This window comes from Microcaecilia unicolor, unplaced genomic scaffold (genome assembly GCF_901765095.1).
Source record: "Microcaecilia unicolor unplaced genomic scaffold, aMicUni1.1, whole genome shotgun sequence".
NCBI lineage: Eukaryota > Metazoa > Chordata > Amphibia > Gymnophiona > Siphonopidae > Microcaecilia > Microcaecilia unicolor.
Genome location: NW_021963382.1, coordinates 2,069 through 74,157, shown reverse-complemented (window position 1 = coordinate 74,157; position 72,089 = coordinate 2,069). Strand labels below are relative to the sequence as shown.

At 43.3% G+C, this 72,089-nt stretch overlaps 2 long non-coding RNA genes across 2 annotated transcripts; one reads left to right on the top strand and one right to left on the bottom strand.

The window, feature by feature from the left end:
- The first annotated feature begins 38,767 nt into the window (after window positions 1-38,767).
- LOC115459266 lies at window positions 38,768-43,880 on the top strand. The gene is made up of 3 exons (XR_003940243.1): window positions 38,768-38,908; window positions 41,592-41,651; window positions 43,662-43,880. It is a non-coding gene; the product is annotated as an uncharacterized LOC115459266 (long non-coding RNA).
- An 11,277-nt stretch (window positions 43,881-55,157) lies between these two features.
- LOC115459268 lies at window positions 55,158-67,723 on the bottom strand. The gene is made up of 3 exons (XR_003940245.1): window positions 67,569-67,723; window positions 66,046-66,105; window positions 55,158-55,344 (listed from the first exon to the last, which is right to left on the bottom strand). It is a non-coding gene; the product is annotated as an uncharacterized LOC115459268 (long non-coding RNA).
- Between the last annotated feature and the right edge of the window lie 4,366 nt (window positions 67,724-72,089).

Here is a 72,089-nt window from a genome sequence, read left to right as displayed (position 1 = left end):
GAGGCATAAGATGGGACTTCTATTCTTCCTTTTTTGGGTCTCCTTAACCCTAGTCTGGCCCTATCTTTTATACTTACTCTTTCCTGTACCTTCGACTCCACCTATCCTGTCTCACTTCCTCCCTGGATGGGACTAATGGGTTTAGGGCGGCTAAGGCTATCTGAGGGACTGTCCTTAAGGATGAGGGGCAGTATAGTGTCTACCCTCCTCAGATCAACCCTACATTGCATATTTCTTCGCTCTCAGGAACAGCTTCTGAATAATGTAGGCTACCAGATGCTCTTTCCCTGTCCACTTCCTCGGGCTAGAACAGCCCTGAGACCAAACTCTGACGAATCAGTCTGCACAATGAAGGGCTGGTTGAAGTCTGGCCAGCACCAGCTCTAAACAAATGTCCCTCTTTAGGGTTTGGAAGGCCACATTTAGCTTTTTGGTCTAGTGCATCTGTTTCGGAGCCTTCTTCTGTAGGAGGTGGGTTAGCAGTTCTACTTTCTCAGCAAACTCTGAACTAAAACAGAAGTAATAACTGATGAGGCCCAGGAAAGCTCATACTTGTTTCTTCATCTGGGGTACTGGCACCTGGGTGTTTGCCTCTACCTTCTGGATCTGGGGTCTCACTTGTCCTTTTCTGACCGAGAATCTCAGATACTGTCTTGTGTGGAGATTCCGTGAGCCCTTAGGTCCAGCCGGAGGGATGAAGTGACAGTAGACACCAGCCCTCCAAGGGATAGCCGAACAACCCCAATTCTTCACCTGCAGCGACCGCCGTTCCCCAAGGGTTGAGCCTCCAGGTGCAGGTGGCCAACAGGACTTCCAGAACTGCAGGGGTTGGCGGACTGGCCACAAATGACAGAGTCCTGGAGGCCGGGCCAGGCTACAGACAGCAAGCAGAGAGTTGTCAAGAACCAGCAGAAGTCTGGGCAGGCAGCGAGCAAAGAGTTGACAGGAACCAGCAGAAGTCTGGGCAGGCAATGAGCAGAGGATTGTCAGGAACCAGCAGAAGTCTGGGAAGGCAGCAAGCAGAGAGTTGTCAGGAACCAGCAGAAGTCTGGGCAGGCAGCGAGCAGAGAATTGTCAGGAACCAGCAGAAGTCTGGGCAGGCAGCGAGCAGAGAATTGTCAGGAACCTGCAGAAGTCTGGGCAAGCAGCGAGCACAGAGTTGTCAGGAACCAGCAGAAGTCTGGGCAGGTTAGACAAGAGCGAAGTCAAGATACCACACATGGAAGCATGAGTCCTCTGTGAGTAGAAGCCGAAACAAGTAGCAGCGTTTTCCAGCTCCTTAAGTAGCCCCTCCAATTTGGGAAACGAGAATCAGCTGGCAGGAGGCAGGACGATGGGAGACCCTGCGACCCACGTCATCAAGGCCGGCCAATCAGGATTAGTAGCCGGCCGACAGAGACGGAGACCAACCGCACCTGGCCAATATGGAGGGACCAGGAGGCGCGGCTAAGCCTTCCGAGCTCCGCACCTGGATGGAGGTGACGCCCACGAACGCCGGCGAGCCCCAAAATGGCCAATTCTCCCCATGCAGCCGGAACTCCGTGCCGGTGCCGGCCCCAGCGCCGGCAAGGCAAGAGGAGAGAGGAGCGAGGTGCGGAGCGCTAGTCCACCTGTCTGACCGCCACTCTGTGCTAGGCAGGCGGAGACAGAGAGCGGCCAGACCATGGGGAGCAGGCTCCAGGTGAGGGACGTGACAGTATCCCCCCCCCGAAGCCCCCTCCTTCTTCCCGGTCCAGGTTTAGAGGGATGACGGGCATGGAAGTCTTGTACCAATTCTGGAGCATGTACATTGGTGGCTGGTTCCCATAAATTGTCCTCAGGACTGAAATGTTTCTAAGACAACAGATAGAATAACTTTCCCCTCTGCCACTTGGAATCCACGATCTCCTCGACCTTGTACTCCGGATCCAGTTCTGACTCCGGAACCTTCAATTTTCCCTGGCAGGGATGCCACTTGGACCTCAAAAAAGGTTTCAACAACGAGACGTGGAAGGCATTATGTACTCGCAGGATAATTGGTAGGTGCAGGCGGTAAGTGACCGCGCCTAGACAGGATTGGACAGGAAAAGGCCCAATGAACCGTGGTGCAAACCTCCGTGAGGGCTACCGGAGTCTCAAGTACTTAGTGTTCAACCAAACCTTCTGCCCGGTTTGTAATACCAGCGTGGTGCGTCGCTGCTGGTCAGCGAACTGCTTGTACTTGGTGACCGCCCGCTGTAATTGCTCTTGAACTTTCCTCCAGGTCCCACGCATGTCTAAAAGGGCCTGCTGCAAGTGTGGAATGGTCTGATCCATGGGCAGAGGTGACGGAAGCCGTGGGTGCCGACCATACACCACGAAGAAAGGTGACATCTTGGAGGCCAAGTGCAGGCTGTTATTGTACGCGAATTCCGCCCACAGCAGGAGTAAAGACCAGTTGTCCTGCCGATCGTTGGTGAAAGCTCGGAGGAAAGCCTTGAGGGTCTGGTTGATTCTTTCTACCATCCCATTGGTTTGGGGATGGTAGGCAGAGGAGAAATGAGTTGTGATTCCCAAGGCAGTGCACAACTCCCTCCAAAACCGAGAGGTGAACTGTGACCCTCGGTCGCTGATAATCCGGACTGGTAATCTGTGGAGCCTGAAGATGTGCTGGATGAATTGGGAAGCCAAGGTGGTGGCTGAGGATAGTGCTTTCAATGGAACAAAGTGGGCCATTCTGGAGAACTGGTCTACCACCACCCAGATTACTGTATGCCCCTGGGAGCAAGGAAGGTCAGTAATGAAGTCCATGGAGAGCTCCTCCCAGGGCTGTCGGGGCACAGGTAATGGTTGTAACTTTCCCCATGGTCTTCCAACCACAGATTTAACCCAGGCACAAGTGGGGCACGAAGAGACATAATGCAGGACATCCTGAGCCATCCAAGGCCACTGATACTCACGGGCGATCAGGTGCAAGGTCTTGTGGAAACCAAAATGTCCAGCGAAAGCGGAGGTATGGGCCCAGTGCATCACTCCTCTCCGATTCCGTGGAGGCACAAAAGCTTTCACGGTGGAGGTGGCAACCGGCACGGAGGCCACGCAGGCTGGATCCAACATTGGATGAGGTTCCTCGGGGTCCTCATGTGCTTCAAAAGCCCGAAAAAGAGCATCCGATTGTATATTCTTCTCCGCGGGATGGAACACTAGCCGGAAATGGAATCCAGCAAAAAACAGTGACCAGCGGACCTGTCAAGGATTCAGCCTCTTAGCTTCTTGTAAATACAACAAATTTTTGTGATCGGTGATCACGGTAAACATGTGTTCCGCGCTCTTCAACAAATACCTCCATTCTTGGAGGGCGAGCTTCAAGGCCAGGAGTTCTCTGTCCCCTACTGTGTAATTCCGCTCCGCAGGGGTAAATTTGCGGGAGAAGAAGAAGCAAGGGAGCCGTTTCCCAGTGGGTGTTGCCCGAGACAAGATAGCACCGGCCCCTAATGAGGACGCATCCACCTCCACAAAGAATGGTTTGCTGGGGTCGGGACTGCGGAGGATGGGAGCAGAAACAAATGCCTTTTTCAGAGGTGGAGAAGGCTTCATGCGCCTCCGGAGGCCAATTCCGGGCATCAGCACCCTTCCTGGTAAGAGCGGTCAGGGGCGCGGTGACCTAGGAGTAATGCAAGATAAACTGACGATAGTAATTTGTGAACCCCAGGAACCACTGCAGTGCCTTGAGGCCCTGGGGTTTAGGCCAGTCCCGGATGGCCTGTAACTTCTCGGGATCCATCTGGAGACCCTCTGCGGAGATGATGTATCCGAGGAATGGAATGACTTGCTGATGGAAAGCACACTTGCTCAGTTTTGCAAACAACCGGTGTTGTCTCAGCCGTTGAAGCCGGATGAAAGAGACATATTCCTGGGGTGACCTGGAGAAGATTAAAATGTCGTCCAAATCAACTATTACAGAGGAGTATAGGAGGTCCTGAAGCACGAAGTTGATGAAGTCCTGGAAGACCGCAGGGGCAATACATAGTCCGAAAGGCATAACTAGATACTCGAAATGCCCCTCATGGGTGTTGAATGCGGCTTTCCACTCATCCCCCTGGCGGATACGAATTAAGTTGTAGGCCCCCCGCAAGCCTAGCTTGGTAAAGACTCGGGCTCCCTGGAACCTATCGAAGAGCTCCGAGATCAAAGGCAGAGGATACCGATTTTTAACGGTAATAGCATTCAGGCCCCGGTAATCAATACACGGCCTGAGGGATCCATCCTTTTTGCTTACAAAAAAGAACCCAGCTCCTGCAGGAGAGGAGGATAGTCGAATAAATCCTTTCTGCAGGTTTTCCCGGAGAGTGGAGGAGTGGCCTAGTGGTTAGGGTGGTGGACTTTGGTCCTGGGGAACTGAGGAACTGAGTTCAATTCCCACTTCAGGCACAGGCACCACAAACTCCTGCCACCGCAGGATGACTGGAAGGGTAATCAAGTTGTTGGGGAGGGGAGCAGAGTGACCCAAGACCATTCCCCTCACAGGGTCTTGGTGCCGGCGTTTCCCGGCCGGGTAGTGCAGGCTTGGATGAAATGGCCGGCCTCTCCACAATACAGGCACAATTTGTTGCACCGCCGATGAGCTCTCTCGGCCTCAGTTAGGCGCTGTCGTCCGATGATCATAGGTTCTTCGGATGTCCCTCCCCGGCTACCACCTGGTACCTTAGAGGATGAGGTTCGCCTGACCCGGGCGCCAGATCTAGGGGCTGACTGATGAGAAGCCCAATCCCGGGCTCTCTCCTGAAACCGCGTGTCTACTCGGATGCATAGTGCGATCAAGGCGTCCAGCGGAACCAGAAGGTCCCGTCCCGCCAACTCATCCTTAATGCACCCCTGGAGACCCTGCCAGAAAATTGCAGAGAGGACCTCCTGGTTCCATCGCACTTCGGTGGCTAAGGTTCGGAACTGGACAGCATATGCTCCCACGTATCCATCTCCCTGTTATATCCGCAACAATTCAGCAGCGGCCGAGGACGTTCTTCCTGGAACATCAAATACCAGTCGAAACTGGTGCAGAAACTCCCAAATCGGACAGAAGAGGGTCCCATTGCTCACAGAGAGGAGACGCCCAGGCCAAGACCGGACCGGTAAGTAAGGAAATAATGTATGCCACTTTCATCCTCTCCGAGGGGAACGCCCCCGGCTGCATATCAAAATACATAATACACTGGTTCAAAAAACCCCTACAGTTTGCAGGGGTCCCATCGAACCGCGAAGGTTCGGGAAACCGGGGTCCTGAAAAAGTCTCCCCCGGCCTGGAGGCCGCCGGGGCGGGCTGACGCTGAGCCTGGATAGAAGTCAACTGGGAACAGACCTGTTGGAGAGCACCAGATAGGGTATTTAGTTTTGCTACCTGTTTCTGAGGCAATCCAGCTACAGACATCTTTCATATTGAACTGGTGCTGTATGATCAATCAGGATATCTTTCTGGTCAGAGATAAAAGTAATGACAATGGTGGCAGTTTTGCTGGCATAATTTTTCCAGCCATCTTCCTGCTATTCAGAACTTTAGTACATTTTGAAAAAAAAAAGTAGAAACCACCAAGGGTCTTTTTACAAAATTGTACTAAAAGGTTTACATAGGTTTTACCCATGTGCTAAGGTAATGTTAGTGCAGCTGGAAAATGGCTGGTATTTCATTTTCTGAATTAATGCTTATGCTAAAAAAACTCTTCTACCGAACTTCAAAACCTCTTCAAACCAATCACTGTAGAGTATAATATATGTTGCTAATTGATTCCCTCAAAATAAAAACTTAAAAAAAAAAAAAAAAAGGAGGGAAAGACCTCAACAGACCCGGGTGAACTCAACAGGCCATTATGTCATCACTGGCCAAAATCCTCCACAAATGTATTTTTATACTTTTTTAATACTCAAAAACATCACATTGTGTTCATCCAAATATGTGAACAAAACACAAAAATATGTAAATACAGTAACTTAGCTTCTTGTATGATCCGGCTGCTTAACTCCTGGTAACATAACTCCCGATGAGGACCTGTTTTGCCCTCTGGCGTTTTCAAGGGAGATGGGCAGCTGTGTTTTGTCTTCTTCTTCAAAACAAAGGATAAAAATACATTTGTGGAGGTTTTTAGCCAATGATGACATAATGGCTCATTGAATGTTGGGAGTACGTTAGCGACAAGTTCACTTGAGCACCTGGGCCTGTTGAGGTCTTTTCCTCCTTTTTGTGTTTTTTCTTTTTTATTTTAAAGGAATATATTAGCAACATATATCAGCGGCGTATCAAGGGTGGGGCGGTGGGGGCGGTCCGCTCCGGGTGCACGCTACTGGGAGAGTGCCTCCCACCCGCCGGCTCCACTGGTTCCCTGCTCCTTCTGCCCCGGAACAGGTTACTTCCTGTTCCAGGGCAGAGGAGCAGGGAGCCAGTGGAGCCGAGAGCCACGCTGTTGCTCCCCGCAGCTAAAGATGCACCCGGTGGGGGGGGGGGGGGTTTGATGCGCCATGGAGGGTGTCATTTCACCAGCGGGGGGTCATGCTGCATTCGAGGGGGGTGCGCATCGGCGATCCGCCCTGGGTGGCAGCCGATCTAGGATCGTCACTGACATATATTATACTCTACAGTGATTTGTTTAAATATATGCTAATCCTACTGTTACAAGAAATTATTTATTTTGGGGAAAATAGCTCGAGAGCAACTCGCTACTGTTTATAATTTAAGAGCAAGCGCTGTATTTATAAGTTTTAGGATATTAATTTCTCCACCAATCACCAAAAGTGATAATTGCAATAAATTAAATAAATTAAGTATATATATATTCAGAACACAAAGAGACCATATTTTCAGCTTCAAAAAGATTGATTTAATATACACTTGCACACGAGAGGTAGGTTTTAAGAGATCTTTACAGGTAATCTGTGCATCAAATAGAACAAAGTAGCAGTTGGTTAACTTACAAGTCCTTGTTACAAGCATGCTGTGGTCCAGCTGATTGATGAGCACATGTTTCAGGAGCAAGGCATCAGCAGACCCCAAAGAGAGCAGCAGGTCCCAAGAAGAGGCAGGTCCCAAGAGGAGGCAGGTCCCAAGAGGACGAGCTGGGCTGTTTCCAGGCCTTTTATAATGTTAGCAGAGAAGCATGGTGTGTGCATGTCCTGGATATTTTGCAAGGCATTGTGGTTAATGTAGTCTGTTCACATGACCACATTATAAGTCCTTCCTTTCTGCACATGTCTGAAAGCTGATGGGAGGGGCAGGTATACCTTTGACAAGCAAATGTCCTGTTTATGGTCTCCCCTCTGAAGTCTTTGTCTTCAATGGGCTCTTCACACCTTTCCCACCTGTCTGTCTCTTTGCATCCTCTGGTTAGGTCCAATCTTTGTTGTGTTGATCAGAGGAATAGAGTCAATTTAAAACTTTAAAGCAGTCTTAAGTCTTTTCTTTTGAGGAATGAGAAAAGGCAAGGTGAGGCCCCAAAGGGAGAGGGAAGAGGGCTTTTGGAATGAGACTATTTTCTCTGCTGCAGTGTCAAATATATATTTTTAAAAGATACACAAATATATTGGTGTATATATAATCCAGCAAATATGCTACATATTTCAATAATAAACTGATACCATTAAACTACCATTAGCATGTGGCCATTAACAAAAATTAGCAGTTGAGACCTTGCTATCGCTGTATTGTAGGCAATAGGGGCTAATGTGCTAAACACACACTAATTATTTACAGAATGGTAATGCAGATGCACTAACTGATTAGCACAAAAATTCTCACTCTCCACCTCCAGACTTCCCCCCACTGCAAAAAAAAAAAATAAAAAAAATTAGCACGTGATTTACACACACAGATTGCAAAAATACCACAGAACTAGTGGCGTAGCAAGGGGGGGGGGCGCTCCCTGCCAGCTCCCCCCCCCCCCCCGGGTGCAGCACGATGACACCCCCCCAACCCAGTGCCTACCCTCCTCCATCAAACCAGCTCCCTACCTTTAAAAAAAATATCGGAATCTGAAGCGAGGCGCAGCGCCTCGTGCCTGCATGTAAAAGAAATGTGGACTGTCTCATCGGGCCTTCCCTCGCTCTATCTTTCCCGCCCTCTGCTGACGCAACTTCCTATTTCTGCAAGGGCGGGACAGACAGAGCGAAAGAAGGTCCGATGAGACAGTCCACATATCTTTTCCGTGCAGGCGCGAGACGCTGCGCCTTGCCTCGGATTCCGATATTTTTTTTAAAGGTAGGGAGCTGGTTGCACGGAGGAAGGTAGGCACTGGGTCGGGAGGAGGGGTGTCGATGCGCCGAGGGGGGGGGGTCATCGTGCTGCACCCTGGGGGGTGCAACGGCGAACCGCCCTGCCCCGGGTGGCAGCCCCCCTTGCTACGCCACTGCACAGGACACCTCAGCATGCCCCATGATAAGCCCTTTTAAGCTGCTTAGTAAAGTAGCCTAATGGTGGCCTGCAAATCTGATGCTCAGAAGCAAATGCAGGCGCTAGAGGCTATTAACACCAGACCAGAACCCACATTTGCTACCACAAAATGTTCAGAGCTGGTGAGCGCATGAAAGTACGAGCTTGCTGACCCTGAATGCAATGAGCATACAAATTCAGGCTAAACAGGGTTATTAGTATTCCTTCCCAATGCTCAGATCTAGCATTAGGGTTTGTCAGGGCATTGGGGAGACCCAGTTCAGCATGCATTTGCATGCTTCCAGGCCACGACTCTCTAAAACACAAGGGCATGGAGATCTGGTGGCCCTCCAGATCCCTGTCGCCCCCTCCCCCCCAAAACACATAAGCACCCGTACACACACACACACCGACAATATAAAAAAACCCTTGGATGCACTGGGCAGGGCAGCGTGCCACCATTTTGAGGCAGCACCCATAGGAGGAGGGAACAAGGGAGTGCTAGTCCCTCCTCCTGTTTTGAGGTATGATTGGGTAGGATGGGTGGGCCCACCACTAGGCTATCATGCTAGCCCTCAGGTGGTTGGGGGTCTAGTAAGGGTCCCACTGGACGACAAGATTTTTTGGTATTGCTGAAGGGGGGGGGGCTTTTATGTTTAGGGGTAGGGGGTCTTGAGGTCCACTGGACCAAAAGGGTATAGGATTGACAGGCTTGGACCTGTCAAACCTTTTCTACAGGAGGATTGTGTCTTGAGCACATGCACTGCACTACAGAAGTCCCCCTATGATCAATGCTAATAACGCACCTAAAATTGCTTGTTTATAGCATTCATCATTGGGGAGTTCATTCCCTACACTGATCTGCCAGTATTTTTACCGCACTGTTCAGAACAATGTGGGGGTTATGATCATCGGTCCTCAGGAGACCTGTGTTAATTTCCACTGTATATCCTTGTCATTCCGGGCAAGTCACCTAACCCTTTAATGCTCCCAGTTACAAAATAAGTACCTGTGTATAATATGTAAATTGCTTTGATTGTAACCACAAAAAGGTGCTATATAAAAATCTATTCCCTTCCCTTCCTCAGCTGTCCCCCAAATATAATCAGCTAGCTTCTTTTCTTTAAGGTCTAACAGTTCATAATGATTTTTCTGTCTGTAGTCCTGTTGCTATCTCACCTTATTGATATATGGAACAGTTCCTGTTATCCTACCAGACTCTAAAATTTGTTTACAAATCTCAGAGGTATGTAAACTATAGTGGTTCAGTTTTAAAATGTATCTCAAAGAACTAACAAGGAATTACTCATTAAGGACTCCTACAATATAATTATGTATTATTCACAGGTAACCTTCATTTATTTTTTCTTCCAACTAATGCCAAACAATTCTATCTAATCCAAACTTCTAATTAGTGAGTGTATCTACTTAGCAAGATTGCAGAATGTGTGTGTGTGTGTGTGTGTGTGTGTGTGTGTGTGTGTGTGTGTGTGTGTGTGTTTGTGTGTGTGTGAGTGAGTGAGTGAAGTGGGGAGGAGAAGAAAGGAAAAAAAGGAGAAAACACCTTAGAAGTGCTGTGACATCAAAAGAGTATTGTTAGCTTTCTCTCTCTTTGAACTAGAGAAAAACAAGTCCCAAAACAAACAAGCTCCTTAAAAATCCACTTCTTCAAACACAAGAAAAATATAACCCAACACCTAATCCAGCAATATAAAATAATAATTATTATTATGATGATGATAATGATTGAATGATTGATTGCATTTGTATCCTGCGGTTACAAGATATTGAGAAGGTTAACAATTCAATAGAATAGTGCAAGTCTGTGGTTTTGTCTTGCGGAGAGTATAGAGTTAGGTTATGTTCATAGGAGGTTCAGTGGAGATTACATGACTATTGTTAGAAATTTACAAAATCGAGTCGAACTGATCACAACATAGTCTAGTAGGGTTGCAACACTGGTCAGTTCTTGTGAGAAGAGGGTACATAGTAAGTAGGATTTTGGGGTTGTGAGTCTTGGAAGGTAGTATTAAGTATTTGGTGTGAGTTGGTCGTGAAGCTTGTGCCTTTTCCATGTCAACTGTCTCATTGGTGGGTAGAATAAGAACAGTCCATTGGATGGTTAGGTTGGATCAACAGGGATATGTTTTCTGAATAGGTGAGCCTTTAGGTGTTTTCAGAAGGTAGGTAGTTGTCTTTCAGTTTTAGTTCCTTTGGGAGTGTATTCCATGTTTTGGTGCAGATATAGGAAAAGCTGGTAGTGAGAGTAGATTTGTATTTGATCTCTTTAAATGATGGGAAGTGGAGGGTAAGGTAGGATCTCACTGATTTGTTTGTGTTCTAGATTGCTAAGTCTATTAGATTGGTCATGTAGCTTGGTAAGAGGCTGAAGATTATTCTGGGGCTCATTTTCGAAAGAGAAGGGCGCCCATCTTTCAATACAAATCAGAAGATGGGTGTCCTTCTCCCAGGGTCACCCAAATTGGCATAATCAAAAGCCGATTTTGGGCACCCTCAACTGCTTTCCATCGCGGGGATGACCAAAGTTCCCAGGGGTGTGTCAAAAGCATAGCAAAGGCTGGACTGGGGCGTGCTTTACACATGGGTGTTGTAGGGTGTAAATAAATAATTAGGATAATAATTACCCACTGATTACTTATTCCAAGGTTCCTAGCTCAGCCTAGGGGGAATCTTATACAGGAACCTTGGTGCTGGCACCCTGCCAGTGTTTGTTTCCCGCCAAAGAACAGAAGCCACGTCACAGATGATATATTATTATTTATTATAGATAAGAAAAATAGAAACACTCTGCAATAGCTTATATGCAATATAATATCTCTTACTGATATGTACACTAACAAAATATATTGTCTAACTATACTCTGATTCTCCTGAGACTACGTACAGTAATGATTAGAACAGTACAAATGATATCCTAATGATCCTTATGGAAACTTATCACATCTTATGCAAAATACACATTAGCAGCTTTCCCTGACCAAGAGCTGACATAAACCAGTCGTACTTAGATAACCACTGACTAATCCCAGACTAGGAAATATATCACTGTGATCTCACCATGCTGTCCTGATGACGGCCGCAGATGAGACCGGAGCTGATTTTCCCAAAGACGCTATCTCAGCTATCTGTGTCTTAGATGTAGAACAGGTCTTTCTCAGCAAACAAGCAGGTTTCCGTCTCTCCGTTGGTTCTCAGAGCCAATATCTCTGCCATAGGTATTTGCACCAGTTATGCAGGTCACAAGGGTGGTATCATACAGTCTCTGGCTCACCCCGAGCCTTGCTGGAGTTCTCAGGTCTTCTCACCAGGTACCCCTCCTCCGAGGGTCTCCGACAACTAACTTCTCCCACTCTTCCCGCGTTCTTCCAGACCTCCCGGTCAGATGATAACCCGGACCAATTAGCCTCTCGTACAGTCCAGTATATGGGCAAGAAGAGTTCTTTGTTTTGTGACCTTGGAAATGGTAACTTCTGGTGCCATGGCTCTGCCTCCCTTCTCAGCTTCTCAGGGGAATAGAAGGGGGTGGTTGGAACACAGAATGTCCTTGGCTTCCGCAAGCCTGTCAGTGATTTTCCACAAGCTGAAGCTGGAACTTGATGAAACAGAGATGTTCAGGTCAGGGGGTTGCAGCAGCCATCTTATTGTACATAGGCTTGTATAGGCCAAGACCAGTTCAGGCTAGATCACAGGGAAATACCCCTACAGTGTCCTTGGCCGATAATGGAAAAAAGAAGGGCGTCCCTGATGAACACTTGGCCGGCTTTACTTGGTCCTTTTTTGTTTATGACCAAGCCTCAAAAATGTGCCCTAAATGACCGGATGACCACCAGAGGGAATCGGGGATCACCTCCCCCTACTCCCCCAGTGATCACTAATTCACTCCCTCCATAAAAACAAATTTTTAAATATTTTTTCCAGCCTCTATTCCAGCCTCAAATATCATACCCAGCTCCATGACAGCAGTATGCAGGTCCCTAGAACACTTTTAGTGGGTACTGCAGTGCACTTCAGGCAGGCGGACCCAGGCCCATACCCCCCTACCTGTTAAACTTGTGGTGGTAAATGTGAGCCCTCCAAACCCCACCCAAAACCCACTGTAGTAGGTGCCCCCCTTCATCCCTAAGGGCTATGGTAGTGGTGTACAGTTGTGGGGAGTGGGTTTGGGGGGGGGCTCAGCACACTTGGTAAAAATGTTTTTTCTGAATTCCATTGCATTGCCCCCTAGGGTGCCTGGTTGTTGTCCTGGCATGTCAGGGGGACCAGTGCACTACGAATGCTGGCTCCTCCCACAACCAAAGGGATTGGATTTGGTAATTTCTGAGATGGGCATCCTTGGTTTCCATTATTGCCGAAAACCGGGCACGACCATCTCTAGGGACGACCATCTCTAAAGTCAATCCCTGACCATATTATCGAAACGAAAGATGGCCACCCATCTTGTTTCAATAATACAAGTTTCCCCGCCCCTTCGCGGGGACATCCTGCGAGGACACCCTCATGAAAACTTGGACGCCCCGTTCGATTATGCCCCTTTTTGTATACTATTGAAGAGATCTTGAAGGTTATGAGGTTCTTAATTGGTCTCAACTCACTCCTGTCCTAGCCATCTATATCTGTTTATCTCTGAAACATGGTTCACAGAAGTTGATAGTCCAATGCTGTCAGACATCTATCCACCCAGTTAAGGTATTCTTCATTCTCTAAGGCAGGGTAAAAAAGGAGGAGAACTTGTTCTTATCTTTAAGAATTTTTTCCACATGTCTTTGATTTGCTCTGGGGTTTCATGCGAACTGGAATACATGCTATGAAAATTCTGTGATGATTCAAAAAAGGCAAATCAAATCGCCCTACTCCTCATTTACCATCCTTTGGCAAAACCACTTCTTGTAGATATTACTTCCTCTGCCATGTCACTGTTCTCAAGAATTATCTATTTTACACTGGCCACAATTTGGTTTCAGATCATCACATAGTATGGAAACATTACTGCTAACATGTCGAACAACACCTATGCAAAGGTGACCAAGTCATTTTTCTCCAATTCGATAAATTGGTGGTGTTCGATGCGGTTGACCACATATTGCTTCTCAAATGCCTGGATCAGATAGGAATAACAGGAACTGTGCTCAAATGGTTCAGTGAATTCCTTTCAAATCAAAACTATTCTGTCAAGCACAGCAACCAACTTTCCAACTACTGGCCTATTAACTGTGGAGTCCCGCAGAGATTTCCCCTCTCACTAATCCTATTCAACCTCTTTATGTCATTCCTTGCCTCAATATACCTGAGACTTAATGAACTACTATTATCCTATCCAGATGACATCCTGCTTCTCTTACCAGTAACAGCATCAAACAATTATATAACTCAGTCTGTAGCGAATGGTATGACTGCTGTTAGCACCTGGGCCCTTACGAATAAACTGAATCTGAATGCACAAAAAAACAAGGTCCTGTGGTTCTGAAATCAGCGAGTTGAGGTCTCATCATCAATATCTTTGTCCAATGGTCAAAGCTTTACAGTCAAATCTGAAACAAGAGTATTAGGAGTCCTGCTTGATTCTACACTCACCTTCTCTTCCTATATTAAACAGCTATGGAAGAAAGCATTATTCAAAATGAGACAGCAATGCCTAGTCAGATCATTCTTCGACCAAAAAGCCTTCGCACTACTAGTCCAAATGTTAGTCCTACCTCTTTTGGATTATTGTAACATGCTGTTTCTTGGTATTAAGTGTCAATATTAGAAAAAACTGCAAATCATACAGAATACAACTGCAAGACTAATATACAGAGTGAATAGCTATACTAGTGTTTCAACTCATCTAAACAAACTGCACTGGCTTCCCATACCAGAAAGACAGGTTCAGATTTGCTTGTTTAGGGCCCTTTAGCAAGCTACATGGAGGGGCATAATCGAACGGGGCCGGCCATCTATATGGGCGGCCATCTCTAAGGTCGGCCCTGGAAAGCGCTATACCTGACCGTATTATCGAAACAAGATGGCCGACCATCTTTCGTTTCGATAATACGGTCGGGGCCGGCCAAATGTCAACATTTGGGCTGGCCTTAGAGATGGCCGGCGTTAGAGATTGCCACCATTGGTTTCCGCCGATAATGGAAACTAATGGCGGCCATCTCAAACCCAGCCAAATTCAAGGCATTTGGTCATGGGAGAAGTCAGCATTTATAGTGCAGTGGTCCCCCTGACATGCCAGGACACCAACCAGGCACCCTAGGGGGCACTGCAGTGGACGTCACAAATTGCTCCCAGGTGCATATCTCCCTTACCTTGTGTGCTTAGCCCCCCATCTCCCCCCCCCCCTGCAAAACCTACTCTCCACAACTATACAACAGTACCATAGACCTTAAAGGGTAAAGGGGGGCACCTACATGTGGGTACAGTGGGTTTTGGGTTTTTTTGGAGAGCTCCTATTTACCACCACAAGTGTAAGAGGTAGGGGAGGATGGGCCTGGGTCCGCCTGCCTGAAGTGCACTGCAGTACCCACTAAAAACTGCTCCAGGGACCTGCATACTGCTGTGATGGAGCTGGGTATGATATTTGAGACTGGCATAGAGGCTGGCACAAAAATGTTTATAATTTTTTTTGGGGGGTGGGAGGGGGTTGGTGACCACTGGGGGAGTAAGGGGAGGTGATCCCAGATTCCCTCCGGTGGTCATCTGGTCAGTTGGGGCACTTTTTTGAAGCTTGGTCCTAAAAATAAATGGGCCAAGTGAAGCCAACCAAGTGCTCGTCAGAGCCGGCCTTCTTTTTTCCATTATCGGCCGAAGCCGTCCTGCCTTCCGTACCCTGCTGAAACGCCCCCTTGAAGTTTGGCCGGTCCTGCGACGGAAAGCAGTTGAAGCCGGACAAAATCGGCTTTCGATTATACCGATTTGGCCAAGTTTAGGAGATGGCCGGCCATCTCCCGATTTGTGTCGGAAGATGGCCGGCCTTCTCGTTCGAAAATAAGCAGGATAGGCGCCTATGCACACCTCACGCACGTCACCCAGCTACCACATGGCCCTTGCGGAAATTTCATTTTTGACATTCGTCCGTTACGCATGCCAGAAAATATTTGCCTAGATACTGCATGAGACCTTATCGCTAGGTCAATGGGTGGCAGTAAGGTCTCAGACCCAAAATGGACGTGCAGCAATTTTCATTTTGCCGCACATCCATTTTCAGCAAAAATTTAAAAACAGGCATTTTTTTACAGATGCGCTGAAAAATGACTCAGAGCATACCGAAAATACATATCTACACTACCACAGGCCATTTTTCAGTGCACCTTAGTAGAAGGACCCCAAGTTTTTCAAATCTTACAGGGCTTCACTTCTGAACTACTGATTATGACCACTTCGCTATATTTGGTCCAGTCTAACAGACTGAAACAACAACTAATGCTATCATCACCATTTCAAAAGACAATTCTTAAGTAGAGGAGTGTGGTAGCCATGTTAGTCCACTCTTAAGGTTATCAATAGAAATCAAACAAAATAAAACATGGAAAAGAAAATAAGATGATACCTTTTTTATTGGACATAATGTTAGTCGGCCCTCACGCCCGGGATGGTGTCAATAAACTGGACCCTGGTAAGCCTGATGGAAGTAATCGTGACGGCTCTTCAGGAACCAGTTCCCAGGAGTGAGGAGCAGACAACAGTCACTAACCTCGTCCCCTGCTTCTGAAGCAAGAGAGGAATGTAAACTAATTTCAAGATTTTCCCACTCCTTGAGAGCACAAATCACCAATTCACCATATAAAATTTCAAATGATTAAGAATTTATTTTAAACAGATGTAACCTTTTGCATAACATTTAATAAAATTTATAATGTAAAACAACTAGGTAATTTTATTTCTCTATTCCTTTCACAGGTTTTCTATCCACATCCCCCAGTCTCAGATAAGTATTCTTATACTTAACCTCTATTCTTAAACTTTACAATATCCAAATAAATTATTCAATTTCTTTTCCAGAATTGTGTTCATATAAGGATTTTGATTCTTTGTGTGATGTTTATGTTTTACAGGGATATCGGACCCACCTTCCCTAGAACCAGGTAAGTATTTATTTTATATTATATTTTCCCCCCCCCCCCCCTTTTTTTTGTTCTTTTCCCTTTTTAAAAGTCCCGTTTTTCTAAACGGATGCAGCAATGCAGTCTTTTCCTTACGCTCCTTTTAGCTGGTCGGTAGTCTTTCTTGCGTGGGGGCCCGTGTTCTCAGCTTCACTCCTCCAGCACGTCTTCGCTCTAACCTCACCCTTAAAAACCAAAAAGGAGGCAAGACCCTCTCTCCCTTGTAAATACCCCCACTTAATGACACTACTTTCTTACACTATCAAAACTTTGGTTCTATTTAACTTTTAAACAAATATAACTATAATTCCCTAATCTAAAAAAACCTAACCTTATTTTATTATGGACCCTAAACTAATAAAGGAGCGATCAGGTGATCAACCGGAACCCAACACAACACCCCACAATCACTCTTTTCCCCCCCCAGTAACCCTAACATTCACATTCAACTCCCTATACATACAAATCAGCCCCACCAGCATTAATTCACTCTTTAACACCCCATCCTTATTTATTCACTTTCCTCCTGACCACTCACTCCCTTCTTCCAACTCAAATCCACACCACTCACCCTCAAATCACCTATCTCCACCAGCCACTCCAAAACACACCCTCTCCTCACCAGATCCCAACTCCTTCTCCCAACCGCCAACGACTCCGTATCCAAGGATACGGAGCTTTCGGTGCCATTCCAAGCCCTTCCCAACCAATCAGCCCTCTCCCTTAACATTCCGAGCTTCACTGCTGACCGGCGGAATCTTGGCCAGCAGTGCTAAATCTCCATTTTAATTACTGATTTCCCATAGAAAATAATGGGAAATCAATAATTAAAATAAAAACCCAATTAAACATTTTCCAATCTACCCCAAAATTCCCATATTCACTAACCCTTTCATTCCCTATCTAGCTGTAATTTCAAAATTTAAATTTAACCCTTTCTAAACCATACCACACTATTTTCCCCCAAATCCCCTTTTAAAAATCCCCAAAAAATTCCAAAAAATATCCCAAAAATTCAAACTTCCCCCTCTAAACCTACCCCGTCGAATAAAAAAAATTAACCCTTTCAGAACCCCTTTTAACAGCACCCTATCAAAAACTCCCACTTAAAATATGCAAATTCAAAATCTAACCCGCCACAAAAATCCCCAAAAATTCCCCAACCCCGAAACTGAAAACCGAAATTAAAAAACTCAAAACCCCGATTTTTTAAAAATAAAAAACACTATTTCTACATTTTAAAATTCAATAAAGTAAAATTTCGGGTCAAACGACCCCTTACCTGAAATAAGAATTTCCTCTTTCGCGAAGACCCCCGCTGGTTCCGGTCCCGGTGATCCCTCTTCCAAAACGGAGGAAAAACAAAAAAACCTCCGTGGCCGGGCCCAAAATTTAGCCCCCGGCTTCGGCCTACACGGAGTTTTTTCGCCGATGCGTGTCGCCGATTCGTGCATGAGGCGCGCTGCCGCATGCACGAACTCCTTGGCTCCTCCCGCCTCTCCTCTTCATTCCGGCCCTGTAAAACAGGCCTCGCCGGCTTCTTCGGCGCTACTGCGCCCACCGCCAACCCGACGTCATTTCTTCTGGTCCGGGGACATCCGCAATTGCCCCCGGACATGGAAACGACGGTGCTTCTGCGCCCACCACCCCGCGCCCAAACCCCGACGCGAAACGGCCCCAAAACAGGGCCCGAAGACCCCACCAGGTCGCGCTGCCTGCTGCACGATTCGGGGCCCCGAATCGGCCCGAAAAACCTCCCCAGCTCCCTAACGGGCCTGAAATCGGCCCCGACATCCCGACTCTGCCCCCTGCAACACTGACCCCCCGAAAATGGCAGGACCCCTCAGACCCCAGGTAAGTTTATTAAAAAAAATTATTTTTAATTTTTTTCTTCCCCCTTTAACCCCCTGCTACATTCACCCATGCTGAAAACAAATATTGTCCCCAATATTCCTTTCATAAACTCACAACCCTAACATTCTTACCATTATCAGAACTTTCCTTCCTCCCACACATTCCACTCTTAAAAACCATCAGTCAACACCTCCATAACACCATTCATTCCTGGATTGCTCCTTTATTTTAACACAAAATACTCACTTAAGTATGAAGAACATATTCCCTTATTAGGCCTACTTGAACTTCTTACATTTCCCAGTTTTCCACAATCAGACTCAGCAGGAGTGATCATCACCTCCGTACAAATAGTGTACCAACCACATTTTTTTGATTTCAATACAGGAACCGTACACATATCTTTTCTGAGTTCTACAGCAACATTTTGTATTTGCCCATCCCCAGACATAATATCATCAAAGTCATATTTTTTCACCAAATCCCTATGAATTACTTTCTCCCCGGATAAGTCATTCTTAATTTTCAATACATTGTCAGTATTCCCAAGAATTTCCATGATCTGATACGGTTGATGTTCCCAAATATCTTGAATTTTATGCCGTCCCGGAAATCTCTGCCTCTTCAACAAAACCCAATCTCCTGTTTGAAGAGGTTTTACATCATATTTCCGGTCATGATATTTTCTCATTTTTTCATTTTGCTGTTCATCCGCTTCCCGGGCTAATTGTTGCGCCCATTCCAATCTCTCCTTGTGATTCTGCATCCACTCATCCAAATTCCTTCCAGTTACCTCTTCCTCCCACTCCTCCACGAACTTTCGTTGTGGCATCAAACTCTCCTTTCCCAAGAACAGGGATGCCGGTGTATAGCCGGTGGCATGATGTAAAGAACTATTATAGATCTGATTCACTTCCGGGAGATATTTGGACCAGCTTTTCTTTTTATCTTCAGGAAAGGTGCGCATAATCTGGTGAAAAGTTCGATTGAACCTTTCACATCTTCCATTGCCTTGGGGATGGTACGGTGTTGTCCTGGTTTTCTTAATACCGTACCAGTTGCACAATTCTTTGATGATGGAAGATTCAAAATTAGACCCCTGGTCGGAATGTAATCTCTCCGGGATTCCATAAACAGAAAACCACCTATTTACCAACTCCCTTGCGACTGTTCTAGCGGTCTGGTTCCTTGTCGGCACAGCAATTGTAAATCTAGAAAACATATCCGTCATCACAATCACATGTTCAAATCCTCTGCTGTCTTTTTCCAGAACTGTGAAATCCACAGCCAACACTTCATGAGGCTTTGTCACATTAAAGCACGACATTCTGGCTCTTTCCTTTGGAAACAACTCCTTGGAATAGCAGCATCTCCTGCAACTTTGTATCCATCTCTCCACATCGGCCTTCATATTCAACCAAAAGTAACTCCTCCTTAGATTCTTGAAGGTAGTCTCTGCCGCGAAATGTCCTCTCCGATCGTGAAACATCTCCAGAAGTTCCTTTCGCACTGCCTCCGGAGCCACCACTTGGTATACCTCTCCTCCATGTCGACAATCTTCAAATATTCTATACAAAATTCCTTTTCTCACACATAATCTGGATCTTATTTTCCACAGTGCCTTCACTTCTGAAGAAGTCAACTCCTCTGATACGGGGACATGTTTAGATTCCAGCCATAACATGACCTTAGATAGGGTTTCATCTTCTTTTTGCAATTTCTCAATCTCTGTCTCCTGAGCCTCAGTCAAAATTCCATCACATTTTCTTTTTGCAGCTTTTCTCCTCTTCGCCTTCACTGTAATTGCCGAGCATGTCATCTTCAAAAAATCTTTCCCAGACTCCTCTTCACTCAGTTCCGCCTCCTCTCTCTCCGGCAGTCGAGACAATACATCAGCCGCTAAATTATTTCTTCCAGGCTTATACTCGACTATAAAATCCAGTTCGGCCAGCTGCGCAAGCCAACGTTGTTCCACTGCCTGAATTTTAGCCGTCTCCAGGTATTTGAGAGGATTGTGATCCGTCCTTACTATGAATCTTCGGTACAGCAGATATTCTCTAAATTTTTCTGTAGCTGCCCACTTCAGCGCAAGGAGCTCCAGTTTAAATGCAGAGTAGTTGCTGGAGTTTCTCTCAGATTTTCTCAACCCCCTGCTGGCAAAAGCGATAACCTTCTCGCAACCTTCTTGAACTTGGCTCAAGATCGCCCCCAAGCCTTTACAGCTAGCATCCGTCGTTAAAATAAATGGTTCCGTGAATATTGGATATGCCAGTATAGGAGCGGTTGAAAGTTTCTCCTTAAGTGTCTCGAATGCTGACTGACACTCTTCATTCCACACAATCACTGCCCCTTCAGATGCTGATTTCCCAGTTAAGGCATGCAATGGGGCTGCCACTTGAGCGAAGTTTTGGACAAAACGCCTATAAAAACTGGCGAACCCCATGAAACTACGCACTTCTGTCTTCGTTGTGGGAACTTTCCACTCCTTCAGGGCCTTCACTTTGTCAAGATCAGCTGACACTCCTTGACTAGATACCACATACCCCAAGAAACGAACCTCCTGGCAAACAATTTTGCATTTGGAAGGCTTCAGCTTTAAGCCCACTTCTTTCAACCGCTGGAAAACCATATTCAGCCTTCTCAGATGTTCTTCAAAGCTAGAAGCGTAAACCAGAATGTCGTCCAAATACAGCAGAAGGATTTGGAACACGTAATCACTCAAGACTGTTTCCATAAGACGCTGAAAACTCGCTGGCGCGTTGCACAAGCCGAAAGGCATCCTAGTCCACTCGAACAAACCGAAGGGAGTGGTAACGGCAGTTTTCTCTATGTCATCCCGAGACATTCCCAGTTGGAAATAGCCAGAGGTCATATCCAATGAAGAGAACCAGCGAGAAGCCCCCAAGGCGTCCAATGATTCATCGATGCGCGGTAGAGGGTACGCATCTCGTACTGTTACTGCATTAAGTTTGCGGTAATCGCAACAAAAGCGAAGACTTCCATCCTTCTTTCTTATTACAACCGCGGGTGATGCCCACGGACTAAAACTTCTTTGCAGAATTCCCTGTTGCACCAAATCCTGCACGTGTGTCTTGAATTGGTCGAACAGGTGAGGAGATACTCTCCGGAAGGGTTGCTTGATCGGATGTACGTTCCCCGTATTTATTTTATGAGTAATCAGGTCAGTATACCCAATATCAGTGTCGTTTACAGAAAACACATCTCTGTGTTCCCATAAAAGCTTCTTCAACCTTTGCGCTTGCTCTGTAGTCAGCTTTTCCCACTCCACCTTGACCTTAGGGAGTAACTCTTCCCAACCTTCCATCACCTCCTCAGCCGATTCCAGCTCTGGTTCCTGTGCAACCAACTCAGCTGAATTCACCTCTGCGATTTGAGTTCTTCCCGGTATCTTGATATCTCTGCTTCCAATATTTATTATCCGGACCGGAACATTCCCTCTACACTGCTTTACCAGGGTGTTGGCCACCATAATCTTATCCGGTAAATTCACTCTCCTTGATGCTGATACCATCAGAACTCCAGAGGTCTTCCGGACGTGTTGACATTTTCCCATGATGATCTTCTCCGACATAGCTGGGATTACCTCACCCGAACTCCCCTGCAACTTCACCCAACCTTCATTCTCTCTGGAATTGGACTTTTTCTGGGAGATTTTTGATAGTATTCTTGCTATCTTTACCGGTTCCAGGGTAAAGCAGGATAGGTCCTTAAATAACCCTTCCAGGTGTTGAAGAACGTTCATTCCCACAATACCCTGAGTGGAGGTATTGTCCACTTGCCCATTCTGAAAATTGTCCTTTACAATGAAGATGCACCTCTCAGGTACCAACTGCCCCAAACACTGCACATCCGCATCGATGTACCCTAACACTGGTAGATCAGTCCCGTTTACCGCTACCAGTGTCAGCTGACTCGCATCCTGAAGATTCTCCGTATTCTTAAAAGTTTTATAAAAAAACTTGCGAGAATGGTGGAAACACTCGACCCGGTGTCTACTGTGCATACTGTTTCCACTCCATTGATTTTCACTTTCAGCACCGGGCTCGCACCAATAGCTCTCTCTCCAAACAATTTTTCCTCTTTAGCCTCCATGCTCAAGTTCCTCTGCATTCTGACAGCCGCCCGAGGATCACTCCCTTTTGGTGATTCTGAAGTTTCCCCACGGACACCGCTGGTTCTGGGTACACTCCCGCTCGTACTTGGTACTGCTGGATCTTCTCGGTTGGGCCCAGAGTAGGGTCTACTGAGCCGTTCACTCTGACAATTCCTGGCCATATGACCTGGCTCCTGACACCTAAAACAAATGATCTCCCCAGTCTGTGTTCTAGACTGCCCCCAGCTCTGGCTAGGGCCCGCACGCTCTCTTGGGGGATTTGCATACCTCCATTCGTTCCTTTCCTTTCTTTGGCGATCCCACTCCTGCTCCTGCCGCTCGCACATTTTTGTAAACATAGATGTCATTTGCTGCATCATGGCAACCGTGGCTGATTCCCCAGCACGACAAAAATCTCCGGCCTCCTCTCTGTTCCGCTGTAAAATTCTCTTCGGCGTCTGTTCCCATGACGTCAACCCTCGTTCCTCTCCTGCCCACCGGATGGCAGCCTGCATCAGATCGGAGAAAGGCATGTTCGGGTTGTCCTCACTCCGCTTCGAAATTTCCCTTTTCAACGCTTCATCTCTTAACCCAATGATAAATTGCTCTTTCAATGACTCTTCGGCGTTGCCCATCCTCCTTCTGTCACGCTTCATAATGATTTCCATCTTTTCTTGTAACTTATAGGCGAACACTCGGATAGATTCACGTTCACCCTGTCGGTAGTTGTAAAACTCCTGAATTCGAAGTCCAAGGGCCACTTTGTCTCCATATACCTGTCGAAGTACATCAAAAATGGCATCCACAGAGCAATCTCTAGGTAAGGAGTATTTGATGGTGTCGAGTGCTATCCCTCTCAGGTGATCCCGTACCACCTCCACCTGGTCCTCCACCGGAACTCTCAGAATCCTCAATCTGGATTTCATTTTATCTATCCACTCTTCAACTTGAAGGTCGTCCGGCCCTTTCGGGAACCCATGGAAATCCGGCACAGTTCGGTCTTGTGGAATCACCACCGTGTGGGTCACAATTTGTGGAACTCGGCTTCCCATTGCGGCTTCTCCTTCCATCTTCTCTCTTCTTCCAGGAGACTGGGTCTGCTTTCGAGACAGAGATCCCGGGAGACAAAAACCCCAACCACTTTTTTTTTTTTTCCAATATCTTTATTAGCACAGCTCTCCCGTATCACTGGAAACCCTGAAGAGAAGATTTGTTAATACAATATTTCCCAAATTTCTCAGAGCCCAATATACACTTCTGAGGTTACCAATGTCCCCGTTTGTTACCCTCAACAACGGGAAAATCCTGCCGACTACGCCAAATGTTAGTCGGCCCTCACGCCCGGGATGGTGTCAATAAACTGGACCCTGGTAAGCCTGATGGAAGTAATCGTGACGGCTCTTCAGGAACCAGTTCCCAGGAGTGAGGAGCAGACAACAGTCACTAACCTCGTCCCCTGCTTCTGAAGCAAGAGAGGAATGTAAACTAATTTCAAGATTTTCCCACTCCTTGAGAGCACAAATCACCAATTCACCATATAAAATTTCAAATGATTAAGAATTTATTTTAAACAGATGTAACCTTTTGCATAACATTTAATAAAATTTATAATGTAAAACAACTAGGTAATTTTATTTCTCTATTCTTCACAGGTTTTCTATCCACATCCCCCAGTCTCAGATAAGTATTCTTATACTTAACCTCTATTCTTATACTTTACAATATCCAAATAAATTATTCAATTTCTTTTCCAGAATTGTGTTCATATAAGGATTTTGATTCTTTGTGTGATGTTTATGTTTTACAGGGATATCGGACCCACCTTCCCTAGAACCAGGTAAGTATTTATTTTTATATTATATTCTATTTTTTTCCCCCCCCTTTTTTTTGTTCTTTTCCCTTTTTAAAAGTCCCGTTTTCCTAAACGGATGCAGCAATGCAGTCTTTTCCTTACGCTCCTTTTAGCTGGTCGGTAGTCTTTCTTGCGTGGGGGCCCGTGTTCTCAGCTTCACTCCTCCAGCACGTCTTCGCTCTAACCTCACCCTTAAAAACCAAAAAGGAGGCAAGACCCTCTCTCCCTTGTAAATACCCCCACTTAATGACACTACTTTCTTACACTATCAAAACTTTGGTTCTATTTAACTTTTAAACAAATATAACTATAATTCCCTAATCTAAAAAAACCTAACCTTATTTTATTATGGACCCTAAACTAATAAAGGAGCGATCAGGTGATCAACCGGAACCCAACACAACACCCCACAATCACTCTTTCCCCCCCCCCAGTAACCCTAACATTCACATTCAACTCCCTATACATACAAATCAGCCCCACCAGCATTAATTCACTCTTTAACACCCCATCCTTATTTATTCACTTTCCTCCTGACCACTCACTCCCTTCTTCCAACTCAAATCCACACCACTCACCCTCAAATCACCTATCTCCACCAGCCACTCCAAAACACACCCTCTCCTCACCAGATCACAACTCCTTCTCCCAACCGCCAACGACTCCGTATCCAAGGATACGGAGCTTTCGGTGCCATTCCAAGCCCTTCCCAACCAATCAGCCCTCTCCCTTAACATTCCGAGCTTCACTGCTGACCGGCGGAATCTTGGCCAGCAGTGCTAAATCTCCATTTTAATTACTGATTTCCCATAGAAAATAATGGGAAATCAATAATTAAAATAAAAACCCAATTAAACATTTTCCAATCTACCCCAAAATTCCCATATTCACTAACCCTTTCATTCCCTATCTAGCTGTAATTTCAAAATTTAAATTTAACCCTTTCTAAACCATACCACACTATTTTCCCCCAAATCCCCTTTTAAAAATCCCCAAAAATTCCAAAAATATCCCAAAAATTCAAACTCCCCCCTCTAAACCTACCCCGTCGAATAAAAAAAATTAACCCTTTCAGAACCCCTTTTAACAGCACCCTATCAAAAACTCCCACTTAAAATATGCAAATTCAAAATCTAACCCGCCACAAAAATCCCCAAAAATTCCCCAACCCCGAAACTGAAAACCGAAATTAAAAACTCAAAACCCCGATTTTTTAAAAATAAAAAACACTATTTCTACATTTTAAAATTCAATAAAGTAAAATTTCGGGTCAAACGACCCCTTACCTGAAATAAGAATTTCTTCTTTCGCGAAGACCCCCGCTGGTTCCGGTCCCGGTGATCCCTCTTCCAAAACGGAGGAAAAACAAAAAAACCTCCGTGGCCGGGCCCAAAATTTAGCCCCCGGCTTCGGCCTACACGGAGTTTTTTCGCCGATGCGCGTCGCCGATTCGTGCATGAGGCGCGCTGCCGCATGCACGAACTCCTTGGCTCCTCCCGCCTCTCCTCTTCATTCCGGCCCTGTAAAACAGGCCTCGCCGGCTTCTTCGGCGCTACTGCGCCCACCGCCAACCCGACGTCATTTCTTCTGGTCCGGGGACATCCGCAATTGCCCCCGGACATGGAAACGACGGTGCTTCTGCGCCCACCACCCCGCGCCCAAACCCCGATGCGAAACGGCCCCAAAACAGGGCCCGAAGACCCCACCAGGTCGCGCTGCCTGCTGCACGATTCGGGGCCCCGAATCGGCCCGAAAAACCTCCCCAGCTCCCTAACGGGCCTGAAATCGGCCCCGATATCCCGACTCTGCCCCCTGCAACACTGACCCCCCGAAAATGGCAGGACCCCTCAGACCCCAGGTAAGTTTATTAAAAAAAATTATTTTTAATTTTTTTCTTCCCCCTTTAACCCCCTGCTACAATAACTTAATACATTTCTTGATTAGCTTTCGAAGGTTGCCCTTCTTCGTCAGATCGGAAATAAGCAAATGTGCTAGCTGTCAGTGTATATAAGTGAAAACATTCAAGCATTACTATGACAGTCTGACAGGGTGGGAGGATTGGGGTGGGTAGGAGGTATGCATGGGGGACATCAAAACATATCATTCATATTCTAACAGGATGGGTGTGGATAGGTGGGGGGTGGGGTGATCAACAGAGAATACAGCTTTATGGTTTATAATGGGCTAGGAACCCCAGATCCTTGTTAAGTCCTTTCTGTTGGGTGTTAAAATATTCAATCATTCTGACTTCAAAGGTCTTACGTTCTTGTATGGTTTTAAAGTTACCTTTCAGGATTCTCACTGTGAAGTCACTGGTACAGTGTCCTGGTCCTGTAAAATGCTGATCAACAGGGGTGGGAGCCCTACTGGCACCAGTATTGTTCATGTGATGTCTATGTAAATTGAATCTTGTCATAAGCATCTGGCCTGTTTCTCCAATATAGCATCCTTTGTTACATTTTTTACACTGAATGATATATACCACATTGGAAGATGAGCAAGTGAAAAATTCCTTTATGTTGAATATCTTTCCTTTGTGGATGTCTGTGGGGTCCTGTGAAATATTTTGGCATAGTTTGCAACTGGATAAATTACAGGGAAGTGTGCCCTTCTGTTCCTTTTCAGTCTGTGATGGAAGTTTACGTCTGATTAGCTTGTGTTTTAAGTTGGGTGGCTGTCAGAAGGCCAGTACTGGTGGGGATGGGAATATCTCTTTCAGTAATTCATCCTCCTGGAGTATAGGTTGTAGATATCTTATGATTTTCCTCAGTTTTTCCAGCTCTGGATTGTATGTCACTACAAGGGGGATTCTGTCTGTGGATTTTTTCTCCTTGTACTGTAGCAGATTCTCCCTGGGTGTTTTGAGGGAGGATGCAATATTCTTGGAGATTATTTTGGGGTTGTAGCCTTTCTGTTTGAAGGATGCAGTCAGGCTTTTAAGGTGTCTGTCTCTGTCCCCTGGGTCAGGTATCTTGTGGCTTGGCTGTAAATGATGGATCTTTTTGTATGTGAAGGATGGAAGCTGGAGTTGTGGAGGTGGACAATTCGAAATCAGAAATTTTCCGCCGTCTATTCCCCATACTTAGAGTTAAAATATGGAACTCTCTACCTATTTCCATCAGAACAGAAAACAACTACCTCATCTTCAGGAAGAGGCTAAAAACCTTTCTCTTCCCAAAGACTGCTAAATAATAATCCATCATGACTTCTACTTCCTAGTATCATCCAATATTTATTTATTTAGATTTTGCTCACACCAAGGTGAGTTACATTCAGGGACACTGGGTATTTCCCTGTCCCTGAAGGGCTCACAATCTATTTTTGTACCTTAGGAAATGTAGGGTTGAGTGACTTGCCCAAGATCACAAGGAGCAGCAGGGGGATTTCAACCAACCACCTCTGGATGTTACGACTGGTGCTCTAACCACTAGGCCATTCTTCTTTCTTTTAGTGTTTGTGGTCTCACCCATTACACCAATGGTCACTAATATTTCTCATACCTCACACTAACACTATCTGCTTTTGTCTCACCTAGAATGTAAACTACACTGAACCCTGGAAAGGGGATATTAGTGGTATACAAGAATTGATTTGAATGGATATTCACAGCAATTTAACTGGCCAGAAACATCCACTGACTAGTTATATTGCTTGTTCAGGGCTATCCACTAATTTTCAGTGGCACTTAACTGGTTATCTCTGCTGAAAATGAGAGGTTAGCGCTTTAGTGAAAGCCAGCTATTTTGGGGGCATTCCGGGGGGACAGAGTCGGCACATGGCCACCTAAGTACAATGCATTTAAGTGGACAGGGTAACTGCATAAATGGAACCACATAAAATACAGTCCTATCTTTATGCAGCAGCCTATAGCTGATAAAGTTCTGAATATCAACAACCAGACATGTGTTAGCCAGTGCCTCATAAACCGGATATTCAATGTCAAAGCTTGAACATGGTCTGTCATTGAATATCCAGGAATAACGCCAGCTGAATATTGACCCTTATGTTTATATTTCCACTATCACATCAGTTTCTTTTTGTGATATGAAAGTAATGTTTTTTCAAGATTTATCCAGAGCAACACAGGTCAGGTGAAAAGCTTTTTTAGGTAAGCGTCCAGTTCTTGCCCTGGGTGCAATGCTTTTCCTTCAGTTTCCTTGCAAGTGTTCTGTGAAGTATTATTATTATTATCATTAGCATTTGTATAGTGCTAGCAGACGCACGCAGCGCTGAACACCTGACACAGAGAGACAGTCCCTGCTCAATAGAGCTTACAATCTAAAAATACAGACAGACAAGACAATTAAGGATGAGGGAAGTACTGGGTGAGAAGGAACAAGGGGAGGGCAATTGAGTAGTGGCTAGGAGCCAAAAGCAGTGGTGAAAAGACGGGTTTTCAGCATAGATTTGAAAACAGGTAGAGATGGAGCTAGACGTGCAGGCTCAGGAAGTCTATTCCGAGGAGTCAAGTATCAGTCTCAGAATTTTATTTTCACTGAACTGTTACAGTTATATAATTTTCTGGATGCTAGAAAAGTCTCAATTTCAATTGTTACCTTTTCACTTATACTAAGGGATAACTAAAGTCTTGTATTAGATAAATATCCTGAATGTGCTTTTTCTTTATATAGAATAATATTGGTTGCTCATTTTGTTTCATTAGATCTTTCTGCAGCCTTTGACCTCATTGATTACTCTTTGCTTCTCTCTCGTCTAAAGTCTACTGGAGTTTTGGGCACATTATTTCAGTGGTTTTCTTCTTTCTTTTCTGATAGAATTTTACTGTTTCTACAGCATTATCTATGTCTTCCCTTAGTTCACTGCAATGTGATGTCCCTCGGGGGTCAGTCCTGTCTTCTCTGTTATTTAACATCTTTCTTAGTCCTTTGCTCTTCTTATCCAAGAGCACAGCATAAACTTTTTCATCTACGCAGACGACATCCTATTGATTCTTCTAGTTTCTACCTCACTTCTCGATATTTCCCAGTTACAAACTTGTCTTATGGCCATCTCTCAATGGCTTTCTCAACACAGAATGGTTCTTAATCTGTCAAAATGGTAGCATGTTGGATTTCAGATTCCCTTTCAGTTTCTTTTATTTTACTTAATTTCTTCAACTCAATAGTTACCCCTGTCACTTCGTGCCACTACCTTGGGGTCATTTTTTATTCTAAATTGTCTTTTCAATTCCATGTCTCTCAGGTGTTTTATTGACTTTGGTGGATTTGGTCTATCAGCTGTTATCTAGACTTTGTGGCTCTTCACACTTTGATCTATGCATTTGTCATTGCACGTATTGATTACTGTAATACTGTTTTTGTGGGGTCCCCTCCTTTGTCCTTCATCATCTGCAATCCCTACATAATTCGGCTGCCTGATTTTGTGTTATGTGAAACGTTTTGATCATGTTACACCTCTCTTTATTTTATTACACTGGCTTCCAGTCTCATTTAGATGTTCTGCTTACTTTTTTCTTGGCTTCTTCACTCTGGAACAACTTGCCCCCTTATCTCCAAATGGAGTTGTCATTTCTTAAATTTAAATCAATTCTCAAAGCACTTTTTTTTTATTGGCATTCATCCTTAAATTACCAGTTCCCAGCTGACCTGCTTTTTGCTCTGCATTTTGTGTTAAAATTAGATTGTTACTGTTTTTTTTTTATTTTTATGATAAGATTAGATTGTTACTGGGCTATTTTTAACTATTATGCTTTTGCTTGTTTTAGTTCTTGCTTTGGTGGTGTTTGCGGTATGAATGTTTACTCTGTCCGATTTGATTTTGGCATTCCTTTCTTATGTTTTGATTATTTTTCGAATTGTAAACCTCCTAGAACATCTTTTGGAATTTTGGCAGGTTATCAAGTACCTAATAAACAAACAAACTTAATTCCACAAATTATTCTTTAATTTTGCTTTTCTTGCCATCCCAAGTTGTGGGTTGCTTAATGAAGATTGTATAGCGTAATTCTTCTATTACTGTAAGTTTCCTATTACCAAGTTTGATTCATTTCTTTAATTGTTATTTTTCTTGAGCATGTGTATTTAATTGCAAGAATTTTTTTTAATCACAGGGTCAATATTCAAAGCCCGATACCTAGGTAAGAGAGCCTCATGCCAGGTAGTCTGGCACTGAGTGGGCCCCGAGGGAATATTCAGCAGCACCTAACCAGATACTATCACTGAATATCCCTTCTAAATGCTAACTGGTTAACCCCAAATCAGCTATTTTGTGGGTGGTCCAGGGGGCAGACTCTGAGCTGAGTTGATATTTGTACTTGTAATAGCTGATTTTCAGCCAGAATCTGGATAAGCAAACCAGGCAAATAGAACTGCACAAAAAACAGTGTTAACTATGCTCTGTCAAACCTATCCTGTTCCAGGATGAATATTTGTCATGACCCAGACAAAAGTGCCTATCAACTTACCTGGTTAGCCATTTGTGATCTCCAAATGGTAATGATTAAGATGAAGAATGTTTGTTTCATTTAGATGGCTTGTATGTCACACACACTATTGAGTACACAGTCAAGATGTTGATTGTTGGAATTATATACATCACTGTTTATTTTAATTGTGTATACACCCTGAGTTGATGATTTCATGATTCTGTCTCTAATAGATTATGCATGTCACAGGTATTGTGTCCTGTTTCTAATAACATGGTTAGCCATTGTGATCTCCAAATGGTAGAGATTAAGATGAAGAATATTTATTTAATTTAGATGTCTTACATGTCACACACACTATTGAGTATGCAGGCAGGATGTTAATTGTTGGAATTACATACATCACTGTTTATTTTTATTTTAACTTTGTATACACCCTGAGTTGATGATTTCATGATTCTGTCTCTAATAGATTATGGATGTCACAGTTGGTGTTCTATGATAATGTTTTTTATATAGTTTTATTAAGTATGTCATATTTGAGATTGGTTCTTATTCTCATCTATTGTTATATACTTGTCATGGTTTTGTTCTCTGTTCTGTTTTATATTATTACTATATATAATTTTATTATTTATTGTTGTTCATTTTTTTTTTTAAATTATTTATTATTTTGTAGCCTCTGACACAGCCCTTATGTGGGTGAAACATTGCCTGCGTCAGGCATTATTTTAGTTTATGTTTCACCAATAAAGATTTGTTTCCATCTCAAACTGATCTGCTTGGTTTGTTTCCACTTTGGGGAAAGAGAGACAGGATAATGATGGAAGCAGATAAAAGAAAGATGGGGGGAACTAGAAATGGGGGGAAGGCCGACAGTCGCTCAAAAGCGCATGGTTCGAGATAAGGTATGTTGCAAAGATACCTTACAAACAGGGAAGATAGGGTTTCTGGATAGTGAGGTTGCACAACAGACCGTGGTACATAAGTACATAAGTACATAAGTACATAAGTAGTGCCATACTGGGAAAGACCAAAGGTCCATCTAGCCCAGCATCCTGTCACCGACAGTGGCCAATCCAGGTCAAGGGCACCTGGCACGCTCCCCAAACGTAAAAACATTCCAGACAAGTTATACCTAAAAATGCGGAATTTTTCCAAGTCCATTTAATAGCGGTCTATGGACTTGTCCTTTAGGAATCTATCTAACCCCTTTTTAAACTCCGTCAAGCTAACCGCCCGTACCACGTTCTCCGGCAACGAATTCCAGAGTCTAATTACACGTTGGGTGAAGAAAAATTTTCTCCGATTCGTTTTAAATTTACCACACTGTAGCTTCAACTCATGCCCTCTAGTCCTAGTATTTTTGGATAGCGTGAACAGTCGCTTCACATCCACCCGATCCATTCCACTCATTATTTTATACACTTCTATCATATCTCCCCTCAGCCGTCTCTTCTCCAAGCTGAAAAGCCCTAGCCTTCTCAGCCTCTCTTCGTAGGAAAGTCGTCCCATCCCCACTATCATTTTCGTCGCCCTTCGCTGTACCTTTTCCAATTCTACTATATCTTTTTTGAGATACGGAGACCAGTACTGAACACAATACTCCAGGTGCGGTCGCACCATGGAGCGATACAACGGCATTATAACATCAGCACACCTGGACTCCATACACTTCCTAATAACACCCAACATTCTATTCGCTTTCCTAGCCGCAGCAGCACACTGAGCAGAAGGTTTCAGCGTATCATCGACGACGACACCCAGATCCCTTTCTTGATCCGTAACTCCTAACGCGGAACCTTGCAAGACGTAGCTATAATTCGGGTTCCTCTTACCCATATGCATCACTTTGCACTTGTCAACATTGAACTTCATCTGCCACTTGCACGCCCATTCTCCCAGTCTCGCAAGGTCCTCCTGTAATCGTTCACATTCCTCCTGCGACTTGACGACCCTGAATAATTTTGTGTCATCGGCGAATTTAATTACCTCACTAGTTATTCCCATCTCTAGGTCATTTATAAATACATTAAAAAGCAACGGACCCAGCACAGACCCCTGCGGGACCCCACTAACTACCCTCCTCCACTGAGAATACTGGCCACGCAATCCTACTCTCTGCTTCCTATCTTTCAACCAGTTCTTAATCCATAATAATACCCTACCTCCGATTCCATGACTCTGCAATTTCTTCAGGAGTCTTTCGTGCGGCACTTTGTCAAACGCCTTCTGAAAATCCAGATATACAATATCAACCGGCTCCCCATTGTCCACATGTTTGCTTACCCCCTCAAAAAAATGCATTAGATTGGTGAGGCACGACTTCCCTTCACTAAATCCGTGCTGACTTTGTCCAGGTGCCCTTAAATACAACTAAAGATCAGACAAAAGATGGCAAATCAGTAGTGTCCAGTACTAAGCATCATGCAAATAGGAACAACAAACATACTCTGAAATGCCTATATTTAAATGCTAGGAGTCTAAGAAATAAGATGGGAGAGTTAGAATATATTGCACTAAATGAAAAATTGGATATAATAGGCATTACTGAGACCTGGTGGAAGGAGGATAACCAGTGGGACACTGTCATACCGGAGTACAAAGTATATCGTAGTGATAGGGTGGACCGGACTGGTGGAGGTGTAGCATTGTATATTAACGAGAGTCTTGACTCAGATAGATTACAAATTCAGCAAGACACAAATCACACCCTTGAATCATTGTGGGTTGAAATTCCATGTATAAAAGGGAAAAGAATGGTGATAGGAGTGTACTACCGTCCGCCTCGCAAGGATGAGCAGGTAGACGCAGAAATGATAAAAGAAATCAGAGATGCAAACAAAATGGGCAATGTGATAATAATGGGTGACTTCAGTTATCCAAATATAGACTGGGTAAATGTAACATCGGGACACGCTAGAGAGGTACAATTCCTTGATGAAATCAAGGACAGCTTATTGGAGCAACTGGTGCAGGAGCCGACGAGAGAAGGAAAAATTCTAGACTTGGTCCATAGTGGAGCGCATGATCTGGTGAGGGACGTTATGGTACTGGGGCCGCTTGATAACAGTGATCATAATATGATCAGTTTTGATATCAACCTTGGAGTAACTAGACACAGGAAGTCAAATACGTTAGCGTTTAACTTTAAAAAAGGAGACTATGATGATAAAATGAGAAGAACGGTGGAAAAAAAACTTAGGGGGACAACTGAGAGGGTAAAAACTGTACAACAGGCATGGATGCTGTTCAAAAATACCATTCTGGAGGCCCAGGCCAAACATATTCCACAAATTAGAAAAGAAAGATGGAACTCCAAAAGACAGCCGGCCTGGTTGAAAAGTGAGGTGAAGGAAGCTATTAGGGCTAAAAGAAATGCCTTCAAAATATGGAAGAAGGAACTGTCTGAAAATAACAAGAAGCAGCATAAGGAGTGTCAAAGCAAATGCAAGGCACAGATAAAGAAGGCCAAGAGGGCTTACGAAAAAAAGATAGCATTAGAGGCAAAAAAACATAGTAAAACATTTTTTCGGTATATTAAAAGCAGGAAGCCGGCAAAAGAATCAGTTGGGCTGCTGGATGACCGAGGGGTAAAAGGGGCGATCAAGGAAGACAAAGACGTAGTGGAGAGATTGAATGAATTCTTTGCTTCGGCCTTCACCGAGGAAGATTTGGGTGGGATACCGGTGTCGGAAATGATATTTCAAGTGGACGAGTCGGAGAAACTTACTGACTTCACGGTAAACATGGAGGACATAATGGGGCAGTTCAGCAAACTGAAGAGTAGCAAATCTCCTGGACCGGATGGTATTCATCCTAGAGTACTGATAGAACTGAAAAATGAGCTTGCGGAGCTACTGTTAGTGATATGCAATTTATCCTTAAAATCGAGCGTGGTACCGGAAGATTTGAGGGTGGCCAATGTAACACCGATTTTTAAAAAAGGTTCCAGGGAAGATCCGGGAAATTATAGACCGGTGAGTCTGACGTAGGTGCCGGGAAAAATGGTAGAGGCTATTATTAAAAACAAAATTACAGAGCACATCCGAGGACATGGATTACTGAGACCGAGCCAGCACGGCTTTTGTGTGGGGAAATCTTGCCTGACCAATTTACTTCAATTCTTTGAAGGAGTAAACAAACATGTGGACAAAGGGGAGCCAGTTGATATTGTGTATCAGGATTTTCAAAAGGCGTTTGACAAGGTACCTCATGAAAGGCTACAGAGGAAATTGGAGGGTCATGGGATAGGAGGAAAAGTCCCATTGTGGATTAAAAACTGGTTGAAGGATAGGAAACAGAGAGTGGGGTTAAATGGGCAGTATTCACAATGGAGAAGGGTAGTTAGTGGGGTTCCTCAGGGGTCTGTGCTAGGACCGCTGCTTTTTAATATATTTATAATGATTTAGAGATGGGAGTAACTAGCGAGGTAATTAAATTTGCTGATGACACAAAGTTATTCAAAGTCGTTAACTCGCGACAGGATTGTGAAAAATTACAGAAGGACCTGACGAGCCTGGGAGACTGGGCAGCTAAATGGCAGATGACGTTTAATGTGAGCAAGTGCAAGGTGATGCATGTGGGAAAAAAGAACCCAAATTATAGCTACGTCATGCAAGGTTCCACGTTAGGAATTACAGACCAAGAAAGGGATCTGGGTGTCATCGTCGATAATACACTGAAACCTTCTGCTCAGTGTGCTGCTGCGGCTCGGAAAGCGAATAGAATGTTGGGTATTATTAGGAAAGGTATGGGAAATGGGTGTGAGGATGTTATAATGCCGTTGTATCGCTCCATGGTGTGACCACACCTTGAGTATTGTGTCCAATTCTGGTTGACGCATCTCAAGAAAGATATAGTGGAACTGGAAAAGGTGCAGCGAATGGCGACTAAAATGATAGCAGGGATGGGACGACTTCTCTATGAAGAAAGACTAAGGAGGCTAGGGCTTTTCAGCTTGGTGAAGAGACAGCTGAGGGGAGACATGATAGAGGTATATAAAATAATGAGTGGAGTGGAACAGGTGGATGTGAAGCGTCTGTTCACGCTTTCCAAAAATACTAGGACTAGGGGGCATGCGATGAAACTACGGTGTAGTAAATTTAAAACAAATCGGAGAAAATGTTTCTTCACCCAATGCGTAATTAAACTCTGGAATTCGTTGCCGAACGTGGTGAAGGTGGTTAGCTTGGCAGAGTTTAAAAAGGGGTTAGACGGTTTCCTAAAGGACAAGTCCATAAACCGCTACTAAATGGATTTGGGAAAAATCCACAATTCCAGAAATAACATGTATAGAATGTTTGTACATTTGGGAAGCTTGCCAGGTGCCCTTGGCCTGGATTGGCCGCTGTCGTGAACAGGATGCTGGGCTCAATGGACCCTTGGTCTTTTCCCAGTGTGGCATTACTTATGTATGTACTTATGATGCTGGATGGTGGTAGAGACAGACTGTATGATGATGGAAGTGGAGAAGAGAGATGCTGGATGGGGAAGAGAGAGAGACAGGGCGATGGTGGAAGGGAAGAGAGATGGAGTGATACTGAATTGAGTGGAACAGAAACAGAGAGTGATCCTGGATGGGGGGGAAGAGAGACACAGAGCACAATACTGGATGGGAGAGAAGAGAGAAAAAGAGACACAGTGTAATGCTGAATGAGAGAGAAAAGAGAGGGAAGGGGATTCTGGATATAGGGGAAGAAAGAGAGAAAGGCTGATGCTGGATAGGGGGAATAGAGAGAAAGAGAGACAAGATGATATTGGTTGGCAGGGGGTAAAACAGATGCTGCAAGGCAGTCAGGTAGGAAAGAGAGAGAGAGAGAGAGGGACGAGAAAGAAACAGAGAGGAACGAGAAAGAGCATATAGTAACATAGTAACATAGTAGATGACGGCAGAAAAAGACCTGCACGGTCCATCCAGTCTGCCCAACAAGATAAACTCACATGTGCTACTTTTTGTGTATACCTTACCTTGATTTGTACCTGTCCTTTTCAGGGCACAGACCGTATAAATCTGCCCAGCACCATCTCCGCCTCCCGCCACCGGCTCTGCCACCCAATCTCGGCTAAGCTCCTTAAGATCCATTCCTTCTGAACAGGAGCAAACAGTTAATGAAAGACGGGGGAATAAAAGAAAGGAGAATGGATGGGCCTGGGGAGGCAAAGGCATGGAAAGCTGTAGGTAGAGTGAAAAAGAGTTTAAAGACTAAATAGTAAGAATGAATAAAATCTAAATGGATAGAGAGGCAGAAAAATAGAAGAGAGCTGAAAGAAAAAAATGTCAGAGATGGATATAGCGGAGGAAGTGAAGAAAGTGAAGGAATTGAAGGAGAAAGAAAAAAGAGAAATGGACAGGAAGCCCTGGCAATAAAGTAAAGATAAGACAGAAGAAAGCAGAAACCAGAGAAACTAAATGGCTAGACAAAAATGGTAGAAAAAGAATTTTAAATGTAAAATTAGGTGATACTTAGTTATTGGACCAACTTACCGTATTTTTCGGACTATAAGACACACTTTTTCCCCCCAAATTTGGGAGGAAAATGTGGGGTGCGTCTTATAGTCCGAAGGTAGAGTTTAGCAGGCCACCCGCCCTCCCTCCGTGTTCGGGATCGCCCTCCCTAGGGTTACCTCCCCTCCCCCGGCCCTGTCACGACCTCTCCCCTTACGCGATCTTCCCTGGTGGTCTAGTGACGTCGGGGCAGGAAAGAGCCCCCTCTTTCCTGCCCAGTGCTCTGCTCTCCATCCTCCTGTATGCTGCCTGTGACGGTCTCGGCGAGATTCAAAATGGCCGCTGAGAATTGAAGTCTCGCGAGGTCACTTTAATTCTCAGCGGCCATTTTGAATCTCACCGAGACCATCACAGGCAGCATACAGGAGGATGGAGAGCAGCGCGCTGGGCAGGAAAGAGGGGACTCTTTCCTGCCCCGACGTCACTAGACCACCAGGGAAGATCGCTTGAGTAAGGGGAGAGGTCGTGACAGGGCCGGGGGGAGGGGAGGTAACCCTAGGGAGGGCGATCCCGAACTCGGAGGGAGGGATTCGGACAAGACGCACCAGAGCACCTAGGTTTTAGAGGAGGGAAAAAGTGAGTCTTATAGTCCGAATTTTTTTTTTCCTATTTCCCTCCTCTAAAACCTAGGTACGTCTTATGGTCTGTTGCGTCTTATAGTCCGAAAAATACGGTAATACATTTTTTGACCAGCTTTCAGAGGCCAAAACCACCTTCTTCAGCTCAGGACAGTATACCGTAAAAACGTTATACTACCCTGGCCTAAAGAAAGACGTCTGGGTCTTTGAAAGCTAATTTTACAAAAATGTATTAAGTTAGTGCAATAAAAAGACATCACCTTATCTTCTGTTTTCTGTTTTATTTGTATTTGTTAATTTCTAATGTCGTGATTGCAATACGTCAGTTTTTGAAATTTGCAGCTGCTATCATTTTCTGCACAGTATAGGAGGACACACATCATTGTTTCTTTTTCTCAGGTGTTGCAATGTATGCAGAGTCTGGCTTCTTGGGGGGTTCAGATTAATTTTTATATACAGTATTTCTATTTTTAGATTATGGATACTTATTCTGTATTTGATGAGGGTCTGTATGTTCTGTGGTGTGAAAGAGGTCAGGAATTCTGTTAAACACTGAATGTCTCTTCTTTGAACCTTGTCTACTACTACTACTACTTAACATTTCTAGAGTGCTACTAGGGTTACGCAGCGCTGTACAGTCTAATTCCGCTATATCATTTTTGAGATACGATAACCAGAACTGAACGCAGTACTCAAGATGAGGTTGCACCATGGAGTGATAACAGAGCCATTATAATATTGTTGGTCTTATTTACCATCCCTTTCATAAAATTTCCTAGCATCCTGTTTGCTTTTTTGGCCGCTATTTGCAAGGGCTGATCTGCATCAGAAACACCCTGATTTTCAACAACAAAACTGCATTGCTAAAAAATGACTGGTATCTCTTCAATTATATTGTAATTACTAGTCTCCAGCAGAAATACTATTGGTACTGTAGAAAACTTCCTGATAAACTCCTGTATAAATAGAGCATGTTCATGTGAGGAGTAGAGCTCAGTGTCATTCTTCACATCTTTCTTCAAGGCACTACCGTACCAGAAATCAAGAATGGCATATTGGGGCCGTCAAAGACAATGCTGTCCTCCCAGCCCAGACTGCTATCCAGTCCAGGATCCATGTTGTAGACAAGACCCATGTAATAATCGTAAGTAATGCTTCAGTCTGATAATACTGGAAATTATATCTTTTATGATCCTTATCTGCTTTGTAATCATCTGAACTCTATAATTTGAGGGTGGCAGCTACCATTTGCATTAATGCATATATTCCAAGTTCAAACCAAGAATTATCAATGAAATGTGCCAGGGTATACCAAGCAGTCAGAACTGTAAAAAAAAAATAACATAAAATTAAAATCCAGTTTATCACTATTCAGAAGTTTGGACTTCAGATTTAGTACTCACTTTTTCCAAATCCAAGCTCAAGAAGAGTTAAAGATCAAGTACATGAGTTTGTTCTCTTCTCAAATGGGCTCACAGTCTAAGTGAGTGGTGTTCACTCCCAGTCATCAATGGCTACCAATGGGTCAGGTTTTCAGGCTATCCCTCTTAGTTGTTCTGTCTGTTTGTCTGTCCTAGTTAGATTGTGAGCTCTTTGAGCAGCGACTGTCTTTTCTTGTATGGTGTACAGCGCTGCGTATGCCTTGTAGTGCTATAGAAGTGATAAGTAGTAGTAGTAGTAGAATATGCATAAGAGAGAGTTGCATAAAATGGAAGTAATGCACTAGAGAAAGTCTGACCTGTTGGTTGCCCTCAATTACTGTGGTGAATACACCTGATCTAAGTTGTATCCGAGGCAATAGAGGGTAAAGTGATTTGTCCAAAATCATAAAGAATGTGAGTGGGAAAACCTAAAATTTTCAACACTTGATTATCTAGTTATTTTCCAGTTTTTTTTCTATGAAGTCCCGTCTCTATAAATGTTCAGAGAATGTTTATATTTCTTCCTAGTCCTTAGCTGTAGGGTCAGATCATTATACAATAAAGAGAACTGGTGCTAGAAATGCAAGGCCCAGGGCTGAAACCAGGAAAGCGTCCCCCAAAGCACACCTGCAGGCTATATTTCCTTCAGCTTGTGGCTTGCGGGTCCCCTATAGCATAAGAGACTAGGACAGTTGCTCATGTTGCCACCCCAAAATGCCAGACTTAAACATAAACAAAAGTACTTCATAGGTTAACTCTTTTTCTTCTCTTCTTTCTTTCTGTTATTACTATGTTTTACATCTTTAGTTTCTAGAATTTCCATAATTTATTTCTCTCATTTCCCAGTACTTTGTGCTCTTCTGTATTGGCATAATGCCTTGTTAATAATATGGGAATAAGTCATTTTATTAATGATTACAAACTTAATTGGATTTAACACACACCTTTCAATAGATGCTCCAGGTGGGATTGACTGCCATACAGGAGGTATTTCTCTGTTCCCAGAGAGATTATAGTCTAATTTTGTAGTTGAGGCAAGGGAGGGTTAAGTGAGTCACCCAAGATCACAAGGAACAAAAGTAGAATTTGAATCCTCCATTCCATGGTTGTCAGCTTGCTGTTCTAATCACAAGGCTACTCCTCCACTCCTGATATGTTCATACTCTAATTGTTACCTTGAACATGTCAATGTTTCAGACATCATTGACCTTCATTTTATGTTTGTAGAAATTTGCACAAAAGAAGCAGCAAAGAGGATAGTGTGAGTGATGATAAGGAAAAAGTAGAAATGTTTTGGTTACTGTGCACCAAAAAAGTGACTGGAGGAAACCCATAGAAAAGTGATTGGTTAGTGGGTAATGCTTTTAATATACCACTTTTTTTTATTCAAAAATGAGGAAGATGCAACATTATTCATTGGAGTTGCAGAAATGTAGTAAAATAAAAAACAAACAAGCAAATGAGTCAAATGGGATACAATGTCAGATATTATAAGAGTTTAGAAAGATTCTGGCAATACCACTGACAGTTACATTGAACAATTTGTTGAAACCAGGAAGTTTTGCAGAGACCCAGAGGTGGACAGAAGCCCTCACTTTAATATGGTAATAAGGACAATGCTGACAACAACAAGCCTGTCAACCTGACTCTAAAGGGGGTTATTTAATGGAGTCACTTTTGAAGGATAGACTAATTAACACTTTAAATCTATCAGGTTATAGGTTGATTATTAAACAAATATTATCAGTGTTAGTAAGAGGTAAAATTTGTACGTTAAAAAAAAAAGTTTATTTTCAGTGGCCAACTATATCCTGGTTTTTTTCTGGTTTATATCCAATAATGAATTTACAAAAGAAAACAAAAATAACAATAAATCAGTTGAACAATAGGCAAAAAGGATACTGATAAATAAAGTTCATTCCTATAGAGATCATAGCTTTATATACTGTTCCCTCTAAGCTGAACCCGGGTCCTTCAACTGAATTTCTTCAGTAGTGGGTGATGCTTCAATACTGTGTTTTCAATCACTAGGGACAGGCAGGTTCCCTGGAGTCCTAAAGAACTTGCCTGTCCCTCAAGATTGATAATGTGATGTTGAAACATCACCCCCTACTGGAAGGACTGTAGGTGGAGGTCTCAGGGAACAGTGGCTGTTTAATCAGAATTTAGGGAGTCTTTTACAAAGGTGTGCTAGTGATTTTAGCGCATGCACTAAATGCTAAAAATGTTCATAAGAAAAGATAGGTGTCTCTAGCATTTAGCACACGTTTATTTTTAGCATGCGCTAAAAACACAAGTGTGCCTTTGTAAAAGGGGCCCTTAGTACACAAAGCTAGATATGACTGAAAATTAGGAAATATAATAAAGGCCTGTTTTCAACATTTGTTATTCTATTCTTAATTTCAGCCTGCAAGCCCGTCCAGTGCTGCCCACAGAATAACCAGTATTCGTATTACCGTTCTGTAGGTATGTAAAATTGCAAATGTGAAACCCTTTTTTCCATAAGGTATCTAGGTCAGCAGTGGAATGCAGAAAATGGGACATTCACAGTTTTCAGCCAATTTTACCAAGGTCCTGTGGAACATGGAGCCTTTTTTTAAGCTATGTATAGGACTGTGGGATAGACCCAGAAAACAAGAAGACAGATGATCCGCAAAATCCAACGTGTAAACCAATCAGAGCAGATCAAGTAAACAAACTTCATTGATATGGTAAACACCTCAATAAAAAGTGCCTGACACAGGCTGTGTTTGGCCCAAAAGGGCTGCGTCAGGGGCTTTATAAGAGTGTGTACATACACAACAATTGTGAAATGACATATCTTAGTTGCCACCAAATGTAATAAATGGACTAAAAACTAAGACACAGTTGCAGGCTAACAAACAGCATATAGGCAATGTCAAGGACAAAACCGCCTTCCAGTAAATGATAGCGTGTAGGTTTTTGTCCCTTTATTACATTTGGTGGCAACCAAGATATATAATTTCACTATTGTTGTGTATGTACACAGTCTTATAGAGCCCCTGATGCAGCCCTTTTGGGCGAAACATAGCCTGTGTTGGGCACTTTTTAAAGAGGAGTTTACCTTATCAATAAAGTTTATTTACTTGATTAGGACTGTAGGATATACACACGTATTTCTTCAAATGTGCCACCAGAATGACATTCTAAAAAGAAACAAATAGAAAACAGAGGGGCCCTTTAACTATGGTTCGTAGGTGCCTAAGCACATCCAATGTGCGTAAAATTGCAACTCCCACCCAGCTAGCACGTACTCTGGGCAGTAATTCCATTTTGATGCACATCTAAAACACGTGGTAGAAAATATGGCCATTCTTATGTTCTTATTCTGAAGGGAAGGGGAATTCTGTGCAATTCTGCACTTCACAGTATGAAAAAATTCCCCCAAAAGTGATAAATGCACTAATAGATAAATAACTTATAAATAACTTAGCTGATCATCACATGATATTTCAAATTTGAGGAAGCCAGTGATTTACTTCTTGACATATTCTTTTCTAGCAGAATCACAAATGAGTTTTGTGATATGGGCACTTTCTCTTCAGATCTGGACTTAGATCAACAACTCATTTTTCATTAGTTATGTCAGGAGTAATTTTATTACAGGGCATCTAAGTTAATTAGGTAGAATGGTGCCTACTTTGGTCCTATTTAATAAAACCAAATACATACCTACATGCCTTTACAAAATAGTAGGACAAACCCAGCAGCAATATGGCCTATAGTGAAAATACAGACATTTCACCTGCTCGATAACATGTCTGCATCTTGCCGTGCGGCCATTTCCAGAGGGAGCCCTTACCACCACCTATTTAGGAGGCGTTAGGGGATCCCTCGCTAACCTGGTGAGCCGGCAGTACCACTGCTTTGTAAAAGGACACCTAAATATATTTTAGCATATTCCTTCTCATCAAGTTATAGTAAAAGGTCAATTCTATAACTGCACATGTTAGTTACATGTGCCATATGTTCATAAGTGCCAAAATAATTGGCACAATAATAAGAACAGTAAGCGCTAGTAAATAAATAGGATAAATGTGCATTAACGTGCAGTAACTGCAAGTGGCAAAACATGGGAGGGGCATGGGCAGGTCTCCAAGTTATGAGCGTAATTTATAGAACACTGTAAGTTATCTGCAGATTAGGAAACACATGAATATTTATACCTACCATTGACCTGGCATGACTCAACTATGTCAATGCAGGCTTAGCTAGTATTCTATAACTGTATCTTCGTACACAGATGCTATTACAGAATTGGCACTCAGCATCAGTGTGCCTACCTCAAGGAGCCCAGTCATAGAAATGCCTCCTAGGTCCCTGAAATAATTTTACAGAGATCATTACACCCATTGACAAGTCAGGCTAAATATGAGCAGAGAAATAAGTTATTTATAACAAAATGTCATGTGCTTCATTCATCTTTAATTCTGACTTTTCTTTAATTTGCTGTAGGTTCATATTCCCAAAACAAATGTTGCCAAGGCCCTGTGAGAAAATGCAAGAAGTGAAAATGCTGCAATGAAAGCTACAAATCAGCAGTGTTGTACTTCCAATTAACCAAAAACATCTCTCTCTCTCTCTCTCTCTCTCTCTCTCTCTCTCTCTTTCTCCATGTTCATTCGTTTGTGAAAACATGGCATTTCCTTATTAAACTTTTTGTGATGATCAAAACATCTTTGGCTTCACTGTTTTTCTTTTAACAATAGCCTACAGGCAAAATGTATATGTGAAGAGTCTGTTCACGCTTTCCAAAAATAGTAGGACTAGGGGGCATGCGATGAAGCTACAATGTAGTAAATTTAAAACGAATCAAAGAAAATGTTTCTTCGGTCAACGTGTAATTATACTCTGGAATTCATTCCCACAGAATGTGGTAAAGGTGATTAGCTTAGCGGAGTTTAAAAAAGGTTTGGACGGCTTCCTGAAGGAAAAGTCCATAGATTGTTATTAAATGGACTTGGGGAAAATCCACTATTTCTGGGATAAGCAGTATAAAATGTTTTGTACTTTTTGGGATCTTGCCAGGTATTTGTAATCTGGATTGGCCACTGTTGGAAACAGGATGCTGGGCTTGATGGACCTTTGGTCTTTCCCAGTGTGGCACTACTTATGTACTTATATGCTTTCATTTTTTCAAAATTGTCTTTTATTTTGAAAAAAAAATACAAATGCTAGATAAGTCATAGGCTAGGGGAGAGCCACTCAAAATTATGACCTAAACCCTTATAGAGAAACTTAGAGGGGTATTTTTGATGTGATGTCTAAATCTGACTTTGCACATTTTGCTAAAAACTTCCAAAATTTAAGTAATGAAATATAGCAATTTTCGAAACAGAAAAACATCTATCATTTTGTTTTGAAAATGGCTATTTGCTAGATGTTGTTGTACTTAGTGCGTCTATCTTTTTGGACCATTAAAAAAAAATCCATTCAAGTGAAAAATGCACAAAATCAAGCCATTTGGATGTAGGAGGAGCCAGCGTCCTTAGTAGTCTGGCCACATAGACATCCCAGCAGAGCTGGGGTACATAAAAGGTCCTAGGTACAGGTCTCACCATTACACTCGTATCTTGTAAGGTGAGCCCTCTAAAATGCACAAAAAATCTATAGTACCCAACTGTATACCACTACAATAGCCCTTATGCTTCAAGTGTCACCTATATGTAGATACAGTAGATTTTTGGTGAATTTTGGAGGGCTCACACATTCCACCACAAGTATAACAGTTAGAGTGGGATATGGGCTTAGGTCCCCATCTCTACAGTGCACTGCACTGATCACTAGGCTACTCCATGGACCTGCTTGCTGCTCTAATAGTTCTGGCTATTATATCTGAAGCTGTCATAGATGCTGGTCAGTATTGTTTCTTTCAAGGAGGAGGGAGGGGGGTCAGTGACCACTGTTGCAATAACATGGGGTTAGTGGTCATCTGTTCATTTAACACACCTTTTTGGGACTTAGTTTTGATAAAAACAGGTCTAGACCAAAACATCTAAATTGTAGCCCTGGACATTTTTGTTATGCTCCTTTATGACAGAAAAATGTTCAAGTGTTAGGAATGCCCAAATCCTGCCTCCAACATGCCCCATGGCATGCCCCCTTGTGATTTGGATGTACAGCCGATGAACTGCATAGAAAAATATCTAAAAAATGGGATTCAAAAATAGCAATTTGGATGTTTTGGCAAGAAAAACATCCAAATGCCACTTTTTAGACATTTTTCTGTTTTGAAAATGAGCCCATTAGCCTCACAAATCCATTATCTCTGTCTGTCCAGACTTATTCTTTTCAAATCAAACATGAATACTGATACTGTGCACAAAGAGACTTTTCTATTATGGCACCTGTCAGGATTGTGACTGTTTTCCTTGGCTGTGCTCGCCTCGCCCTCTGGTGGCCAGAACCGGTGGCTACCATAGACTTTCCAGACACTTTTCGGTCCGGTCCAGATATTTTAGCCCTCCAGTCTTGCTTGGAAGTTTGGCAGCTAGCCTCACCCTTAGCTGCCTTGAGATTGCTGTAGCTGAGCCTCAGCTGCAGATGGGCTTATTAGCCACCTGGAAAGTTTCTGCTTTGCCTTTGCAACGCCAAAGGTCCAGGGTGGTGTTTATGCTTAAGTGCACTTCTGCCTTGTCTTGTTTAGCCTTGTTTCTTAGTTAGTGTCCCTAGTCTGTATTCCTTGCCTGTTTGAGTCTCCTGAATCCTGTCTTGAATCCAGTCCTGATTGCTCCTTCCCTGTCTGCTTTTGGCTTCCTTTCCCTTCTGGTTGTGAACCTTGTGTTTGTTTCCTGCCTGTTTGAGACCCTGTATCCTGTACCCTGTCTAGTCAAGTTTGTCTTGATCCACTCCATCCAGTAAGTCCTGCCGGCTGCCTACACCTAGGGGCTCAACCCCTAGGGAACAGCGGTCAAGCGCAGGTGAAGTCCTGTTCCAGTAACGCTAGTTCCTGAATCCTGCTTGAGAATCCTGTATCCTGTCCAGTCTGGGTTGGAGGGTTTTGCCTGCTGCTACCGCTCCTCATCAGCAGCCAAAGGGCTCATGTTAGTCCAGTGTCTGAGAGCCTGAGACCTTGACAGCACCTGAGTGCCCAGAAACCAATATAGAATACTAAAATATGTGCCACTTTTTAGAATGTATTGTATATGTGCATAAAGGGGTAACTATCAGCAGGAGCCTAGTTATATGTGTTTCAAAGCTTCTTTTCTGCACAACTCTATCAAAACTTTACCATTATTAATATAATTTAGGGTATATCTTCCTGAATAAATTTGCAATAAGCCTACAGTCATGCTGGCCCCCCTATCTAAATGACTTTGCCACCAACTAGCAATTATCATCATGATACACACAAATGTCATTTGGCTTTAAACATAAACAGTTACCGTGGATTTTAGTCAGAAGTATTTGATCCTTATTAAAAAATTTGGATCTGGAGAACAGCTATGGTTCTCTTAGATGAGTGCAAGATTTTCCAGAAAAGAAATGTGTGATATCACAAGTTAGGGTTGAGGGTAGGCCTGCGAAATAACACAGCTGGACAATGGTGTAAAAATGAAACAAGTTCTTTGTTAACAGAAAACCTGAAGCCTGTTACATCACAGGACCATGAACAAAAGGTGTTAGGCCGAAGCCAGCATTCCTCCCCCTGAGGGTCGCCTGATCCTAGCCAAAAAGCACCTGGAAACTCTGTACACTTGGAGCGAGGGCCCTGGGAATATCGGGGTGGAACTGGAGTCACCCGGGATATAGCTGTGAGGAAATGCAGAAGGGCTGCAAGTCCTCCACAGCACCTGGTGGGAGCGCTGGCAACCTAGAGCGGAGGCCCTGAGTGGATTGGAGTGGACCTGGGTGTCACCCCAGAGAAGGCTGTAAGGATATGCAGATGAGCTGCAAGTCCTCCACAGCACCTGAAAGGCAGCCGGTGGTAGAGCTGGGCACCTCTCAGCTGAGGAAAGGCTTACCAGGGGTTAGGCCGAAGCCAGCATTCCTCCCCCTGAGGGTCGCCTGATAGTTCAGTAAATACAGTTTTAACTAGGCTTGAAAGGCCCAAAACACAGTCTGTGGCTGGTGGCTGTCACTCCCCAAACACAGCCTGTGAGTTCTTATGTTTTTCTCTATCATTTTCTCTCTAAGTTTTCAAGTCTGCCTCCACCCAGACCTCAGAGCAAGGCTTACAAGTCTCCATTCAAAAAGTTGACTTACCTCAGCCAGGTCACAGTTGCTAGATACAGGTTGTAGAGGCATAAGATGGGACTTCTATTCTTCCTTTCCTGGGCCTCCTTAACCCTAGTCTGGCCCTATCTTTTATACTTACTCTTTCCTGTACCTTTGACTCCACCTATCCTGTCTCACTTTCTCCCTGGGTGGGACTAATGGGTTTAAGGTGGCTAAGGCTATCTGAGGGACTATCCTTAATGGTGAGGGGCAGTATAGTGTCTACCCTCCTCAGATCAACCCTACATCGCATAATTCTTCTCTCTCAGGAACAGCTTCTGAATAATATAGGCTACCAGATGCTCTTTCCCGGTCCACTTCCTCGGGCTAGAATGGCCCTGAGACCAACCTCTGATGAATAAGTCTGCACAATGAAGGGCTGGTTGAAGTCTGGCCAGCACCAGCTCTAAGCAAATGTCCCTCTTTAGGGTTTGGAAGGCCACATTTAGCTTTTTGGTCTAGTGCATCTGTTTTGGAGCCTTCTTCTGTAGGAGGTGGATTAGCAGTTCTACTTTCTCAGCAAACTCTGAAATAAAAAAGAAGTAATAACTGATGAGGCCCAGGAAAGCTCATACTTGTTTCTTCATCTGGGGTACTGGCACCTGGGTGTTTGCCTCTACTTTCTGGATCTGGGGTCTCACTTGTCCTTTTCTGACCGAGAACCTCAGATACTGGACTTCTTGTCCTTTCAAGAAGCACTTTTTAGGATTTACTGTTAGACCAGTGGTCCATAGACTATCCAGTATTGCTTCTATATGGATGAGATGGATCCTCCAATCCTTAATGTAGATGACAATGCCATCTAGGTAAGCAGCCTGATAGTCATCATGCATTTTCTGTAAGTGATCCACAAGGTGCTTGAAGGTAGCTGGAGCCCCATGAAGGCCAAACGGCAACACCATGAACTGAAACAATCCCTCTGGCATGGAAAAGGCTGTTTTCGTTTTGGCAGCCTAGGTGAGAGACACTTGCCAATGTCCCTTGGTCAAGATGAATCGGGCTCCTCCTATTCACTTGATGAGTTTGTCTACCCTCAGCATTGGAAAGGCATGTAGTTTGGAGTCAGCATTCACCTTCTGGAAATCAGTACAAAACTGGATACTCCCATCCAGTTTTAGCACCAGTGCAATGGGAGATGACCAGTTACTGGTCGACTCCTCGATGATGCCCAGTTCCAGCATTTTAGTGACCTCTTTCACCACAGCTTCTTGCCAGGCTTCTGGAATCTATGGGGGCACTGTTGGACTTCCACTCCCCACTCAGTGAGAATGTGATGAGTTGCAAGATGGGTCTAGCCTGGCACTCTGGAAAATACAACTTGATTCTGACGTACCAACTAATCTAGATCAGCCTTCTGTGAGCTGGAGAGTTGGTTGTCAAATGGGACCTGTGAAGACCCGAACTCTGTCAGGTCCTCTGGCCCAAACTCATCTCATTGGACCAGTGCTGCAGTCATGGGGACCCACTTCTTCAACAAGTTAATGTGGAAGATCTTTGCCTTGTCCCTCTCGTCTGGTTGGGACACCTTATAATTAACAGGTCCCATCTTTTCCACAACTTCATACTGATCTTGCCACTTGTATAATAGTTTACTCTTTGAGGAGGGTAAGAGCACTAAGACTCTATCATCTGGCTGGAAGGTTCTTTGTACCACTCTTTGACTGTAAGTTTGGATTTGGCCTACTTGAGCCTTTTTCAAGCAGAGTTTGGCTGCCTCACCAGCTTTCTTCAGCATCTCCTGTATGGTGAGTGAATATTCGGCCAAGTTCCTTCCCAGGCGGGGTTTTCCTTCCAAAGCTTCCTAAACCACATCCAGGATTCTTCTAGGTCTCCTCCCATATAACAGTTCAAATGGAGAGAATCCTGTCAAACTCTGGGGCACCTCCCAGATTGCAACCAGTACATACAGGAGTACAGAATCCCAATGTCCCCATCTTCAGCCACAAACTTCTTCAGCATTTGCTTGAGAGTCTTTTTGAGCATTCCACTATACTATCTGTCTGCAGATGATAAACAGATGTCTGCAAGGGTTTTTTAAACATTATTTTTATTACTTTTCAACTTTACTTACAAGCATCCACTTGTCAAGAAAATACAATCACCATTCTCTACTGTAGGAAGCAAAATACAAGCTTATTTTCTACCCCAAAATAAAACCCACAAATAAATTATCTGGATACCCATGAAATGTTAAACATTTGTGGGATCAGTGGCTCCAGCCACAGTGTTTAAATATATTCTGCAAACATGCGCCATGTTCATTAGCTGGGTATTTACCGAATAGCAATTAGACAACATACTAGCGTATACGTGTGTAAGTGGACACATACTCATCATCTATATGTTAATATTCCAAACATTTACACCTGTTACAAAAATAAAGCACCTCTTGCTCAGCCAGGTCTATCAATCTGACTGCAAGTAAATCAAGGGAAGGGTGGGAGAACACAACAGCGCCGATAAACATTACCCCACACCCCTTAGCACTAACACCAATAAAACATGCATATAGGGAAATAGATAAAATCCGGATACCCCAGATCCAGTCTATATCACCTTAAATCAGGCTTCAATAAATAATCAGGCTTTTAACCAGTCATCCACATCCTCGGATCTCTATAGTAGTAATTAGTTATAAATCATAATCATATTGTTATTTGGAGGGACTGGTTATAGGGACTCCTGTATTCATGCAGAGATGTTTTCACCTAGCAAAGAGCCACCAAATCAGACATCATGTTATTAGAATCAGGTGCTCAATAATCAGATTTACTATTTATAGGTACAATTTATTTTAAAAACATTGATTAGGTTGAACGCTGGGAGCATTTGACATCATTTCTTTTTTCTGCTTGCTCCTTTTGTTTTGTGGAATGCAGTGGTATATTATAAAAATGCACTTTTTTATTACTACTATTACACAGAGAGGTATTAAATAATGAGGGAAGAGCTCCCTACATGCAAAAGTGCTGCCCAGAGGCAGTCTAAATGTGCCAACATTGCCCAGGTCAGCACACTATTAGCTGTCAAGTTCATACAATGTTAATTGTGTTCAGTGGAAAATAAATATGTTGGTTCAGGCTACTTGCTAAGTGAATATTACATCACTGTTTCATTATTTCTGCCAAGTATTACAGATCATGGGCATTTGCTTTAAACGTTTGATTGTTTTAATTCATTTATCCAGATCTTACATTGCTTTTGAAGCCAAAAGACAAATCCTAAGGGTGGTTGAACATTTAGGTATAAACTATGTTGTTCTGACTTTACTTGTTTTTGACTGCTTTCATGCTTGTTTTCGAAAGGGAAGGACACCCATCTTTCGACACAAATCGGGAGATAGGTGTCCTTCTCGCAAGGTCGTCCAAATCGGCATAATAGAAAGCCGATTTTTTGACACCCTCGACTGCTTTCCGTCGCAGGGACGACCAAAGTTCACGGGGGCATGTCGGCAGGGTAGTGAAGGCAGGATTGGGGTGTGATTAGGAGATATTCGTCCTTGGCTGATAGGCACTTGACTGGCTTTAAGGTGCCCGAACTGACCAGATGACCACCGGATGGAATCGGGGATGACCTCCCCTTATTCCCCCAGTGGTCACTAGCCCCCTCCCACCATAAAATACAAGTTTAAAAATACTTTTTTGCCAGCCTCTATGCCAGCCTCAAATGCCATACTCAGGTCCTTCACAGCAGTATACAGGTCCCTGGAGCAGTTGTAGTGGGTGCAGTGTAATTCAGGCAGGTGGACCTGGGGGGGGGGGGTTGGGGGCTCAGCACCCAAGTTAAGGGAGCTATGTACCTGGGAGCAATTTGTGAAGTCCACTGCAGTGCCCCCTAAGGTGCCTGGTTGGTGTCCTGGCATGTGAGGAGGACCATTCCACTATAAATGCTGGCTTCTCCCACAACCAAAGGGCTTGGATTTGGACGTTTTTGAGATAGACGTCTTTGGTTTCCATTATCGCCGAAAACCGAGGATGACCATCTCTAAGGTCGACCTAAATGTCAAGATTTGGGCATCCCCGACTGTATTATCGAAACAAAAGATGGACGTCCATCTTGTTTTGATAATATGCGTTGCCCCGCCCATTTGCCTTATAGTTGGGCGCCCTTAGAGATGGTTGTCCCCATTCGAAAATGCCCCTCTTTGTGTCCTACTGATCTGTACATCTGCTGTCTAGAATTTTGGAAGATGAAAATGAGAAAATAAAAATGAAGTTTTGGATGTACTCTGTAGAAGTTGTTGTTTACTTTTGCAACATGTGTGTATGGATGACTGTTCTGGTGTGTGTTGTGATAAAGTCACATCCAGGATAGTTGGGTTAAGGCAGTTTCAGTCTGAAATACAAGTCCCAGAAGGCATTGCAGGCAAGGAGCCAGGGGGTGAGATGAGGAACCCAGACTGGACTCCTAGCTGCAATGGGAGAAGACATGGGTGTTAGCTGGCAGGATGTGTAGATTGGCTGCCACTAGGGGGAAAGAGAGATAGGAAACCCTGTGTGCAGGAGCTCATCATTAGTTTAATGCTTAACTCAGCTGGTATGGGTGTGGGGGAAGCTAATGGAAGGAGAATGATTGGTTGTGGTAGCAGAAGCCAGGGATTGATTAGGCAGGTGGGAAGATTATGCAGGGAGAGAGAGAAGCAATTGCAGGCTGAAAACCCTTGGGTAAGAGAGGTCCCTAAAGTACTGAATCTACCAGTGAAACTGATGCAGGGTGAAATCCCTCGGGGATGAAGAGTCCCTAAAGTATTGAACTCTCCTGAAGGTAAAGAGAGTAGAATGTAGAAACTGCTGCTTTGTGATTTAACTGTGATGATGAACTGAAAGAACTGCTTCTATTTGGAATTGAACTACTGTTTATTGTGCACTAGATAAAGAGCCCAGACTGGAGCTGACTGTGAGCCTGTATTGAATCCTGGTAGTGCTGATAGCCTACTGCTTAAAGGGGACTATTTGCCACACGGTCTCAGGTTGCTTATATGTGCTTAAGATTGAAGGTGAATGCTGCTGTTGGAACTCTGTATCAGGTCTACTAGAAACCTGCATGGAATAAAGTCCTTAAGATTGAAGGTGCTGGTGGACATTTATTTCTTGACTATACTGGGAGCCCGTGGCTGGAGGAGATTGTTCTATCCTTGGCTGCACTTAGAGGAACCTGGTTACAGTGTATGTGATAATAATGAATAATTGTCTATGCATATGGCTTTGATTTCTGAACATGCAGAATCATTAAAGGACAGACGTCCTTTATATTCAGGGCACTTGAATATATATGCTAATCTCAAACGTTGCAGACACATCCATCTACTTGATCCCATGATGTTACTGAATTATATCGTTCTCACTGTATATTCAAATGTAAGCCAAATTGAACTCAAGATTGCAAGGGATAATGTGGGATATAAATATTCCTTTTAAATCTTTCATCCTCCACCTTTTAAATCACTGCCTATCCACTGCCTTTCCAACAAGGAAAGCAATTGTGGTCCAGTGAAGACTAACATCAAAATAACCTGTTTCTTAGCTGGGCTCTAGTATTACCATATTTAAAATTTGACCATAGAATGCCTTTGTGGTTATATTCACTAATAGGTTAAATGATTAACTGGCTTTCTTGAAAGGATTATATAAGGAACATAAGCACATACTACTATCACAATTCCTCATGTACAGCCACAAAACAACCTTTTAGGGTAGATAGTGTTTTATTATCGACCATTTTAGAAGAGATAAGAGTCTTTAGTTTTGGCACAGTATGTCAGCACAAGTACAAAATATAAGAAAACCAATGGACTGCATTATAGCCCATTTAGTTATGTTTAAACAAATAAGAGAGCTACATGAAACAAAATATTTATTTTTATTTTGACTTATAAAACCGCTTATCCTTGAAATATGTTCAAAACTGAATAATCCATTTGTGTATTTAAAATGCAAATTTTTACAAAACAGATGAAATGAAGATGTGATTCCACCTGTCCCAATGAAAGGAGAGTTTAATTCTACTTCCATTTAATTTCAATATATTCCATCTTTATAAAACCAGGCTTCCAAAGGCAGATTACAACAACAGTTAAGATGAACCCAATCAGGAAACAAGATATCCTGACTGAAATTTGGCCATCGGTATTGTATAGAGAATAGTAAAAAAATGAGCACAAAATACAGAGTTTATAACACAGAGTTGTGTTTTCTGCACAACTGTGTCAAAATTTGCAATACGTTGACACTCACACCAACCACCTCATCTAAACGATGTCACCTCAGTGCCTGGTTGTTGAATTGTTGCAATGTTGTCTTCAGTATGAACAGGTCAAGCCCTGCTGCTTCCTGACTGGCAATCAGTTGAGCCGATTTCTTGCAGTTTATTCAAAACATATTCTACGCTTACCCTCTTCCACCTCTTTTCTGGAGACTCTTGCACTCATCTAAGACAGTGGAATGACTTGTAATTTTCACTGAGGAATCAATGCATTTCATTCAGTACCACAGAAGTATGTATGATATTCATAGAAGAATCTTTATTATGAAAGTATCCTATATAATAATTCTCACCTCCAACAGGATGTGCTTGGGACCGTGCCTGCCAGAAGTGGTCTGCTAGGCAGGCATGCTCTGACCTCAGTGACATCAGTGACAGACAATTTGGCAAAGCAAAACAATCTGAGTGCTGGCCATTAGGACACAGGATTGATAGGAGAGTTTTAAAAGACTGAAGGAATCGAAAGTGTTAAATGGGGGGAGGGGGGAGTTCTGAACCACTGAAAGACATGAACATTTGGGAACAATCTGAATGCTGGCCATTAGCACACAGGGTACATAGGAGAGTTTTAAAAGACTGAAGGAACCAAAAGTGTTTGGGGGGGGGGGGGGAGTTCTGAATGAATGAAAGAAATGAAAATTTACGAGAGGAACACAATCTGAATGCCGGGCATTTGTACACAGGGTAGATAGGACACTTTTTTTTTTAAATGAAGTACGTGAAAGTATTACATCTTGGGGGAGGGGTGAGGAGGAAAGCGTTGGGGTATCCGGATACTGGGCGTTAGGGCCACGGGGGTACATAGAATTTTGAAAGCCTTAAGGAACCCAAAGTGTGGGAAGGAGGAGGAAAAGGAGGGGAGGGAACGGGGTGAGGATCCATTAGGAACAGGGGAGGGGGCCCTGTCACACACTCTCATTCTCACACACACACACTGTCACACAGACAGTCTCACTCTGTCACACACCCGCACATTCGCTCTGGCTCTCTCTCTCAAACATACACACTCCCAGGAAAACCTTGCTAGCGCCCGTTTCATTCGTTCCAGAAACGGGCCTTTTTTACTAGTAAAAGATAAAAATCTAAAACATTTTTAGAGAGGTTTTTTTTTTAGAGCCAATGATATAAAATAGCTGGAAGTGGACGGAGATATGGAACTCTCTGATCCACTCTTTGCTATGGCCATTTTCAAAACAAAAAGGCTTTTTCTGTTTCAAAAATCACTATATTCGCCATTTGAATTTTGGATATTTTTAGGAAAACATGCAAATTTGGATTTATATTTCATATCAAGAATGCGCTTCTAATTTTCTCTATCAAGTTTTAGCTCATAATTTTGAGCTTCTCTACCCCAGCCTATGACTTATCTAGCATCTGAAGATTTTTTTCAAAAGAAAAGGCAATTTTGAAAAAATGAAAGTGTACATTTTGCTTGTAGGCTAAAGTTAAAAAAAAAAACAGTGAAACCAAAGATGCTTTGATCATCACAAAAAGTTTAATAAGGAAGGGTCATGTTTTCACAAAAGAATGGCGAGAGAGAGAGAGATGTTTTTGATTAATTGGAAGTATAACACTGCTGATTTGTAGCTTTCATTGCAGCATCTTCACTTCTTGCATTTTCTCACAGGGCCTTGGCAACATTTGTTTTGGGAATATGAACCTACAGCAAATTAAAGAAAAGCCAGAATTAAAGATCAGTGAAGCACATGACATTGTTATAAAAATAATAACGTATTTCTCTGCTCATATTTAACCTGTCCAGTCTTATAGCCTGACTCAATGGGTGTAATGATCTTTCTAAAATGTTTTCAGAGATCTAGGAGGCAATTCTATGACTGTGCTCCTTGAGGTAGGCACACTAATGCTGAGTGCCAATTCTATAAGGAAGCCCTCACAGTTAAGCTGTGAGGGTGTTAACATTGGCTGAAGCCAAGGCAGCCAGAATAAGTAAAGAAAGGGGGGGGGGGGTTGCAGGAGGGAGTAAGTTTAGAAGTAGTTAGTGGTGAGGTTAGCAACAGGAAAGGGAGGAAGGGGATTGGGTAGGAAAACAGGGATAGGATTGGCTGAAAGGGAAGCGTTAGGATAGGGTGAAGATTTGGAGCTTAGAAGTAGTTTTTAGTTAGGTAGGAGAGGGTTAGGGTGAGTAGAAGGGAGTTTAAAGAGAATTTTGAGGGGAAAAGTGGCAAAAAACGAAAGAATTTCTTGGTTACCTGAGGTTGGGGGAGGCTGGTGCTTTGTATTTGCGTCGAAGAAAACATCGCGGCGGCACTTCCGGTTTCGCGGAGGTGAGGGGGTTGGGAAACGGAGCGCTTTTATTTTTATTTTAATGAGTTGGCGGTTTGGTGACTGAGGGACGGAAAAGTGGGATTTGAGAGGTGTTTGTGACAGGGAGGGGGCGGGTGAGTGAAACGAGGGTTTTTGAGTGCACTTCCGGTTTCGCGGAGGTGGGGGGGAAGAAAACGGAGGCGAATTGGGAGTTTATTTGGCGTTATTGAAGGGTAATGCGGCGGTTTTAATTGCGAGTGTGGGGTTGTGTGAAGGAAGAGTGACGGGTGTGTTTCGTTGAGGGGTGGGTGAGGACACGTGTGTGAGCGGGGTGTCAGTGGGAAATGGCGATATGAGGGGCTGGATGGTTTGAGGATGTCAGTGAGGTGTTTTACAGAGTAAGAAAGTGGGAAATCGGAAGGTAATAGGGGAGGAAGTTTGTGAGAGGAATTTTGGATGGATTAAAGCGTTTTTGACAGACTTTTGGGAAGTTGGTGAAGTTTTAAGGTTGGGGTTATCTAAAGGGGTGGCTGAATTGTGGGTTATTAGGGGGGTTGGGTTTTTTCTTTTGGGTGGAAAGTTGTGGAGATATTAGTTTAATCAAAAGGGTGTTTGTTTGGGGGAATTGGGACTGGGGTGTTTTGGGGTGAGTGAACTGGGGTAATTAAAAAAAAAAAAAAAATAAAATAAAAACTGTGGAGAATGGGGTCCAAAAAGATTGGTAAGGGTGGTGGTAAAGCGAAGGAAAAGAAAAAACATGGTATGAATTTGTCTGAAAGGGTGAGTGTTGGTGAGGACAGGGGGAATGTTGGGAGAGTGGTAGATGGTGATGAAGAGGTGGGTGGTGGACAAAGGGTTGATATGGGATGTCAGGTGGGTTTGAATATGGAACAGGAGAGGGCTTATTGGGTGGAAGTTGATACTTCAATTGGTGACCTGGTTGGTGGTATTCAGATGCGAGATGATGTTCCAGTGCAGAATGCTGATGTGGAGGATCCTTTGGAGGGGCCTTCCTCGAGGAGCAGGTCCAAAAGGGTGACGGGGAAGTGTTTGAGGAAGAAGTTGAGGAATAAAAAATTTTTACGTAATTTGTGTCATGTCGTTAGGCGGCTGGATAGTGAAAAACGGCAGAGGAGGGGTGGGACTGGAGACCCGATGCAGGTGTAGGAATCTTCAGATTCGTGGGATTCATCAGGGTCTTCTTCATCTTCTTCTGAAGAAGAGGATGGAGGGAATGGTTTACAAGTTTCGGGAGACACTCAGTTGCCTGGTGTGTTGGTCGGTTCTAGGATGGGGCATACGTTATGTAGTATTGCACCTTTAGATTGTTATATAACATTAAAGTGGAGGCAGAGAATTTTAAAGGACAAATATATAGATTTATTTGCTTTATTGGCGCGGGATAAGGAGGGTAATACAGAAAAGGATGGAGGAAAAGAAGAGGGAAAGAAAAAAAGAGGGAGAGTTCCAAAGACGATTATGAATTGGTTGTTAAGTTTTCATGTATTTGTAAGTGTTCTTGGGGCGCTGAAACCGGCATTGTATCCGGGTTTATTGAGATATGGTGATTTAATATTGAGAGCTTATAAATTGTATGGAGGTTGGGCCTGGGTTAATTATGATGAGCAGTTTAGACGAAGTTTGGCAAAGGACAAATCTGAAAATTGGGGTGTGAGAGATGTTGATTTGTGGATTGCTAATTTTACACCTGCGGTTAACCCCCCCTTTCGTTCGGGAGCCTCTGCCGGATTTCCTGGGTACGGTAGTGGCTCAGTGGGAAATACCGGGGGAATGGGCATGGTCCGAGCAGGGAGTTTTGGAATGGCAGGAGGAGGAAGTGCTGGGACAAGCGGATTGGGGGGAAAAGGGAACGGCCCAGGTAATGCTTGTTTCCAATTTAATGCAGGACGATGTAATAGGCCGGCCTGCAGATTCCGGCACTGTTGCAGTGTCTGTCAAGGACTACACCCGGTGTTTAAATGTCCCAGAGGGTTGGGGGGGGCGGGGTAGGGCAGGGCGAGGTGGAAATATGGGAGGCACAGGTTTGGGCTGGCAAGGCTCCTTCTCCTATTAATTTATCGGCTTTAAAACATTGGCTGGATCGGTACCCGTGTGGTGGAGATGCGTATTTGTTGTGGGTCGGTTTTTTTTTTTAGAAGGTTTTCCGATCCCATTTGATGGACCGGTGTTGGATCATAAGTGTAAGAATTCAGTATCTGTGATTCAGCATGCGGAAGTGGTTCGGAAGAAGTTGAGGAAGGAGTTGAATCTTGGGCGGATAGCGGGGCCGTTTGTTGACCTGCCGATGAAAAATCTAGTTGTGTCTTCATTGGGTGTGATACCGGAAAAAGAGCCGGGGACGTACAGGTTGATTCATAATTTGTCATATCCGGAAGGTTCTGGTGTAAATAGTTTTATTGATCCAGAATTGTGTACAGTCCAATATGCCAGTTTTGAGCAGGCGGTGGATTTGTTGAGGAATTTAGGAAAAGGTGCTTTGATGGAAAAGCGGATATTGAAGCAGCTTTCCGTTTATTGCCGGTACACCCTACAGCTTTTAGGTTGCTGGGATTTAAATTTGAAGGAAAATTTTATTTTGATAAATGTATAGGAAAAATTGTGGCTTTGCGTCAGGAGATTTGATAGGGTATGCATTAAGAAAAAGTTGAAGTTGAAGGAGATTCAGTCGTTGTTGGGGCATTTTTAATTTTGCAACAAGGGTGATTCCTATGGGACGAGTTTTCTCGAGACGTTTGGCTTTGTTAACAGTGGGTTTGAGGAAGACGCATTTTAGAGTGTGTTTAACACAGGCAGTACGAGCGGATTTGCAAATTTGGAGAGAATTTTTGTCAGTATTTAATGGAATTTGTGTGTGGCAAGAGGTATTGGTCTCCAATGTGGATTTGCAATTATTCACAGATGCGTCGGGTGAAATTGGATTTGGGATTTATTTTGGAGGGGCATGGTGTGCAGAAGAGTGGCCTCAATGGTGGAGAGAGATGGGTTTGTGTAAGAATATAGCTTTGTTGGAATTATTTCCAATTTGGGTGGCTTTGTGTTTATGGGAACAGAGGTTGTGTAACAGGAGGATTGCCTTGTATTCTGACAACATGTCGGTAGTATGGGCAATCAATAAGCAGTATTCGCGTTGTCCGCTGTTAGTTGAGCTGTTGAGATTGATTGTTTTAAAATGTTTGCAATTAAATTTATGGCTAACAGCAAGACATGTGTCTGGTGTTTGTAATGAGATTGCTGATGCTTTATCTCGTTTACAGTTACATCGTTTCAGAGCTTTGGCTTTGTCAGCAGATTGGGAGCCTACACGGATGTCAGAAGATTTGTGGCACAATTTTAGGAGGTTGTGAGGCGCTGTTGATGAGTGCATTAGCTCCAAATACTGGGAAGGCTTATGGAGTTGGATGGAGGAGATTCTTAGCATTCTGGGCAGACAGAGGTTGGGATTTGGTTTTCCCAATTTGTGAAGAGAGGATGGTCCGGCTTATTGCTTTTGCAGTGGATAGTAAATGGTCGTTTGGGATGGTATCTCAGACGATGGCTGCAATAGCATTTGTTTCAAAATTGTTGGGTTGGGCGGATCCAGCTGGGAAATATTTGATCCGGAAGTTGTTGTGTGGTTTTTCCAGAGTACACAAGAAATCACGGATAAAGAGGGTGAGGAAGCCGTTATTTTATGCACAAGTTGTGCAGTTGTGCAAAGTTTTAACAAAAGTTTGTTTCTCAAAATATGAAACACTGTTATTTCAGGTGGCTTTTGTGGTAGCCTTTTTTGCAGCTTGCAGAGTTGGGGAGTTGGTAGTTTCCTCAACGCGAGCTATGGAAGAGGAGGGTTTGAGAAGAAATGAAGTGATTGTTAATAAAGGGCTGTTGCGCATATATTTGCGGAAGTCCAAAACAGACCAAGAGGGAAAAGGCATTTGGATTAGTTTGCGAGCGGCTAAGAGTTTGGAATTTTGTCCAGTGCAATGTGCATTAGATTACAATGGTGTAAGGCCGGTGGGTTGGGGATGTTTGGTTGGTCCATAGCAATGGTATGCCTTTAACGAGGTATTAATTTGCAGCAGTGATGAAGAAAGGTTTGAGTTATATGGGCTTAGAGCCGAAGGAATATGGGACACGCTCATTTCGAATTGGTGCTGCTTCCAATGTAGCCCTGGAAGGGGGTTCGGTGGCCTTAATTCAGCGGGTGGAGAGATGGCGGTCTAATAGATATAAAGGATATATTTGTGATAAAAAATGAAAATGTTTATGCTAATTGTTCTAGTTTCTTTTGCAGATGTATTGCCTCCGGACATATGTGTATGGATCTGCGGACATTCATATGTCTTTTGGGCACACAAGCATGCTTTGGAATCAAAGTGGGGATCCAACCTGGGATTGGTGGAATTCGGTATTCGAATCCGCTGGTTGGCCATACGAGGAATGACTTGGAAGCAGTTGTTGCCAGCATTACTGCAAGCTCGGCGATTCTCTTCTCCAGTTTTAATTTGTATTCATTTGGGGTGAAATGATTTATGTGTGGTAAAGGGAGTTGAGTTAATTCGTGTAATGAAAGCAGAATTATTGGAGGTGATGAGTTATTTTCCAGAAGCATTGATTGTATGGTCACAGATTATTCCCAGAAGAGTGTGGAGGGGGGCAGTTAATCCAAAAGGAATTGAGCGTTTGAGGCGCAGGGTGAATTGGGAAGTGTCAAAATTTATGGGGAGAATGGGGGTTTGGTGTTAGCACATGACCTGATCTCTTCGGATTGTGCAGGTTTGTATAGGCAGGATGGAGTTCATCTGTCCGATATTGGAACTGATATCTTTTTGAGTGCACTCCAAGATTTGTTGGAGGATTGCTTAAAGAAGGATTTGGCGGCAGCTTTGGTTATGGGGGAGCGGTGACAAGATGGAGTCTGTCACCGCTTGTGGCCTGGATGAGGGGTTTAAGAGGCACCAGAAGCGGTTAAATGAATATTATGAAATATATGAAATGGAAATGAACTCGTGGGCGGAACCGCCATGAGTAAGAGGTGGCTTGACGGTACCGTAAGTCACATGGGGGGAGGGGGGTAAGGTGGGAAGAAAGTGAGCCAGTTCGTTACCGAAGGGCTTAACATTATTATTAATCACACTGTGAAGTGGGGAGAAAGTGAGCCAGTTCGTTACCGAAGGGCTTAACATTATTAACCGCATTTGTGAAGTTAACCTGGTGGAAAGAATGATATGTTACTAAGTTGATGTTAAGTAAATGAATTTTATTAATATTTAAAAATAAAGCTGCAGCCAAATTTTATTCCAAAAAGAAAAATGTTGTTTGAGTTATTTAAGTTTTAAGTATGTGTTAAGAGCTGCCTGAAGTGCGAATGACAATGTTAGGAAGCCCTCACAGTTAAGCTGTGAGGGTGTTAACATTGGCTGAAGCCAAGGCAGCCAGAATAAGTAAAGAAAGGGGGGGGGGGTTGCAGGAGGGAGTAAGTTTAGAAGTAGTTAGTGGTGAGGTTAGCAACAGGAAAGGGAGGAAGGGGATTGGGTAGGAAAACAGGGATAGGATTGGCTGAAAGGGAAGCGTTAGGATAGGGTGAAGATTTGGAGCTTAGAAGTAGTTTTTAGTTAGGTAGGAGAGGGTTAGGGTGAGTAGAAGGGAGTTTAAAGACCCATCCCAGCCCGCCCTAGGTGTGGGGAGTGTGTGGTGGAGACAGAGGTTTTGAGAAGTTTAGGGAAAGTGGGGAGGATTTGGGGGTATATGGGTAGCAGCTTATACATGAAAGGGGTGCCTGGATGAGGGGTTTAAGAGGCACCAGAAGCGGTTAAATGAATATTATGAAATATATGAAATGGAAATGAACTCGTGGGCGGAACCGCCATGAGTAAGAGGTGGCTTGACGGTACCGTAAGTCACATGGGGGGAGGGGGGGTAAGGTGGGAAGAAAGTGAGCCAGTTCGTTACCGAAGGGCTTAACATTATTATTAATCACACTGTGAAGTGGGGAGAAAGTGAGCCAGTTCGTTACCGAAGGGCTTAACATTATTATTAATCACACTGTGAAGTGGGGAGAAAGTGAGCCAGTTCGTTACCGAAGGGCTTAACATTATTAACCGCATTTGTGAAGTTAACCTGGTGGAAAGAATGATATGTTACTAAGTTGATGTTAAGTAAATGAATTTTATTAATATTTAAAAATAAAGCTGCAGCCAAATTTTATTCCAAAAAGAAAAATGTTGTTTGAGTTATTTAAGTTTTAAGTATGTGTTAAGAGCTGCCTGAAGTGCGAATGACAATGTTATGGCATCTGTGCACCAAGATACAGTTAGAGAATACTAGCTAGGCTTGCACTGGCATACTTAAGTCAGGCCAGGTCAATGGTATGCATACATATTCATGTCTATGTATTTCATGATCTGCGGATAACTTATTGTGTTATATAAGTTACGCTCATAATTTGGAAACCTGTCCATGTTTTGCCCACTTGCTGAAACACATTTATGGAGTAATTTTATGAAGTCATTTGAGCACATATAGGACAACATACACACAATTTGTGTGGAGTGTAGATAGAGTCATAAAATATGCAGATTGATTACAAACTAGTCTACTTGTGTACTTGCATACTCTATGCACTAACATTCAGACTGTTGTCGAGCAGACACAATATCTGCACTTTCAATGTAGGCCCTGTCACTGCTGGATTTCTGCTAGTATTTTATAAAGACATTATTGCTCCTATGGATTTTATTAAACAGGTCTAAAATAGGCACCTTTTTGCTCAATTAACTTAGGTGTCCTGTAATAAAGATTACTTCTGCATAACTAATGAAAATGAGTTGTTGATAAGTCCAAATCTCATGAAAAAGTGCTCATATCAAAAACTCATTCATGGTTCTGCTAGAGAAGAATGTGTCAAGGATTAAATCACTGGCTTCAAGTCTGAAATGTCATGTGATGATGAGCTAAGTTATTTAGAAATTATTTATTTATAGATGCATTTATCACTTTGGGGGGAATACTACATACTGTAAAGCACAGAATTGTATAGAATTCCCCATTCCTTCAAAATACTTAACTTCCAATACAAAATGAGTGCTTTTCTGGACCATAGAGAGGGAGGGAGAAGTACAATTTTTTGAGCTGGTGCTGCTGTTTGTCTAGAGGAACTGGACTAGCAGGGTCAGGGAAGAATATCAGTAGGGGCAACCAAGAATGGAAGAGAGAGTGGATGGGGGAAAGGGAGGTTTTTTGGATGGTGTTTAGAAAGAGATTGATTGGGACTGGTTGGTGAGGAACAATGTGTGGTAGAGATGGACTGAGGAAATGAATGAAAAATTGTAGAAAATAAAAAGTGGTGGAGAGATGAGGAGAAAGAGAAAGGGAAGAAGGAGAGTGGTAAGGCTGGGCAGAAAAAGAGAGAGAGGGGGGTTAATGTGGTTAATTTGTCAGAAAGGCCACTGTATAGGTGTTCTTCTCTCATGCAGAACCAATTCTTGTTATTGTATTCTTCTACTAAAGGTTTGCACTATACGCAATTGTTTAATTAATTGTTCTCAAATCTAGTAGCACTTGATTGGAATAGCTTACTATGCCATTAAAGTAGAATGAAATTATCTATTCTTTTGTAAGAAACTAAAAACTTTTCTATTTGAAAAAATTTTGAATAATTTACGTATAGCTACTAAAGTACATAAGAAAATAAGAACATGAGAATAGCCATACTGGGTCAGACCAATGGTCCATATAGCCCAGTATCATGTTTCCAACATTGGCCAATCCAGGTCATTCCATGCTACTAATCCCAAGGCAAACAGTAGCTCCCAATGTCTATCTCAATAAAAGACTATGGACTTTTCTTCCAGGAACTTGTCCAAACCTTTTCTAAACCCATATATGCTAACCGCTGTTACTACATCCTCCAACAAAAAGTTCCAGAGCTTAACTATTCATAAATATTTCCTCCTATTTGTTTTAAAAGTATTTCCTTGTAACTTCATTTGAGTGTCCTTTAGTCATTGAACTTTTTGAAAGAGTAAAAAATCGAATCACTTCTAATCATTTTACACCACTCAATATTTTATAAACTTCTATCATATCTCCCAATGATAACATTGGCACTTGCACTCTCTCTTTGCTGCATCACCACACAAACAAACAAACAAAAATAACCCTACCCCAATTAAGAATCTAACACGTCCAAGTCATGACAAGACCTTTATGGCCATAGCATTCGTGTCCAATAAACATGTTAGCAGGTTATCAGTACAAATATAAACTACTTAACAGATACCATAATATATTTTCCACCCCCACCTTGTAGCTAGCCAGTATTGAACTAGCCACCTATGAGAACTCAAATGCCTAGCTCATTGTATTCTTAGTAATTACATGACTTGTGGTGCTGCAGGGTAATGTACACACTCATGGTGGTGCCCCAAAACAAACATCCAGACTCTAAAGGATTGATTACCCACAACTGCCCAACCCAATCCCCTATCTTACCAAGGGAGCTTCTTCCTCTCTCCCGCTGTGAAAGAACAGTCCCTCACAGCTCCTGCCCTTTCCACAAAACATCTTCCTGCTAAAATATTTCCTACCAAAAGCCCCTTGACCCAACCCTGCCCACACCTTCATCCCCACCAATCCCAATACCCCAGGAACAAACTACCTTGTCATTTTAACCCGAACAGCTTCCAAGTGCTCCCTCCCCACATCTCACTTGACCCCTTGATACCCAATACCACAACTCCAAAGAGATATAAGCCTCAATATCACATATATTCAACCCTCCCCATTTTCCTTAGCCAATTCCCTTCCACCAAACCCCTCTTTGGCCACATAAATCAAATTATTTCTGCTCACTAATGCAGCTCGGCCATATTATATGTCCTCAGGTTTAGCCTGCAGCCACTCTTATATTGGCTACGTTTTGACTGTAAACTGCCTCAGATCTCTCTGTTGGGATTAAGTGGTCATTGAAATCTGTACTGTATTGTATTATATTGTGTGTGTGTGTGTGTGTGTGTGTGTGTGAGCGAGAGAGGGCAAAATGGGGTAGGCAAAGGAAAAAATAGCTTGAAAGGTGTGGAAAGTGTGGATTGGGAAAGAGAAGAAGGACACACATCTTTTCTTTTGATGTCCTGTTTCAGTGACTTATAGGGGTAACCTATATCAAAAAACTAACCCTTCTGAATTTGGCTAATAACTGGTACTGCATTGCTAATGGGATTTTATTTTTAATTACTAAAAAAAGCAATTTTACTGATTTCATAAATTAGTTAAAAAACGGTCAGTATTAAAACATTTTCTTTCTGGAGGTTTATTTATTTTTTATTTTTTGCACTGAATTCCACAGGATAAACTAATCATGTTGGAAAACTATAAAAAGGAGGAAAGTGGCGTATTTCCATTCTAGAACAAACTTCTTTGTTTTGTTCAGTGTTATAAAATAGACAGATTTTACTAAAGAAACACCAATGTTGTTGGGCATGTGTGTCTTCAAAAAGAGTTTCAGTTAAAGAATTTCACTCCCTAATAAACAGAATGTTTAAAAGTTTAAATAAAATAGTTTTGAATCTGAATTGTATGTAGCATATTAATAGCTCGATAGATAAAGGAGGTAATTTTAGAAGGAGGAAGCAGTATTTACTCATGTAAGTAGTTGCACATATACATGTAAAAACTAGAATGCAAACACATGCAAAAGTTGAACTTCAGTTTCTGCATTATACACGTGTACAGGCCACAGGATGATTGCTTCCTTGAATGGTGACTCATACATGAAAATTTGTGAAATACTGGACTTAGCATGTGTAGATTATAAAAATCTGCACTTACATGCATAAGTACTGCTGTTTTCATGTAGAAGCAACCATAGATGCCACTCTGTTTTCTATGTATATCTTTGTAATATTGTTCTGATGGCACATTTGAAAAAATACATATGTATATTCCACAGCCCTATACCTAACTTAAATAAAGGTTCCATGTTCCACAGGCACTTAGTAAAATTGGCTGAAGACTGTGAATATCCCAACTTGTATATTCCAATGCTGACCTAGATACCGTTTGGAAAAAAAGACTACACATTTGCAATTTTACATACCTACTGAACGGTAATACGAATACTGATTATTCTGTGGGCAGCACTGGACAGGCTTGCAGGCTGAAATTAAGAATAGAAAAACAAATGTTGAAAATGGGCATTCATTCTATTTTCTAATTTTCAGTTATATCCAGTTTGATTTGTGAACCAAATTCTGAATACAGTTATGATCTCTCTTCTGTGGGAGTGAACTTTCTTTACCACTACCCTTTTTGCCTATTGTTCAACTGCTTTATTTTTTTGTTTTGTTTTGTAAATTCATTATTGGATATAAAACAGAACAAAATCAGATACAGGTGGCCTGTGAAAAGAAACATTTTTTTTTTACCAATTTTACTTCCTACTAACATTGATAATATTTAATAATCAAAACCATTCAAGTCCTATAAACTTCTACAAATGCATAAAAAGAAGGTCAATGATGAAGGAATAGCCTTGTGATTAGAACAGAAAGCTGACAACCATGGAAATGGAGGATTCAAATTCTACTTTTGTTCCTTGTGATCTTGGGTGACTCACTTAACCCTCCCTTGCCTCAGCTAGAAAATTAGATTATAATCTCTCTGGGAACAAAGAAATACCTCCTGTCATAGGAGCCAACTTTTAAAAATTATTGGGGGTGCTAAGCCCAATGGAAATGACCCCTTCCTGGACACATACAAGGAATTTTCTCAATATTAGGGGTGCTCAAGCACCCACAGAGTCAGCTCCAATGCCTCCTGTATGGAAGTCTATCCCACCTGGAGCATCTATTGAAAAGGCGTGAGTTAAATCCAGTTATGTTTGTAATCATTAATAATATGACTTATTCCCCATATCTATTAATAAGGCGTTATGCCAATATAGAGCAGTACATAGTACTGGAAAATGAGGCAAATAAATTATGGAAATTCTAGAAAGTAAAGATGTAAAATTAAGAAAGAAGAGAAGAAAAAGAGTTAGCCTATGAAGTACCTTTGATTAGGTCTAGCTTTTTGGGGTGGTAACATGAGCAACTGTCCTAGCCTCTTATGCTACAGAGGGCCCCCGAGCTTACCACAAGCTGAAGGAAATATAGCCTGAAGGTGGGCTTTGGGGGACCCTTTCCCAGTTTCTGCCCTGGGCCCTGCATTTCTAGCACAAGCCCTCTTTACTGTATATTTAAAGATCTGACCCTACAACTAAGGACTTGGAAGAAATATAAACATTCTCTGAACATTTATAGAGAAGCCACTTCATAGAAGAACAGGAAAATAACTAGATAATCAATGGTTTCAGGTTTTCCCACTCATATTCTCTATGATTTTGGACAAAATAGTTATAAACTGCATTTTATTTTTATGTTAATTTTTTACAGTTCAAACTGCTTGGTATACCCTGGCACATTTTCACTGTTAATTCATGTTTTGAAGTTCTCTTGGAATATATGTAATAATGCAAGTGGTAACTGTCACTTTCAACTTATAGAGTTCAGAAGATTATAAAGCAGATAAGGCTCATAAAAGATATAATTTAAAGTATTATCAGACTGAAGCATTACTTACGATTATTACATGGGTTTTGTCTACAACATGGATCCTGGACAGGATAGCAGTCTGGGCTGGGAGGACAGCATTGTCGTTGACGGCCCCAATATGCCATTCTTGATTTCTGGTACGGTAGTGCTGAGAAGAAAGATGTGAAGAATGACACTCTGAGCTTTACCTTTTCACATAAACATGCTCTATTTATACAGGAGTTTATCAGGAAGTTTTCTAAAGCACCAATAGTATTTCTGCAGGAAACTAGTAATTACAATATAATTGAAGGGATGCTGATCATTTTAAAGCAATGCAGTTTTGTTGTTGAAAATCAGGGTGTTGTATCAAAGCATGCAGTGTGCGGCAGTGGCCAAAAAAAGCAAATAGGATACTAGGAATTATTAGAACATGGATGGTAAATAAGACCAAGAATATTATAATGTCTCTGTATCACTCCATGGTGCGACCTCACCTTGAGTATTATGTTCAATTCTGGTCACCATATCTCAAAAATTATATAACGGAATTAGAAAAGGTTTAAAGAAGAGCGACCAAAATGATACAGGGGATGGAATTCCTCTCAAATGTGAAAAGGCATTTTGCATGTGAAGGCCGGAAGGGAAAAGGAGGATGGGGAATATAGATGAAAAGCACTGAAATGAAGAAATCTCAAGGAACTTCAGTGGAATATGTATAGAAAAAACAAATTAAGATAAAAAGCAATCAACAGGTAGATGTTAAAATTAATGAAATACTAGCAAAAAGGAGTGGAAATGTTGAGAAAAAAGAGGCCAGATGTAGACAAACTGAGGGGTTAATATGAAGGTAGATAGTCATTCCACCCGATATTCAGCCTCCGGTGGTCAATGTTGTTTGAAACGCTATCTCCAGCTATATTAGCCCCAGGTATTCATTTCTTGGCCATGTGCAGCCACAGGCACTGAATATCGAGTTACAGTCACAGATTATTTATGGCTTGATATAGTGCAAAATCTGGCAGACAGGTTAATGAGGGTCACAATAAAAATTACAATACATACAAATAAGAAAGATCTTATAAACATACCTACAAAGAACAACAAAGCAGTTGCAGCTACCAGAACGTATGCAGGTCCTGATCGACATTCATCCAGAACCCAAATATGACTGTTATGTAGTTTCTGGCTGAATATCAACCAGTATCCACAGAGTTTTTTTTTTCCCTATTCCCTCCTCCCAAAGCAGTCCCTCTCGTTCCAGGCAGTCCCTATCTCTAAGCCTGTGCCACTGAATATTGGAGGTAAGGTGGCTCCCAGCAAATTAAGCGGGCAGGAGCCCTTCCTGCACTCTAACATCACTTTGAATATTGGGTGGCCAATGTATCAAGTAGAGAAAAGAGAAGAATTTGAACTTTGATTAGACAACAAGCTAACAGAAAGGCATCAATTTTCAGCAGCACATCTACCAAAAGGTTGTTATAGGGAGTGCTCCTGATTATAGACATTGAAAACACTTAGGTGTGGTGATTTCTGTTTTCTGTGGAGCTCCTGAGCAGCCTGCAGCTCTTTGCTTGTCTGCTGCCTGAAGGAAACTCAAAACAGATAAGAATTGTGCTGGCTTTCCCTTCTATCCCTTCTATGCTTGTCTGTCCTTGGCACTGCAAATATATCTTTCCTAAAAGATTAAAAAAAAAAACCTGTTTTAAATCTGCTCAGCAAATATTGTGATCTAACTGGTGTGATCTCATTGTTGTGTTTCTAACTGGTTTTGTTTCTAGCTGGTTTATTGATATCTGTAAATTTGAAAACTAGATTTTCAGATTTCAAAACTTCCAGGAAGTATTAGAAATCTCTTTCTTTTACTAAAAGTGTGCTGCTGAGCTGTTCCCCTCCCCCAACCACCTGGTTTTCAGCAGACATTTTAAACACTTAGGTGTGGTGATTTCTGTTTTCTGTGGAGCTCCTGAGCAGCCTGCCGCTCTTTGCTTGTCTGCTGCCTGAAGGAAACTCAAAACAGATAAGAATTGTGCTGGCTTTCCCTACCCTATAGCTGTGGTTTCTGCACATTTCTGGTGCATTTCTTAACCTTGTCGTCCCCTTGTCCCAAACAGCTGTGTAGAATAGTGGCTTTGCAGAAGAAGGCCGACCTTTTGGCGGCAGCCATTACTAACTCCACCCTTAACCGAGGTCGACCTCTAGCCAATGGGAAGCCAAAGTGGGACCCCGGACCGCCAGCCCAGCCTCGAGATTCCTTCAATCAATCCCAGCCACGAGGGGAGAATCCCAGACCACGATTGGAGAGGGATCAGTGCGCCTACTGCAAGGAAAGAGGGCACTGGAAAGATGAATGCCCCCAGAGGCGCCAGGGACTGAGAAGGGGACCAGGAGATCGAGGAAGCCGAGGCCGAGTTCGAGAGGGAAGGTATGAGCCTTCTGAATCTGACATCATTGGGATAGCCGAGATGGCAGAATGGGATGAATAGGACAGACCGGGTTCCTACAAACTGGGCTCCCAGGAACCCATGGTCAAGTTAACCATAGGGAGCCGCTCAATTCCATTCATGATTGATACAGGAGCTGAACATTCTGTTGTGACGGAGCGATTAGCGCCTGTGTCTGGAAAAACTGTCCGAGTGGTGGGAGCCACGGGGGTGCAGAACCGGAGGCCCTTCCTGACGACCCGTAGATGCCAATTAGGCTCACACACAGTCACTCATGAATTCCTGTATATGCCAGACTGTCCAATCCCTTTGTTAGGCCGGGACCTGCTGTCCAAGCTTAGGGCCCAAATTTCCTTTGACTCAGATGGCCAGACTTCAGTCTCCTTTCGGCCCCCGACATCCAGCCCTAAGGGCATATTGAGTTTCTGCTGCCCTCTTGAAGAAGAATGGCGGCAGCATCAGTCGCATGGCCAAGTTGACCTATCCCTGGCCGACAGCTTCCAGGTCAATGGGGTATGGGCAGAAGATAATCCCCCAGGGTTGGCCCGAAATATTCCTCCTGTCCATGTAGATTTACTTCCAAGTGCCCGGCCAATCCATCTTCGCCAATACCCAATTCCCCGAAAGGCTCTGGAAGGGATTCAAGCACATCTGAATCGTCTGTTATCCCATGGAATTATTCGATCTTGCCAGTCTCCATGGAATACGCCACTGTTGCCAGTCCAGAAGCCGGGGACTGAGGACTACCGGCCAGTCCAAGACTTACGAGTGGTCAACAAATCCACTATTTCATTACACCCTGTAGTGCCTAATCCATATGTCCTGCTTGGATTGATACCTTCTGGAGCTACCCATTTCACGACACTGGACCTAAAAGATGCCTTCTTTTGTATTCGGGTGGCCCCCGCCAGTCAACTGCTTTTCGCCTTTCAATGGGAAAACCCAGTAACAGGACGGAAGCTTCAGTATACATGGACCCGCCTGCCACAGGGGTTCAAGAACTCCCCCACCATTTTTGGGACTGCCCTAGGACAAGACCTTAAAACTTTTAAATCTGAGCCTTCCAGGCGAGTTTTACTCCAGTATGTAGATGACCTCCTGATTGCAGCAGTGACCCAGGAAGAGTGTTTCGAGGCTACCAGAGAATTGCTGGAGTTACTCTTGGATGCGGGCTATAAGGTCTCACGCTCGAAGGCCCAACTCTGTCAGTCAGAAGTGAAGTATCTGGGCTTCTGCATTTCCCAGGGAAGTCGGAGACTGGATGTCAGTAGGAAGCAAGCGGTTGCTGCAATTCCCCAACCCAAGTCCAGAAGGGAAGTTAGGGAATTTCTGGGAGCAGCCGGATTCTGCAGAATTTGGATTCCAAATTTTGCACTGATGGCGAAACCCCTTTACCAGGCCACAAAGGGGGGTGAAAAGGAACCATTTGAGTGGGGACCTACTGCTCAACAATCCTTCATCGCCATAAAGAAAGCCCTACTCCAAGCCCCTGCGTTAGGTCTTCCTGATGTGGAGAAACCTTTCTCACTGTATGTCCACGAGCGACAGGGGTTGCTCTGGGTGTGCTAACCCAGATGATGGGATCCTGGCAGAGGCCTGTTGCATACCTGTCTAAACAGCTGGATGGAGTGGCTAAAGGATGGCCAGCCTGCCTGAGGGCCATTGCAGCAACAGCCTTACTGGTCCAGGAAGCTGACAAGTTGACCTTGGGGCAAGAACTGGTTGTCAAAGTCCCCCACGCAGTTCTCACCCTCATGGAGTACAAGGGCAACCACTGGTTTACAAATAGCCGCATGGTTAAGTACCAAGCCAGCTTGTGTGAGAATCCACGGATACACCTGGAAACAGTGGCTACATTCAATCCCGCCACTCTTTTGCCATCATCTGAGGGACCACCGGATCATGACTGTATCCAAACCATGGATGAAGTGTACTCCAGTCGACCAGATCTTAAAGATGTTCCTTAGAGGGACCCAGATGTAATTTATTTCACAGATGGAAGCAGTTACGTGGAGAACTCCAAGCGATTGGCAGGCTATGCTGTGGTGACAGAGGACAAGGTGATAGAAGCAAGGGCCCTGCCCCAAGGAACTTCAGCCCAGAAAGCAGAACTTGTGGCCCTCATA